General features: G+C 42.2%; 2 protein-coding genes across 2 annotated transcripts in view; both read left to right on the plus strand.

Annotated features, from left to right (window-relative positions):
- The first annotated feature begins 1,364 nt into the window (after window positions 1–1,364).
- LOC115199117 (NACHT, LRR and PYD domains-containing protein 12) lies at window positions 1,365–27,214 on the plus strand. Its single transcript, XM_029761736.1, has 9 exons — window positions 1,365–1,371; window positions 1,551–2,635; window positions 2,953–3,104; window positions 8,226–8,399; window positions 11,067–11,240; window positions 13,002–13,175; window positions 18,065–18,238; window positions 26,003–26,049; window positions 26,436–27,214. The coding sequence occupies exons 1-9, from the start codon at window positions 1,365–1,367 to the stop codon at window positions 26,987–26,989; spliced, it is 2,541 nt and encodes an 846-aa protein (XP_029617596.1). The 3' UTR covers window positions 26,990–27,214.
- Window positions 27,215–65,668: 38,454 nt separating this feature from the next.
- LOC115208197 (NLR family CARD domain-containing protein 3-like) overlaps window positions 65,669–72,089 on the plus strand; it is a 12,964-nt gene continuing 6,543 nt past the window's right edge. The window contains exons 1-4 of the mRNA XM_029776065.1: window positions 65,669–65,704; window positions 65,919–66,035; window positions 66,706–66,819; window positions 67,649–67,762. Coding sequence (XP_029631925.1) covers window positions 65,962–66,035; window positions 66,706–66,819; window positions 67,649–67,762 — 302 coding nt within the window. The 5' untranslated portion in view covers window positions 65,669–65,704; window positions 65,919–65,961. The remainder of the gene's footprint in view (window positions 65,705–65,918; window positions 66,036–66,705; window positions 66,820–67,648; window positions 67,763–72,089) is intronic.

Here is a 72,089-nt window from a genome sequence, read left to right on the forward strand (position 1 = left end):
TGGTGAAAGTGTTGTGGTCAGATGAGACCAAAATGGAGCTCTTTGACATCAACTCAACTCGCCGTGTTTGGAGGAGGAGGAATGCTGCCTATGACCCCAGAACACCATCTCCACCGTCAAACATGGAGGTGGAAACATTATGCTTTGGGGGTGTTTTTCTGCTAAGGGGACAGGACAACTTCACCGCATCAAAGGGACGATGGACGGGGCCATGTACCGTCAAATCTTGGGTGAGAACCTCCTTCCCTCAGCCAGGGCATTGAAAATGGGTCGTGGATGGGTATTCCAGTATGACAGTGACCCAAAACACACGGCCAAGGCAACAAAGGAGTGGCTCAAGAAGAAGCACATTAAGGTCCTGGAGCGGCCTAGCCAGTCTCCAGACCTTAATCCCATAGAAAATCTGTGGAGGGAGCTGAAGGTTCGAGTTGCCAAACGTCAGCCTCGAAACCTTAATGACTTGGAGAAGATCTGCAAAGAGGAGTGGGACAAAATCCCTCCTGAGATGTGTGCAAATCTGATGGCCAACTACAAGAAACATCTGACCTCTTTGATTACCAACAAGGGTTTTGCCACCAAGTACTAAGTCATGTTTTGAAGAGGGGTCAAATACTTATTTCCCTCATTAAAATGCAAATCATTTTATACAATTTTTGACATGCGTTTTTCTGGATTTTTTTGTTGTTATTCTGTCTCTCACTGTTCAAATAAACCTACTATTAAAATTATAGACTGATAATTTCTTTGTAAGTGGGCAAACGTACAAAATCAGCAGGGGATCAAATACTTTTTTCCCCCACTGTAACAGTCCTACAATACCGTAGGCATTAAAACAGACATAACATTAATATCCTCTTTGTTATTTCTTCATTCAGATGAGCTTGCTGTGATTTGCCAACGTGAACTCAAATCTAATCTAAAGAAGAAGTTTCAATGTGTATTTGAGGGGATCGCTAAACAAGGAAACCCAACACTTCTCAATAAGGTCTACACGGAGCTGTACATCACAGAGGGTGGAACAGGAGAGGTCAATAATGAACATGAGCTGAGACAGATTGAGACAACAACCAGAAAACAAGCAAGACCAGAGACTGCAATCAAATGTAACGACATCTTCAAACCGTTAACTGGACAAGACAAACATATCAGAACTGTGCTGACAAAGGGAGTCGCTGGCATTGGAAAAACAGTCTCTGTGCAGAAGTTCATTCTGGACTGGGCTGAAGGAAAAGCAAATCAGGATGTCCAATTTGTATTTTCATTCCCTTTTCGGGAGCTGAATTTGATAAAAAGGGAAAAACACACTTTGATTGAACTTCTCAATTACTTCTCAATGGAAACCAAAGAATCAAAAATCTCCAACTATGACAAGTACAAAGTTCTGTTCATTTTTGATGGTCTGGATGAGTGCCGACTGCCCCTTGACTTCCAGAAGAACAAGATCTGTTGTGACGTCACAGAGTCAACCTCAGTGGATGTTCTCCTGACAAATCTCATCAAGGGAAATCTGCTTCCCTCTGCTCTCCTCTGGATAACTACCCGACCTGCAGCAGCCAATAAGATCCCTCCAGAGTGTATTGACGAGGTGACAGAGGTACGAGGGTTTAATGACCCTCAGAAGGAGGAGTACTTCAGGAAGAGATTCAGTGATGAAGACCTGTCCAGCAGAATCATCACACACATAAAGACATCAAGGAGCCTCCACATCATGTGCCACATTCCAGTCTTCTGTTGGATTTCTGCAATAGTCCTTGAACACATGCTGAATCATAAGAGAGAAGAGATGCCCAAGACTCTGACTGAGATGTACACACACCTTGTGGTGTTTCATACCAAACAGACGAATGAAAAGTATCTTGGGAAAGAAGAGACAGGTCCACACTGGAATAAAGAGAGCATTATGTCACTGGGAAAATTGGCTTTTCAACAGCTTTTCAAGGGCAATCTGATTTTCTATGAAGAAGACCTGAAAGAGGCTGGCATTGATGTCAAGGAAGCCTCAGTGTACTCAGGATTGTTCACACAGCTCTTTAAAGAGGAATGTGTGCTGTACCAGGACAAGGTGTACTGCTTCGTGCATCTGAGCATTCAGGAGTTTCTGTCTGCTGTATATGTGTTCCACATATTCATCAACAACAATGAAAATCTAATGGCGAAACCTCAATCAACGTCCTGGAAGCTTTTTGCGCTGTTCAGAGACAAGCCGGAAGTTGCTTTTTACAAGAGTGCTGTGGATAAAGCCTTACAAAGTGAAACGGGAAACCTGGACCTTTTCCTTCGCTTCCTTCTGGGCCTCTCACTGGAGTCCAATCAGAAGCACTTACGAGGTCTACTGACAGAGACAAGAAGCAGCTCACAGAGCCATGACGAAACAGTCAAGTACATCAAAGAGAAGATCAGAGAGAACTCCTCTCCAGAGAGGTGCATCAATCTGTTCCACTGTCTGAATGAACTGAATGACCATTCTCTAGTGGAGGAGATCCAAAGCTACCTGAGCTCAGAAAGTCTCTCAGAAGCCAACCTGTCACCTGCACAGTGGTCAGCTCTGGTCTTTGTGTTGCTGACTTCAGAGAAGAAGCTGGATGAATTTGACCTGAAGAAATACTCCAGATCAGAGGAAGGTCTTCTGAGGCTGCTGCCAGTGGTCAAAGCCTCCAGAGCTGCTCTGTGAGTACATAAAATGACATTAAAGTACTAATATTCAGGAAGAAATATTCAGTCTAGAGAAAAATAGGAATTATTGAAAAACATATTGAATCATTGCATTCATGTACACATTAGTATGACAATAGGTACATTAAATTCTAGGAGACAGAACATGAATCTATATATTGTTTGAGAGAATAAACCAAATGCATCTGCCATCGTCATTCTACACTACTCGTGTTAAATTAAGTGTGTTTGTGAAATCAGGATGGTCTCTTTGTCAGGCTGTCAGGCTGTGGAGTCACAGAGAAAGGCTGTGCTTCTCTGGTCTCAGCTCTGGAGTCAAACCCCTCACACCTGAAAGAGCTGGATCTGAGTAACAATTACTTGAATAATTCAGGAGTGAAGCTGCTTTCTGCTGGACTGGGGAATCCCCACTGTAAACTGGAGACTCTGAGGTCAGTATTCCTGTAGTTGGTCAACAAGTGATAACTGTTCACCAGATCCACATGTGTTTACCAGGCACACATAGTCCACACAATATGTGTTTGGACAGTGAACCTTACAATTTAAAATTTGACGCTATGCTCCAGGATTTAGGATTTGAGATAGAATGTTTCATATTAAGGGACAGTACATTATGTCACGTTTTCTGGGGGGGTATTCATTCATATCTGTTTTTACCACTTAGAAGTGAAAGCGCTTTATGTGTCTAGTTCTCCCAGTTGAAGAAGTCATAATTATTTGGCCAAATTCACAACTTTATAGTGTATAAAATTTTAGTATTTGGTCCCATATGTCTTGCCTGCAGTGAGTGATTACATCAAGCTTGTGACTCTACAAAATTGTTGAATGCACTTTCTGTTGGTTTTGGATTATATTTTTCCCAGTAAATCCGAATAGTGAATAATGTACTCTATGAAAATAATATGTTTCTTAACACATCTACATTAATTTGGATGCTACCGTGATTTTGATTAATCATGAATGAATCTTGAATAATAACAACATGGGACGAAATGTCACGATCGTCGTTGTAATCATACTCAGACCAATGCGCAGCGTGGAATTGGATCGACATCTTTTATTATCAGAGAACCAAACAAAAAACAATAAAGAATAAACAATACGAGAAGCTCAAGCAGTGCTCACAGGCAACAAGATCCCACAAAAACCAGTGGGGAAATGGCTGCCTAAATATGATCCCCAATCAGAGACAACGATAAACAGCTGCCTCTGATTGGGAACCATACCAGGCCAACATAGAACTAGACAACCTAGATAGGAACCCCCCCCCCCCCCCCCCCCTAGTCACACCCCGACCTAACCAAAATAGAGAATAAAAAAGGCTCTCTATGGTCAGGGCGTGACACCAAATACTAAACTTTTGACTACTTTAATACACTATCAGTGAATTAGTCAGAATACTTATGACTTCTAGACGCTGCGCACACAGGAGGATGGTTAAAAAGACGGACACGAGTGCTGCTGCGGCCAAACATAATTGTTTGTTTGTTTTGTCATTGTCCTACAAGCTGGGTGACGTAATGCACACTTGTTTGCATTTAATTCACGAGCGACTGCGATGGCAAGGACTACTACTAACAGTGCTGATTATATTCATCACCACGCAATGCTCCAGTGATTCGACGCCGCACCTGGCAAAGGGTTATTGGGCTTCATGGACAAACACCAGGAAAGGCACTACGGGACTGAGGAGATCATTCGCCGGGCAGCCTGCTGAGCAACCTGCCGGAGGAGCTGCTACGCTGGGAGCAGAGCGAACGACTTTGCATGAGGAGTAGCAGACCCCCACTTCCTACCATGCTGCTCAGCAATGAAATGGAAGAGCTACGCCTGAATGGCTGGGTGTGTTATGAATACCGTGACGCCTATATGATGCCGTTTACAGAGACAAGGCTCCACAATTACATTGCCGACACCCTCATTGAGGTTGAGGATGGGTAAGATATCTGGAAAAGACTTGGGGGAAGTGGTATCTGCATATATATTAATGACATATGTTGCAGAAACTACACGGTAAAGGACAACATATGCAGCCCAGACAGAGAATTTGGAAACAGCATATGTCCCCCGAATGGCAAGGCTACAAAGCAGCATCCAGGGTGGCCGAGTTTGTTCACCAGAAACTGCAGCACATTCCAGATGCCTCTATATTAGTTCTGAGAGATTTTAATCATTTTGAATTATGAAATGCACTGCCTGGATTCCAACAATATGTTAAACACGGCGCAGGGAATGACACAATTCTAGACAAACGCTTACTCTGACCACAACACCGTCCAGCTGATCCCCATCACTCTTCGCTGAAAAGGAGTAAGCTTGTCCCTAAAACTATCAACATAGGACAGAGGACCAAATAGAGACCTGCCAGGTTGTTTTCTATGCACCGACTGTCCCAGTCTTTCAGGACAACAATGTTAACAGTGCTGCTGTAACAGACACAGACTACATACAATTCAGCATTGACTCTGTTGTACCAAAAAAATACATACAAGTATACCCAAACAACAAAGAATATATCACAAAATAAGTTAAAGACTGCAGTAACAGAATGAAGCGAGCATTCCAAAACAGAGAAAATGTAGATTTGAGGGCGGCCTAAAATGAGCTGAATACTAAACTGAAGGAGGCACGGAATCAACATAGGGAGCGTGTGAAGTGATAACAAGCATGAACTCTGCAAATAAATCAGTATATGCACCCAATGAACTTAATAACAAAGCAAACAAACTTAATGACTTGTATTAGTGATTTGATGTCCGATTTTTCTCAAGTGTATGGAGGTGTTTGATTCAGTGATCTGTGATTTTGAAAAACAACAAATTGAACTAAGTGTTGTCACAAGGTTTTTTTTTGTACACTGACAATCCCACAGGATCTGATGGAATATGCTCAAGAAGTTTGCAAGGAGCACCAGCCTGCCATCCTCTTTCAACTATCTGTTGAAACATACATGCCCCCCCCCCTGTGGAATAAATCAATTATCACTCCAGTCCCCAAGAAACATGCACTGTAGTGAATAATGACTTTAGACCAATCGTGCTCACATACGTAGTAATGAAGTCCTTAGAGAAAATTATCCTTGGAAACCTACGCACCAATTTACAACAATCCCTAGATTGTCCCAATTCACAATAAGGTGGTACCACTACTTCCTTACCACCAGGATGCAGCAAGTCAGATTTAACTCTACACTCTCTGATGCCCTGACCACCAGCACTGGGGTGCCCCAGGGCTGCATGAGTTCCCATGTCCTCTTCACGCTGTAAACAAACAATTCCATCAGCAGGTACCCCAACAATTACGTGGTTAAGTTCTCGGACGACACCGCTGTCGTTGGGCTATTTAACAAAATGACACCAACTGCTACAGGGCAGAGAAGAAAAAAAAGTCCATTGGGGACCATAGCCCCATAGTGGTACACAGGGAGAACAATGAGCAGGTGAATTCCTACAAGTACCAGGGGGTGTACATTGACAGTGGGCTGTGCTGGCCACCCATGTGGAAAGTGTGTTCTCACGCATCCAACAGCACTTGTAATTCCTGCATGGACTCATGGTTTATGGAGTCAACCAGAAGATCATGTTCCTCTTTCATAGATCCACCATTGATTCAATACTACGCTACGACATTGTTACATGGTTTGGTAACTTGACAGTGCAGCTCATTGTTACTTGGTTTGGTAACCTGACAGTGCATCTCATTGTTACTTGGTTTGGTAACCTGACAGTGCATCTCATTGTTACTTGGTTTGGTAACCTGACAGTGCATCTCATTGTTACTTGGTTTGGTAACCTGACAGTGCATCTCATTGTTACTTGGTTTGGTAACCTGACAGTGCATCTCATTGTTACATGGTTTGGTAACTTGACAGTGCATCTCATTGTTACTTGGTTTGGTAACCTGACAGTGCATCTCATTGTTACATGGTTTGGTAACTTGACAGTGCATCTCATTGTTACATGGTTTGGTAACCTGACAGTGCATCTCATTGTTACATGGTTTGGTAACCTGACAGTGCATCTCATTGTTACTTGGTTTGGTAACCTGACAGTGCATCTCATTGTTACATGGTTTGGTAACTTGACAGTGCATCTCATTGTTACATGGTTTGGTAACTTGACAGTGCATCTCATTGTTACATGGTTTGGTTACCTGACAGTGCAGCTCAAATCCCAAATCCTGAGACTAACCAAGACAGCAGGGAAGATTATAGGCCTATATGCAGACTGAACAACATTTGTTTGTATCCCTTTCAATAATACTGCTCAACAGCGGGGGGGACATTAACATTTTAGTCATTTAGCAGACGCTCTTATCCAGAGCAACTTACAATTAGCACATCCATCTTAACATAGCTAGGTGGGACAACCACATATCACTGGCATAGTAAGTACACATCAGTTCAAGTCAGAGCTGGGGGGTAGTCAAGTGCAAGTGTTGGTTCACAAGGTGAGGGGGCAGGGACTCTGCCATCATAGCTTCAGGGGGAAGCTGGTTCGTTGGACTGCCAGATGGTGAAGTGTGATTCATCACTCTAGAGAACGCGTTTCCACTGCTCCAGAGTCCAATGGCGGCGAACTTTACACCACTACGGCCGACGCTTGGCATTGCTCATGGTGATCTTAGGCTTGTGTGTGACTGCTCGGCCATGGAAACCCATTTCATGAAGATCCCAAAGAACAGTTATTGTGCTGACGTGGCTTCCAGAGGCAGTTTGGAACTTGATAGTGAGTGTTGCAACCGAGGACAGACGATTTTTACTCGCTACGCGCTTCAGCACACACCGATCCTGTTCTGTTAGCTTGTGCGTCCTACAACTTCGCGGCTGAGACGTTTTTACTCCAAGACATTTCCACTTCACAATAACGGCACTTACAGTTGACCAGGGCAACTCTAGCAGGGCAGAAATTTGACAAACTGACTTGTTGGAAAGGTGGAATTCTATGACATTGTCACGTTAAGCCACTGAGCTCTTCGGTAAGGTCATTCTTCTGCCAATGTTAGGCTATGGAGATTGCATGGCTGTGTGCTCTATTTTATACAACTGTCAGCAACGGGTGTGGCAGAAATAATATGTATGCTGTATATTATATTATATTATTATAATATGAAATAGCCGAATCCACTGATTTGAAGGGGGGACTAGATACATAAAGTTGTATCGTTTCTAAACGGTGAAACAGACAAATATATGGTGAAACTATATACTGTCACCTCATATATGAAACATTTGATCTCAAATTCAAAATGCTGGAGTATAGAGAGAAATATAAAATGTTCGCTTCACTGTCAAAATAGATATGGTGTGGACTGTATACTCAATACAATCTAAATCTGATACCTCACTGTCTATCTTTTAACTGATAATGCTTTTTAAACTTCACTGTGCAAATGCTTTGATCAGTTATAATGATACATCAGTTTATGAATCCATATGGCATGTTTCAGGACACTGATATCTGATATTACTTATTTTTTTATTCTGCCAATATTTTCACCACCAAAGAATAGCTGTGTGACTTTTAAAAAATAATGATGCTTACTCTTTGCAGGCTGTCACACTGTCTAGTCACAGAGGAAGGCTGTGCTTCTCTGGTCTCAGTTCTCAGTTCAAACCCCTCACACCTGAGAGAGCTGGATCTGAGTAACAATGACCTGAAGGATTCAGGAGTGAAGCTGCTCTCTGCTGGACTGGGGAATCCCCACTGTAAACTGGACACTCTGGGGTCAGTATTCCTGTAGTTGGTCAACAAGTGATTACTGTTCACCAGATCTACATGTGTTTACCATGCACACATAGTCCACATCATATGTGTTTGGACAGTGAAGCTTACAGTTTTACATTTGGCACCATAGTCCAGCATTTTGGATTTGAGATGTTTCATATTAGGCGCCAGTACAAATGTCCCCTTTTTATAGGGGGGCGTATTCATACATATCTGTTTTACAGTATAGAAATGAAATAACTTTATTTATGCAGTTCTCCCATTTGAAGCAGTCTGAATTATTTGGACTAATTCACTTGCAGTGTATTAAAGTAGTCAAAGGTTTAGTTTTTGGTCCCATATTCCTTGCCTGTAGTGATTACATCAAGCTTGTGACTCTACAAACTTGTTGAATGCATTTGCAGTTTTTTTGTTTGTGTTTTGGATTATGTTTTTCTCAATAGAAACTGAATGGTGAATAATGTCCAATGTTATTTTGGATTCATTTCACTTGTATTGCCAGTAAGAAAATAATATGTTTCTGAACATTTTTTCTGTTGAGGACAGACGTTCCGCTAGCGGAACGCCTCGCCAATATCCAATGGTAGAGTGTGGCGCGAAATACAAAAAACCTTAAAACTGCTATAACTTCAATTTCTCAAACATATGACTATTTTACACCATTTGAAAGATAGACTCTTGTTAATCCAACCACATTGTCCGATTTCAAAAAGGCTTTACAGCGAAAGCAAAACATTAGATTATGTTAGGAGAGTACATAGACACAAATAACCACACAGCCATTTTCAAAGCAAGCATATATGTCACAAAAACCCAAAACACAGCTAAATGCAGCACTAACCTTTGATGATCTTCATCAGATGACACTCCTAGGACATTATGTTATACAATACATGCATGTTTTGTTCAATCAAGTTCATATTTATATCAAAAAACAGCTTTTTACATTAGCATGTGATGTTCAGAACTAGCATTCCCACACAAAACTTCCGGTGAATTTACTAAATTACTCATCATAAACGTTGACAAAATACATAACAATTATTTTAAGAATTATAGATACAGAACTCCTTTATGCAATCGCTATGTCCGATTTTAAAATAGCTTTTCGGCGAAAGCACATTTTGCAATATTCTGAGTACATAGCTCAGCCATCACAGGCTAGCTATTCAGACACCCGCCAACTTCGGGGCTCACTAAACTCAGAATTACTATTAGAAAAATTGTATTACCTTTGCTGTTCTTCGTCAGAATGCACTCCCAGGACTGCTACTTCCACAACAAATGTTCTTTTTGTTCCAAATAATCCATAGTTATGTCCAAATACCCCCGTTTTGTTCGTGCGTTCAGGTCACTATCCAAAGGGTAATGCGCGAGTGCATTTCCAGACAAAAAAATTTAAAATGTTCCATCACCGTACTTAGAAGCATGTCAAACGCTGTTTAAAATCAAATGTTATGCTATTTTTCTCGTAAAATAGCAATAATATTCCAACCAGACAATGTTGTATTCATTCAAAGAGGAAAGGATAAATGGCGTGATCTCGTGAATGCGCATCTCAAATCTCTTAGCCACCAGGCAGTCCACTGACAAACTGTGCTCCTGTTATCTGACCAGAGACAGGAGACACCTCAATCCAGTTTATGAAGGCTTTAGAGAGCCAATGGAAGCCTAAGAAAGTGTCACGTAACAGCTCAGATACTGTAATTTCGATAGAGATGCAACAGAAGGACTACAAATTTGGAGACAGGCCACTTCCTGCTTGGAATCTTCTCAGGTTTTTGCCTGCCATATGAGTTCTGTTGTACTCACAGACACCATTCAAACAGTTTTAGAAACTTTAGAGTGTTTTCTATCAAAATCTACTAGTTATATGCATATTCTTGTTTCTGGGCAAGAGTAGTAACCAGATTATATCGGGTACATTTTTTTCACCCGGCCGTGAAAATACTGCCCCCTATCCACAATTAATAATGGCGTCATCAGGATTAATTTAGTAGTGTTTAGAAACATTTCATCTTCTCACTTAGAAAGAAAATTATTCCAGTCATCATCCCTCATTCAGTTACTTTCGGCCAAAACATAACACATTCAAAACAAACTGAAAATTCAACCAATGAGTTTCAGTCACAAGCTTGATGTAGTCATTGCATGCAAGGAACATGGGGCCAAATACTAAACTTTTGACTACTTTAGTACACTATTATTGAATTTATTTGAATACGTATGACTTTTCAAATGTTGGGTCTAGACACGTCAAGTGCTTTCCTTTCTAAACTGTGAAACAGACACGTATGAAAATACCCTCAAATAATAGGTGACATTATGTACTGTCACCTCACCTGAAACATTTGATCTCAAATCCAAAATGCTGGAATATAGAGACAAATTTAAAATGTTAGCTTATCTGTCAAAATAGATATGGTGTGGACTGTACACTCAATACAATCTAAATCTGATATCTCACTGTCTGTCTTTTGACTGATACTGCTTTTTAAACTGGTCTGGTCAGTCTACTCAAATATGTGTACTATACATTTGTCTCTCTACGAGCAATACTTTGATACTTTTACATTTTACATTTGAAAATGTTGAAAAAATATACTACCACTATTTTCATCACCAAAGAATAGGAGTGTGATATTTTTATGATTTGACTCTTTGCAGGCTGTCAGGCTGTCTAGTCACAGAGGAAGGCTGTGCTTCTCTGGTCTCAGCTCTGAGGTCAAACCCCTCACACCTGAGAGAGCTGGTTCTGAGTAACAATGACCTGAAGGATTTAGGAGTGAAGCTGCTCTCTGCTGGACTGGGGGATCCCCACTGTAAAATGGAGACTCTGAGGTCAGTATTCCCATAGTTGGTCAACAAGTGGTAACTGTTCACCAGATCCACGTGTTTACCAGGCACACATAGTCCACACCATATGTGTTTGGACAGTGAAGTTAACAGTTTTACATTTGGCCCTATGCTCCAGCATTTTGGATTTGAGATATAATGTTTCATATTAGGCTACAGTACAGAATGTCACATTTTTGGGGGTGGGTGTATTCATACATATCTGTTTAGAAATTAAAGCACTACGTAGTTCTCCTATTTGAAGAAGTTATTTGGACAAATGTACTTACAGTGTATGAAAGTAGTTAAAAGTTTAGTATTTGGTCCCATATTCCTTGTCTGAAGGGATTATATCAAGCTTGTGACTCTATAAACTTGTTGGACGCATTTGCACTTTGTTTTGGTTGTGTTTTGGGTAATGTTTTCCCCAATAGAAACTAAATGGTGAAAAATATCCTTTGTTATTTTGGAGTCACTTCACTTGTACTGCCAGTAAGAATAGAAAATGTTTCTGAACACTTTCTTTATCATGGCGTCATCAGGATTAAATTAGTAGTGTTTAGAAACATGTTATCTACTCACTTAGAAAGAAAATTACTCAAGTCATCATCCATCATTCATTTACTTTGAGCAAAACACAACCCAAAATAGAACCAAAACAAACTGAAAATTCTACCAATGAGTTTGTGAGAAATCAAATCAAATTGTATTGGTCACATACACATTTATTTTGCAGATGTTATTGCGGGTGTAGCGAAATGCTTGTGTTCCTAGCTCCAACAGTGCAGTAATATCTAACAATTCACAACAATACACACATCTAAAAGTAAAAGAATGGAATTAAGAAATATCTAGTATTAGGATGAGCAATGTCGGAGTCTGGAGTGTGTGGGTGTGTGTGTGTGTGTGTGCGAAGTAAAGACATTATGGGACAGTATGTGGATAGAATATGCACTATATCTGAAGAATACGTTAGATAGAATGGTATATATACAGCAATAGTTAATTAGGATGGACTTGACTAGAATACAATTTATGCAGTGCTTTGAAAAAGTATTTGCCCCTTTTCTGATTTTCTCTACTTTTGCATATTTTTGATACTGAATGTTATCAGATCTTCACCCAAAACCTAATATTAGATAAAGGGAATCTGAGTGAACAAATAACACAACAAATACATACTTATTTAATTTATTTCATAAACGAAGATATGCAACACACAATGCCCCTGTGAAAACGTAATTGCCCCCCTTACACTCAACAACTGGTTGTGCCACCTTCAGCTGCAATGACTAGTTGTTGATCAGACTCTCACATCGCTGTGGAGGAATTGTGGCTCACTCTTGCATGCAGAACTGCTTTAACTCAGCGACATTTGTGGGTTTTCATGAACTGCTCATTTCAAGTCCTGTCACTACATCTGAGTTAGGATTAGGTCTGGACTTTGACTAGGCCATTCCAAAACTTAAAATGTGTTGCTTTTTAGCCATTTTCATGCAGACTTCATTGTGTTTTGGATCATTGTCTTGCTGCATGACCCAGCTGCGCTTCAGCTCACAGATGGATGGCCTGACATTCTCCTGTAGAATTATCTGATACAGAACAGAATTCATGGTTCCTTCTATAAAGGCAAGTCGGCCAGGTCCTGAGGCAGTAAAGCATCCCAAACCATCACACTACCACCACCATGCTTGACATTCAGTATAAAACATATGCAAAAATAGAGAAAATCAGAAAGGGGGTATAAAATTATTTGACTCTTTGCAGGCTGTCACGCTGTCTAGTCACAGAGGAAGGCTGTTCTTCTCTGGTCTCAGCTCTGAGGTCAAACGCCTCACACCTGAGAGAGCTGGACCTGAGTAACAATGACCTGAAGGATTCAGGAGTGAAGCTGCTCTCTGCTGGACTGGAGAATCCCCACTGTAAACTGGAGACTCTGAGGTCAGTATTCCTGCATTTGGTCAACAAGTTATTAATTGATCTCTATATTCACATGTATTTACCAGGCACATATAGTCCACACTATATGTGTTGGGACAGTGCATTTTACAGTTTTAAAATTGGTGCTATGATTCAGCATTTTGGATTTGTTTGATGTTTCATGTTAGGCGACATTACATAATATCACCTTTTATTTGAGGGTATACATATCTGTTTTACAGTTTAGAAATGAAATAACTTAATGAATCTAGTTCTCCCATTTGAAGACGTCATAATTATTTGGACAAATTTACTTCTATTGTATTAAAGTAGTCATAAGTTTAGTATTTGGTCCCATAGGCCTTGCCTGCATTGATTACATCAAGCTTAGGGCACCCGAGTGAAGCAGTGGTATAAGGCACTGCACCTCAGTGCAAAATACATCACTCTATTCCCTGGTTCGAATCCAGGCTGTGTCACATCCGGCCGTAATTGGGAGTTCCATAGGGCAGCACAAAATTTGCCCAGCATTGTCCGGGTTTTGCCCGGGTAGGCCGTCATTGTAAATAAGAATTTGTTCTTAACTGACTTGCCTAGTTAAATAAAGGTTAAATAAAATAAAAAAATCTTACTCTACAAACTTGTTGAATGCATTTGCAGTTTGTTTTTGTTGTGTTTCGGATTTATGTTTTTCCCAATAGTAACTGAGTGGTGAATAATTTCCTTTGTTATTTTGGAGTCACTTCCCTTGCACTCTCCGTAAGAATAGAAGATGTTTCTGAACGCTTTTTCTTAATCATGGCGTCATCAGGATTAAATTAGTAGTGTTTAGAAACATGTTATCTACTCACTTAGAAAGAAAATTACTCAAGTCATCATCCATCATTCATTTACTATTGAGCAAAACACAACCCAAAATAGAACCAAAACAAACTGAAAATTCTACCAATGAGTTGGAGTCAGAAAACAAATCATATTAAATAAAATTTGATTGGTCACATACACATTTATTTAGCAGATGTTATTGCGGGGTAGCGAAATGGTTGTGTTCCTAGCTCCAACAGTGCAGGAATATCTAACAATACACAACAATACACGCAAATCTAAAAAGTAAAATAATGCAATTAACAAATGTATAAAATATTAGGACGTGCAATGTCAGAGTCTAGAGTGTGTGATGTAAAGATATTATGGACAGTATGTGGATAGAATATGCAGTATATCTGAAGATGTAAGGGGTGCGTAACCGGTGGCAGGGTAGTCAGACGCAGGAGAGTAGAACTAGGTAATAGCCGGAGCAGTTTAATAGCAAAACCAACGGCATAAAAAATAACAAGACATGGGTACAAAACCCGCCGCGCACCAGTCAACATGTGCACAAGCACTTACAATAAACATTTCAGCACAAAGACATGGGGGGAACAGAGGGTTAAATACACAACACGTAATGAGGGAATGAAAACCAGGTGTGTGGGAAAACAAGACAAAACAAATGGAAAATGAAAAATGGAACGGCGATGGCTAGAAGACCGGTGACGTTGACCGCCGAACACCGCCCGAACAAGGAGAGGAACCGACTTTGGCAGAAGTCGTGACAGAAGAATACGTTAGATAGAATGGTATATATACAGCAATAGTTAATTAGGATGGACTTGACTAGAATACAATTTATGCAGTGCTTTGAAAAAGTATTTGCCCCTTTTCTGATATTCTCTACTTTTACATATTTTTGATACTGAATGTTATCAGATCTTCACCCAAAACCTAATATTAGATAAAGGGAATCTGAGTGAACAAATAACACAACAAATACATACTGATTTAATTTATTTCATAAACGAAGATATGCAACACACAATGCCCCTGTGAAAACGTAATTGCCCCCCTTACACTCAACAACTGGTTGTGCCACCTTCAGCTGCAATGACTAGTTGTTGATCAGACTCTCACATCGCTGTGGAGGAATTGTGGCCCACTCTTGCATGCAGAACTGCTTTAACTCAGCGACATTTGTGGGTTTTCATGAACTGCCCATTTCAAGTCCTGTCACTACATCTGAGTTAGGATTAGGTCTGGACTTTGACTAGGCCATTCCAAAACTTAAAATGTGTTGCTTTTTAGCCATTTTCATGCAGACTTCATTGTGTTTTGGATCATTGTCTTGCTGCATGACCCAGCTGCGCTTCAGCTCACAGATGGATGGCCTGACAATCTCCTGTAGAATTATCTGATACAGAACAGAATTCATGGTTCCTTCTATAAAGGCAAGTCGTCCAGGTCCTGAGGCAGTAAAGCATCCCAAACCATCACACTACCACCATGCTTGACCGTTGGTATGAGTTTCTTACTGTGGAATGCAGTGTTTGGTTTTCACCAGGCATAATGGGATCCATGTAGTCCAAAAAGTTATTATTTTGACTCATCTGTCAATAAAACCTTTTTCCAGGTCTTGATGATCATCAAGGTGCTTCCAGGTGCCTTTTTAGCAGACTTGAATCAACTTTTTGAATGACATGGGAACTATTATATCTTGTGAAAACCATACACTATAAGGAATCAAGGTAAGACCCAAGTGCAGACTGTGTGAAGTAATACTTTTTATTGCAACCATAGGGGCAGGCAAACGACAGGTCAAGTCAGGCAGGGGTAGATTCTCCAGAGTAGAGGCCAAGGTACAGGACGGCAGGCAGGGACAGGCAGATTGGACAGGTAGGCTGGTACAAGGTCAGGACAGGCAAGGGTCAAAAACCAGGAGAATGAGAACAAGAGAGACTGTGGGAAAAGCAAACGCTGGTAGGCTTGAACAAACGAGACGAACTGGCAACAGACAAACAGACAACACAGGTATAAGTACACAGGATAACGGGGACGTTTTCCGACACCTGGAGGGGGGTGGAGCCATACAGGTGAAACAGATCAGGGCATGACATACACTGCATTTTAAAGTTTTGGTTGAAGATCTGATAACATTCGGTATAAAAAAAATATGCAAAAATAGAGAAAATCAGAAAGGGGGCAAATACTTTTTCACGGCAATGTACATATGAAATGGGTAAAACATTATGTAAATGTTTTAAAGTGTCCAGTGTTCCATGTCTATGTACATAGAGCAGCAGCCTCGAAGGTGCACGGTTGAGTAACCGGGTGGTAGCCGGCTAGTGACAGTGACTAAGTTCAGTGCCGGGTACTGGGTGAAAGCTCAATAGTGATGGCTGTTTAACAGTCTGATGGCCTTGAGATAAAAGCTGTTTTTCAGTCTCTCGGTCCCAGCTTTGATGCACTTCTACTGACCCCGCCTTCTGGATGATAGCGTAGTGAACAGGCCGTGGCTCGGGTGGCTGAGATTAATTTGTCAGAATACTTATGACATCTTCAAATGGGGGGACTAGATACACAAAGTGCTGTTATTTCAGAACGTGAAAGAGATATGTATAAAAGTACCCTGAAGTTAAAGTTGGCATTATTTATGGTCAGCTAATATGAAACATTTGAGCTCAAATCCAAAATGCTAATGTTAGCTTCACTGTAAAAATAGATACAGTGAGGGAAAAAAGTATTTGATCCCCTGCTGATTTTGTACGTTTGCCCACTGACAAAGAAATGATCAGTCTATAATTTTAATGGTAGGTTTATTTGAACAGTGAGATACAAAATAACAACAAAAAAATGCAGAAAAACGCATGTCAAAAATGTTATAAATTGATTTGCATTTTAATGAGGGAAATAAGTATTTGACCCCTCTGCAAAACATGACTTACTATTTGGTGGCAAAACCCTTGTTGGCAATCACAAAGGTCAGATGTTTCTTGTAGTTGGCCACCAGGTTTGCACACATCTCAGGAGGGATTTTGTCCCACTCCTCTTTGCAGATCTTCTCCAAGTCATTAAGGTTTCGAGGCTGACGTTTGGCAACTCGAACCTTCAGCACCCTGCACAGATTGTCTATTGGATTTAGGTCTGGAGACTGGCTAGGTCACTCCAGGACCTTAATGTGCTTCTTCTTGAGCCACTCCTTTCTTGCCTTAGACGTGTGTTTTGGGTCACGAGGTGAGATCTTGCATGGAGCCCCAGGCCGAGGGAGATTGACAGTTATTTTGTGTTTCTTCCGTTTGCAATAATCGCACCAACTGTTGTCACCTTCTCACCAAGCTGCTTGGCGATGGTCTTGTAGCCCATTCCAGCCTTGTGTAGGTTTACAATCTTGTCCCTGACATCCTTGGAGAGCTCTTTGGTCTTGGCCATGGTGGAGAGTTTGGAATCGGATTGATTGATTGCTTCTGTGGACAGGTGTCTTTTTTACAGGTAACAAGCTGCAGTTAGGAGCACTCCCTTTAAGAGTGTGCTCCTAATCTCAGCTCGTTACCTGTATAAAAGACACCTGGGAGCCAGAAATCTTTCTGATTGAGAGGGGGTCAAATACTTATTTCCCTCATTAAAATGCAAATCAATTTATAACATTTTTGACATGCCTTTTTGCTGGATTTTTTTGTTGTTATTCTGTCTCTCACTGTTCAAATAAACCTACCATTAAAATTATAGACTGATCATTTCTTTGTCAGTGGGCAAACGTACAAAATCAGCAAGGGATCAAATACTTTTTTCCCTCACTGTATGGTGTGGACAGTATACTCAATACAATCTAAATCTGATATCTCACTGTCTGTCTTTTGACTGGTACTGCTTTTTAAAATGGTCTGGTCAGTCTACTCAAATATTTGTACTATACATTTTTCTCTCTACGAGCAATACTTTGATAATTTATAATTTTGTATAACGAAACATCCATTTCTGAATATATATGGCAGGTTTCAGGAAACTGATGTATCTGAACATGTTGAAAAAATATATTGCCGCTATTTTCACCACCAAAGAATAGCAGTGTGGTTTTAATATGATTTGACTCTTTGCAGGCTGTCAGGCTGTCTAGTCACAGAGGAAGGCTGTTGTTCTCTGGTCTCATCTCTGAGGTCAAACCCCTCACATCTGAGAGAGCTGGATCTGAGCTACAATCACCCAGGAGACTCAGGAGTCAGACTGCTCTCTGCTGGAGTGGAGGATCCACACTGGAGACTGGAGAAACTCAAGTATGCAGGAGGTTTATGTGAGGGCTCATCAAACTGATTCAGCCTGGATGTATTTTTCTTGAGTGGATGGTCAGAGGGCCGGAACATAATTACAAATAATTTGTAGATTGCAAATTGGCAGCAAGAAGCCAAAACAGATACAATATTTGACTAAAACAAATCATTTCAAACCTTGCTTGCATTTGTATAGAATCACACATCTCTCTATTATGTGTGGGAGTAATTTGGAACAGATTTACAAAAATAAAATAATTTGGATCTCTGGTGTTTTTACAGTCTTATGTAAAAAAAAAAAAATATATATATATATATATATATATATATATATATATAACATTTTTGCTCAGAAAACTTGGGGTGCTGAAGAAAATAATCCACTGGCCAAATTCAGCCTTAGGGCTGCCAGTTAGGGAACCCTGATTTATGTAAATGTTCATATTAGACATGTTTCATTTAAAGAATTGGACTTAAAAGGCCAATCAGAAGTTGAGTCTAAGCCCTGTCTAAGCCTGGGGGGAGGGGGGCTAACATGCTAAGCTAACATATGGAATTGTTTTAAGATGGTCATAACAAGGATAATAGTTCATAGGCCAAACCGTCCCTGGTCTGACAAACACCACTGTAGCTTTGCCACCTTTCACCGCAGATGTGAAAGGGCATCAGCGGATATGCTGTATTGGGATGCAGCCCTCTAGTTTAAACAGGCAGATTTTAATGGGTACTTTTGTATTATACTAATTAGATTTCCGTGGGGCCATAGAAATTGACTCGAGGGTTAAGACAAACATTCTTACCACCACTTGGACATAGTTACAGTGCACTCGGAAAGTATTCAGACCCCTTCCCTTTTTCCACATTTTGTTAGGTTACAGTATTATTCTAAAATGGATTAAACAAAAAAAGTTCCTCATCAATCTACACACACTACCCCATAATGAAAAAGCGAAAACAGGTTTTTATTTTATTTTGCAGTTTAAAAAGAAATAACAGCAATACCATATTTACATAAGTATTCAGACCCTTTACTATGAGACTCGAAATTCAGCTCAGGTACATCCTGTTTCCATTGATCATCCTTGAGATGTTTCTACAACTTGGTTGGAGTCCACCTGTGGTAAATTCAATTGATTGGACATGATTTGGAAAGGCACACACCTGTCTATATAAGGTCCTACAGTTGACATGTCAGAGCAACAACCATGCTATGAGGTTGAAGGAATTGTCCGTAGAGCTCCAAGACATTATTGGGTCGAGGAACAGATCTGGGGAAGGGTACCAAAAATGTCTGCAGCCTTGAAGGTCCCCAAGAACACATTGGCCTCCATCATTCTTAAATGGAAGAAGATTGGAAGCACCAAGACTTCCTAGAGCTGGCTGCCTGGCCAAACTGAGCAATCAGGGGAGAAGGGCCTTGGTCAGGTGACGAAGAACCCAATGGTCTCTCTGACAGAGCTCCAGAGTTCCTCTGTGGATATGGGAGAACCTTCCAGAAGGACAACCATCTCAGCAGCACTCCACCAATCAAGCCTTTATGGTACAGTGGCCAGACGGAAGCCACTCCTCAGTAAAAAACACATGACAGCCCGCTTGGAGTTTGCTAAAAGGAACCTAAAGGACTCTCAGACCATGAGAAACAAGATTCTCTGGTCTGATGAAACCAAGATTGGACTTTTTGGCCTGAATGCCAAGCGTCTGGAGGAAACCTGGCACCATCCCTACGGTGAAGCATGGTGGTGGCAGCATCATGATGTGGTGGATGTTTTCAGCAGAAGGGACTGGGAGACTAGTCAGGATCAAGGGAAAGATGAAAGGAGCAAAGTACAGAGAGATCCTTGATGAAAACTTGCTCCAGAGCGCTCAGGACCTCAGACTGGGGCGAAGGTTCACCTTCGAACAGGACAACGGCCCTAATCATAAAGCAAAGACAATGTAGCAGAGGCTTCGGCATGAGTCTCTGAATGTCCTTGAGTGGCCCAGCCAGAGCACGGACTTGAACCCAATCGAACATCTCTGGAGAGACCTAAAAATAGCTGTGCAGCGACGCTCCCGATCCAACCTGACAGAGCTTGAGAGGATCTGCAGAGAAGAATGGGAGAAACTCCCCAAATACAGGTGTGCCAAACTTGTAGCGTCATACACAAGGAGACTCAAGGCTGTAATCACTGCCAAAGGTGCTTCAACAAAGTACTGAGTAAATGGTCTGAATACTTATGTAAATGTGACATTTTTGTTTTTTATTAATTGTGAGCGGACCAAGTCATTTGGTGTCACTCTAAAGTGGAAAGGTGGAATAAACGAGTCCAGAGTAGGTTTTCTTGATTCAACACAGTTCTCTATTGAGGGATTTCTGACAATACAAACACTCCAACACAGTCAATGAGAATCTCCAAAGGAACAACATACATCTTCTTTAGATGACACAGGATCACATTACGATTATCTTCAAACTATAACAACAATCACATATTCATCACCGTCTTAATGGCTCTTCATGGATAGCACCTCTCTCTCCGTAGCCATTCCCCAACGATAGTTTATCTTCCTTCCTTCTTGCTAGTTCCATCCTCTCTCTTGTAGGGGAAAGAGAATATCTCATTAGTACCGTCAGCTGTGCTTAATTGACTCTGGTTACCTGGTCTCACATGCCTTGTTGGGCTACTATCCGTGAGCCCAGCCTGCCCTCTGGTGGTCCTTCCACATACCTCCCCCCTCAGGACCGGACCGGAGGGCCGGGCGCCAGACGCACCGTCTTGGTCGCGTCGGGACAGCGCGTCTGCATTCCTGTTCCTCGATCCGGCCCTGTGGATGACATGGAAAGAGAACGGTTGTAAAGCAAGAAACCATCTGGCTATTCGGTTGTTATTGTTTCTCTTACCAGCCATCCACGTGAGGGGCGCATGGTCCGTAACTAATGCAAACCTCCGACACAGTAGGTAGTACCGGAGATAATCGAGGGCCCACTTAATGGCTAGGGCCTCTTTCTCTACGGTAGCATATCTCTGTTCCCGATCGCTGAGCTTTCTACTTATAAAGAGAATCGGCCTCTCTGCTTCGCCTTCACCCTGAGCTAGTACGGCCCCGAGCCCCGTATCCGAGGCGTCTACCTGTACAATGAACTCTTGTGAGAAGTCCGGAGCCTGTAGGACGGGATCAGAACACAGGCCCTCTTTTAGCAATTGAAAGGCCTCCTCCGCCTCATCTTTCCACTCTACCCGGTTTGGCAAGTTTTTCTTGATGAGGTTTGTGAGGGGGTTGGCAATGGTTGCATATCCAGGGATAAAACGGCGATAATATCCCGTTATCCCTAAGAAGGCCCGAACGTACCGCTTGGTCTGGGGTCGAGGCCAGTCCCGAATTGCCCTGGTCTTCTCTGCCTGTGGGCGTATTTTCCCATTCCCCACGGTGTACCCCAAGTATTCCACTTCGGACAGACCCAGGCAGCATTTTTTTGGATTGGCCGTCAACCCTGTGGCTTCCAGACTCATGAGCACCGCCCGTAGTCGTAGGAGGTGACTATCCCAGTCATCGCTGTGGATGACCACATCGTCTATGTACGCCGCTGCGTACTCTTGATGGGGCCGTAGAATGGCATCCATGAGGCGTTGGAAAGTTGCAGCAGCACCATGCAGTCCGAAGGGCATCCTCACATACTGAAAAAGCCCCTCCGGTGTGGCGAAGGCGGTCTTTGGGCGGTCCTCTGGAGCCACCGGCACTTGCCAATATCCCTTCGTCAAATCCAGGGTGGTGATGAACTTGGCCTTTCCTAAGCGCTCCAAAAGTTCATCCACGCGGGGCATGGGATACGCGTCAAATGTAGAGATTGCATTCACACTCCTAAAGTCGTTGCAGAGTCTCATACTACCATCGGGTTTGGGGACCAGGACTATAGGACTGGACCACTCACTCGTCGATGGCTCGATCACACCCATCCTCAGCATCTCCCTTACCTCGTTCTTGGCGATGACTCGGCGGGCCTCAGGAATCCTGTACGGACGGATATGCACCTTCTTGCCGGGTTCAGTGTGGATATGGTGGAACAAGACATCTGTTTGTCCTGGGAATGGAGAGAATACCCGGCCGAAGTTCATAATCAGCTTGTCTAGCTGTCTCGACTGTTCCGGCAGGAGAGTTTGGCCATGGCACACCTGTGGTAGAACCTCCTCTTTTTCTTGGCCCTCCATGGCCATCAAAGCCACCTCCTCCTCTCTTCCATGGTACTTCTTCAACAGGTTTATGTGATAGAGTTGGACCTTCTTCCTCCTGTCGGGTTGTTTGATGAGGTAATTGACCGGTGAGACCCTTTTCATTACCTCGTAGGGCCCCCTCCACTGCGCCAGCAAGCGGTGTTCCGCTGTGGGCACGAGCACCATCACTTTCTCTCCCACGGAGAACTCACGGGATGTCGCGGACTTATCGTAGGCCCAGCCTTGGGTCCTTTGCGCCTTCTCCATATGCTCTTTTACTATGGGCCATACTGCCGACAGGCGGTCTCTCATCAGGGTAACATGTTCTATTGTGGATCGAAAGGGACATGGTTGGGTCTCCCAGGTCTCCTTGGCTAAGTCGAGGATCCCTCGACAGGGTCTGCCGTAGAGCAATTCAAACGGGGAGAATCCAGTGGATGCCTGGGGTACTTCTCGCAGGGCAAACATTAAGTGTGGGAGAAGCATGTCCCAGTTTTTCCCGTCTCTGGACACCACTCTTCTCAACATGCTTTTAATCGTTTTGTTCAAGCGTTCGCACAACCCGTCTGTTTGAGGGTGGAATATGCTTGTACGTATCTGTTGAACCTGATATAACCGACACAAGTCCTTCATCAACCGGGACATGAACGGGGTTCCCTGATCGGTTAGGATCGTCTTGGGAAGGCCTACCCGAGAGAACATCATGAACAATTCCTTGGCAATTCCCTTGGACGACATGTTACGCAGGGGTATGGCCTCTGGGAACTTGGTAGCGTAATCTACGACCACTAGGATGTACTCGTGTCCTCTGGCAGATTTTGGGAGGGGTCCCACGAGGTCCATAGCTATGCGTTCAAAGGGAGTCTCTATGATGGGGAGAGGAATCAAAGGGTTACGTAGGTGTGGCCGTGGAGCTGTACGCTGACATTGATCACACGTCCTACAATACCTGGCCACATCCCGGGTGACACGGGGCCAATAGAATCTCTGCATGATTCTGTCAATAGTCTTGTCCCGTGCCAGGTGTCCTCCTAGGACGTGGGAATGGGCTAACTGTAGGACTGTATCCCTGTATGGTCTAGGCACCATTAGTAATTCCTGGATTTCCCCCCTTCGTTGCACGACCCAATATAAGAGACCCCGCCTGATTGCATAGTAAGGAAGAGGGGGCTCACCTGATCCGTCGACGTTCCTCCCGTCGATCACCTTCACCTTCCTCATGGCCTCCCTTAGGTCTGGGTCTCTATGCTGCGAGGTGCCGAACTGTCCCTTTAATTCCTGGGGCAGGTCAACCTCGGTATAGGGGTGTGGAGGTTGTTCCCCATCCCCTCCAGGGGTGACCGAGGAGAATCCCTTCCAGGTTCCCTCCTCGGATGTGGCTTCAAATATATCTCTTAGCGCCTGGTTGCTCCTTCCTTCCTGCGTCGTGTATAACCCTTCGCAGGTGTCTTCATCGGTGGTTTCCTGGAATATCTGTCGTAAACGTTGGGTCTCTATTTCTTCCTCTGCTCCAGAGGACAAGGACGAGGCTACGTCGCCTTGTAGGACTACTACCTCGGGCTTGGATTTGTTTTTTTTCTTCTTTCCTGTCCCCCTTCTTCCCATGCATAACGTCATCTGCCGCAGCTCTTTATATAGAGGACAGTCTCTCCCTATCAATAATGGCACCTTCAGCTGGGGTACTTTCCCTGCCCTGACTGTACACCTTCCTTTCGGAGTGAGAATAGACAGATTCATGGTGGGGTAATAGTGGGTGTCTCCATGGATACAGGACACGGCTACTTTGTCTGGTAGCAGTGTTGCTGAGGTCACCATCCGCTCCTCTACTAACGTAACCATACTTCCCGAGTCGAGAATGGCAACCACATCTTGTCCTTCTACTCGAACCGGAATCTCTGGGGCTGGGGCTATTTCTGTTAACCAACAGTGTTGATCATGCCCTCTCGAACCGGGATGCGTGGGGATGGGCAGCGATGACTCCGTGACCATGGACTCGTCCTTGCTAGGACATTGTGAGGCATAATGGTCTGGAGACTGACATTTAAAACACCGACCCTGCTGTGTGGGGGATGACTTCTCCCACCTCCGGAGGGGGTTTGGAGGTTTCGGTGGCGGACGTGCCGGGGCGAGTCGTGGTACGGGATTTGCAGAATCCTTCCGTTCCTTCTTGTCCCCTTTTAACAACTCCCCTGTAGATCGGTATGTTTCCACCGCCTGGGCTATGTCGTCGGCTGACAACGGGTTGGTTTGACCCACAACCCTTTTTAAGTCACTGGGTAATTCCCTCAATATCTTGTCCACAACGAGGGTCTCTATTACGTGTCCTACTCCCTTTCCGGGTTCCAGCCACTGTTTCATCAGTCGTATTAGAGCGAAGATCTGGGCACGGACGGGTTGGTCAGCCATATAGGTCCACTGATGGAACTTCACAGCTCTATCTCTGGCAGTCAACTGGTACCGGGACAGGATCTCGGTTTTTAGTCGCCCATAGTCCGCAGCTTCGTGGGAATCCAGGTCAAAATAGGCTTCCTGGGCCACCCCGGTCAAAAGAGGGGCTAATGCGCTCGCCCATTCTGTGGGCGGCCACTCTTCCAAGGTGGCCGTCCTTTCGAAGGTCATGAGGAAGGCCTCGATATCATCCTCCTTGGAGAGACGAGGTAAGATGGCATGAGCAGCCGCTCTAGGCTTCACTCTAGTTTCTTCTCGCCCACTCAGCTGTCGTTGCAGGAGTTCTATGGTTGTCTGCTGTGCCGTGATCAACTGTTGTAGTAGGGCGTTGTCCATCGTTCTTGAATGGTTCCTCTGTCTACTGGAAGAATCTTGATTTACTCACTTATCCTTGTGTCACTCGTCCACCTATGCCCACATTCTCCACCAATGTGAGCGGACCAAGTCATTTGGTGTCACTCTAAAGTGGAAAGGTGGAATAAACGAGTCCAGAGTAGGTTTTCTTGATTCAACACAGTTCTCTATTGAGGGATTTCTGACAATACAAACACTCCAACACAGTCAATGAGAATCTCCAAAGGAACAACATACATCTTCTTTAGATGACACAGGATCACATTACGATTATCTTCAAACTATAACAACAATCACATATTCATCACCGTCTTAATGGCTCTTCATGGATAGCACCTCTCTCTCCGTAGCCATTCCCCAACGATAGTTTATCTTCCTTCCTTCTTGCTAGTTCCATCCTCTCTCTTGTAGGGGAAAGAGAATATCTCATTAGTACCGTCAGCTGTGCTTAATTGACTCTGGTTACCTGGTCTCACATGCCTTGTTGGGCTACTATCCGTGAGCCCAGCCTGCCCTCTGGTGGTCCTTCCACATAATAAATGTGCAAAAAACTATAAAACCTGTTTTTGCTTTGTCATTATAGGGTATTGTCTGTAGATTGATAAGGGAAAAAAACAATTTAACCCATTTTAGAATAAGGCTGTAACGTAACAAAATGTGGGAAAACTCAAGGGGTCTGAATACTTTCTGAATGCACTGTATTATATGCTGAGCGTGTGTGTGTGTGAGTTCACATTTATCACTCAATGACTGTATCTTCTTCTGCTTACCGCTACAGTGTGGAACATGGTGGAGAGTACACAATGAAACCTGGGCCTAGAAAATGTGAGTGTTGACTGTCTTAATTCAAGTGAAGTCAAAGTCAAAGACCACCATCACTACTTACTTGGTCATATTAAATATAAGCTGTAGTTCTTCAGAAGCAGAAATCAGGGACACCAACGTTTAGAAAGAGTTGTTTTGACAATGTGTGTGTCTTGTTCGTGTTACATTAGAAATATGTGTGTGCGTCCGTGTGTAATTAATGGGAATAAGTGTGTTTTATATTACCACACAGTATAACATATGATCATTCAACAAGTCTCAGGTTACCTTAACTTCTCATTTTGATACCTAGAAACATCTTCATTAAATGAATTAGTGAAAAGTGAGTTAACATTCTAATGTGAATGATGATGATTTCTAATATTTTGTCTGGTTTCATCTATCAGATGCCTGTGATCTCACACTGGACCCAAACACAGTAAACAGACACCTCTCTCTGTCTGAGGAGAACAGAAAGGTGACATGTAGGAGAGCGGAGAAGAAGTATCCTGATCACCCAGAGAGATTTGAGGAATGGAGACAGGTGCTGTGTAGAGAGGGTCTGACTGGGCGCTGTTACTGGGAGGTAGAGTGGAGTGGGAGAGAGGCTGACATAGGAATGACATATAAAGGAATCAGCAGGAGAGGAGGGGTTAAGGACTGTGGGCTTGGATATAATGACAAGTCCTGGAGTCTGTCCTGCTCTGACAAAAGTTACAAGATCAGGCACAATGATAATCACACAACCATAGATGTCCCGTCCTCCAGCTCCCACAGAGTAGGAGTATATCTGGACTGGCCAGCCGGCACTCTGTCCTTCTACAGAGTCTCCTCTGACACACTGACCCACCTGTACACATTCTACACCACATTCACCGAGCCCCTCTATCCTGGGTTTAGGGTTTACTATGACTCTTCAGTGTTCCTGTGTCAGGTGGTCCCTGTGTCAAACACAACATGATGTTTCACTCTAACCGTGGTCATTTTCAGTAAGACACACTGACAACAATGTACAGTGTGTTCAGAAAGTATTCATACCCCTTCACTTATTCCACATTTTGTTGGTACAGCCTGAATTCAAAATGGACTAAATAGATTTGCTCAACATTCTACACAAATTACCCAATAATGACAAAGTGAAAACATGTTTTTAGTCATTTTTGCAAATGTATTAAAAATGAAATACAGAAATATCTAATTTACAGTGAGGGAAAAAAGTATTTGATCCCTTGCTGATTTTGTACGTTTGCCCACTGACAAAGAAAGGATCAGTCTATAATTTTAATGGTAGGTTTATTTGAACAGTGAGAGAAAGAATAACAACAAAAAAATACAGAAAAATGCATGTCAAAAATGTTATAAATTGATTTGCATTTTAATGAGGGAAATAAGTATTTGACCCCCTCTCAATCAGAAAGATTTCTGGCTCCCAGGTGTCTTTTATACAGGTAACAAGCTGAGATTAGGAGCACACTCTTAAAGGGAGTGCTCCTAATCTCAGTTTGTTACCTGTATAAAAGACACCTGTCCACAGAAGCAATCAATCAATCAGATTCCAAACTCTCCACCATGGCCAAGACCAAAGAGCTCTCCAAGGATGTCAGGGACAAGATTGTAGACCTACACAAGGCTGGAATGGGCTACAAGACCATCGCCAAGCAGCTTGGTGAGAAGGTGACACCAGTTGGTGTGAATATTCACAAATGGAAGAAACACAAAAATAACTGTCAATCTCCCTCGGCCTGGGGCTCCATGCAAGATCTCACCTCGTGACCCAAAACACACGTCTAAGGCAACAAAGGAGTGGCTCAAGAAGAAGCACATTAAGGTCCTGGAGTGGCCTAGCCAGTCTCCAGACCTAAATCCCATAGAAAATCTGTGGAGGGAGCTGAAGGTTCGAGTTGCCAAACGTCAGCCTCGAAACCTTAATGACTTGGAGAAGATCTGCAAAGAGGAGTAGGACAAAATCCCTCCTGAGATGTGTGCAAACCTGGTGGCCAACTACAAGAAGGTAAAAAGAAGCCATACGTGGACTGCCATTGAAAATAAATTTGAACTCATTGTCTGAAATGTAGCTTGGTAAAATCTCTTACCTTCAACCCTACAGAGAACCTAAAAATTGAGTTGAAAGGGATCCTCACAGAAGCTAAGGAGAATGGCTACATTTCAGACAATGAGTTCAAATTTCTTTTCAATGGCAGTCCACGTATGGCTTCTTTTTACCTTCTTCCAAAAGTCCACAAAAATCTGGAAAATCCCCCAGGCAGGCCAGTTATTAGTGGTAATGAAAGTCTGACAGAACCCATCTCTAAGTACATTGATTACTTTATTAAGCCTTTTCTGACATCACTCCCAGCCTATCTTCAAGATACCACAGATGTGTTGAACAAAATTAAGGAATTGAATAATATAGGTACAGCTTCCTTTTTAGTCACCATGGATGTGGAGTCTCTTTACACCACCATTGAACATGAACAAGGTTTGGCAGCTATGCACTATTTCTTGAGTACCCGACCTGAAACTGAGATGCCTCCTACAGAATTCATTGTCTCACTGACTGAATGGACTCTTAATCATAACATCTTTATCTTTCAGGACCGTATTTTTAAACAGGTCAAAGGATGTGCCATGGGAGCTTGCTACAGCTCTTCCTACGCTGGTTTGTACTTAGGTAAATGGGAAAATGACTTCATTTTGGATCCTTCTAATAACCATTTATTTGACCGGATTATATGGTGGGGACGCTATATTGATGATGTTTGCCTTTTTTGGTCCGGCTCAGAAGATGAACTTATTTCCTTCCACCAATACCTTAACAGCATTAACCCTAACATCAAACTAACTATGGAGTATAGCAAGGATAACATTCATTTTTTGGACCTCGACATCAGTAAAAATGACAAAGGTTGTTTGCACACATCAATCTTTAGGAAGCCTACAGATGGGAATACCATTCTGAGAGCAGACAGCTTTCACCCCAAAAGGCTAAAAGAGAATATTCCATATGGCCAATTCCAAAGAGTCCGCAGAATTTGCGATCAGGAAACAGACTATAGTGTCAAATCTGCTGAATTGGACAATCGTTTCTTGAATCGGGGCTACAGCGTCCAGGTCCTGAAAGATGCAGGTATAAGGGCTGGATTACTTGACAGAGAGAACTTGTTGCGAAGGGGAGTGCCTCGTGAGGCATCAGAGAGAGTGTATTTTGTTACAAAATACAGCACTGAAGCAGAGAACATTAAAAGAATCATTAAAAATAATTGGGGAATCATCCAAAGTGATACGCTACTACGCCAAGTCTTTCCTGAGCCACCAGTCATAAGCTTTAAGAGATGTCCTACCCTAAAGGACAAATTAGTCCACAGTTATCTTCCGGGTGACTCAAAAAACTTGGCTTGGCCACAAACCCAAGGGCTCTTTTAAATGTAACCAGTGCAACCATTGCAGAAATATTGCACAGAAAAAGTATTTTGTTGATACAGCTTCCAAAATGGAGTATTACGTCAAGCATTTCATTAACTGCAAAACCACTCATGTCATCTATAGATTGGAATGTCCACAGTGCAAGGTGTTCTACATTGGACGGACAAAGAGACGCCTTCAAGATCGCCTAGCGGAACACAAGTACGCCATACGGGTAGGCAATGAAGACTACCCCATGGCAAGGCACTACAAGTCCTTACACCATGGCAACCCTGCCTCCCTACAAGCTATGGGTATTGATCATATCCCGGCCTCTATTAGAAAAGGGGACCGTCTTAAACAGTTAAACCAAATGGAAAGTTTTGGGATTTACAAACTACAGGCCACTAAATACCCGGGTTTGAATGAAGATATGGATTTCTCACCCTTCCTGTAGGGTTGTGATGGGTACATTTGCTGTCATCTAGTGGATATTTTGCTCAATTGCCCTCAGCTATGTTTAGACTCTTGTTGTTCATGTTTTGCTGTTTTCTAGTGTACTATGGAATGTATTGCTTTCTTATTCTTGACACTTCGCCCAGACATATTTAAGGTTAGAACTACCTTTCTAAGTGTTCTGATACTTCTAGTTTGGAGTTACATTTTTATGATAACATAGCTACAGCATTTCACTTTAAAGTGTGTATACAATTGCTTACTAGGTGTGTCCAATCAATTTTAACCTCCCCCTTCAAATTAGGGTTAATTGGAAAAGCTGTTAAACAGAGAACATTGTATTATTTCTTTGTACACCCTGATGAAGGCCATGCAGCTGAAACGCGTCGGTTTTTAAAAACATTGTTTCTATTGAACATGCCATACTAATAAAGGCATTTTAATCAATTATAAGAAGAGTGCCTTGGTCCTCCTTTCTTTTTGAAGACTAATCATTCTATGTTGTTACTACTGTATGGTGGCTGCCTACCGGGACATTGCTTTCACCTGTCCAGTGCATCTCAATAATCTAAAGTGGCCTCCTCTCCTTATTTCCTCTCCTTTATCTTGACTCATCTGAAAATACAAGATAGGTCAAAGTAATATGGTGGCTGCCTACCGGGACATTGCTTTCACCTGTCCAGTTCTCTCATGTCAATTTATGTAACAGTGTTGCTTCTGTCCCTCTCCTCGCCCCAGCTTGGGCTCAAATCAGGGACCCTCTGCACACATCAACAACTGTCACCCCCGAAGCACCGTTACCCATCGCTCCACAAAAGCCGCAGCCCTTGCAGAGCAAGCGAAACAACTACTTCAAGGTCTCAGAGCGAGTGACATAACCAATTGAAACACTACTAGCGCTCACCGCTAACTAGCTAAACATTTCACAACAGTTACATTTAGATTTTTATTTAACTAGGCAAGTCAGTTAAGAACAAATTCTTATTTTCAATGACAGCCTAGGAACAGTGGGTTAACTGCCTTGTTCAGGAGCAGAATTACAGATTTGTACCGAGTCAGCTCGGGGATTCAAACTTGCAACCTTTCGGTTACTAGTCCAACACTCTAACCACTAGGCTACCCTGCCGCCCCATGAAGTAAAGGAGACAAAAATCCACTGGAACGCCCCTCCAACTGGTAATTACTAGTGGGAAACTCATCTATCAATCCACTGGAACGCCCCCCCAACTGGTTATTACTATATGATTTTGACGTTTTAATGAAATTACCTTGATTACAGCATTTTCTGCACTTAGATGTAACAACAAAACATTATTTATAAAAACACAAATTTGTTGACAAGCATGATAGCTGTACATTCAGTTTATGGTTGACGCATCTTGTCTGCCATTAGCCAATCAGCGTTCTCAACGAGTTCAAAACACAAGAAAGCACAGAACTCATTGCTCCCAGTTTACAAGTAGTATTTTCTGAGTTTCCCACTTGTTGTGAACGCAGCATCAGTAACAGGTTGTGCACGTTCCTCTGCTCAGACGTTGCTGACAGTCGATGACTTGGCACCGAATCATTGGTGGATGCATACAACATCTGAGCAAGGGAACACAACCTTTAACTTTCCTATCACTGCGTGTACAATCAAAGATGGTGGATAAATGAAGATGTCACACTCAGGCTGTTTAGCATTGAAACTAATTGTCAGAGTTCCGGTCTGCTTAAGTGGCAATGAGTTGTTGCTACATCTATTATTGACATGTACTGATTTATTCTTGAAGAATATAACTTATAAATGCCTCCTCATGAGCTTAGTTCAACTGTCGTACCCCATGAGAACCCAAAATATAAGCTTGTTTTACTCCAATGTTTCTAAACAAAGTAAATGTAAAGAAACACTATGTAGCCTCAAAACATGTTTAAAACTATACTTGTTATACCATGGGTGGTCAGTCCTTGCATCAATTACTCTGTCTATGAATTTAAGAGCCACATCCCTGTTTACTGATTTAGGGGCGGGGCTCATGTGGTGGTTCTGTTTTATCAAATGAGGAGACACAAACTTGTCACACAAGTCAGAGTTATACTTAAACTAAATCTTTATTTACTTATTAATAAGGAAAGCAGGTCACACCAGAGATGCAAGTGACTGATGTGAGTGCTTTGCAATAACGATGGCTAGTTGACGAATCACCTTTAGATGATTCGTCGTGAGCCCCGACACAAAGAATACAAAGATCTTTTTTAGCAAAGGTTACAAGGTTAGACGTCGTATGAAAGAAATGAATAATTCACAGCATACAGTATCTGCTGTAAAGACTGTTCTCATTGTGTAGAAACCAGGGTCTGGCCCCCAACACAAGGTTCCTCTCATAGTTATCTATACACGAGCCATCTCTACCTGGTACCTTCCAGCACACAAACACCAACTCATGCTATGGAATGCAGACTTTTAGGTTTTATCACCAAAGACATCGTAAATCTACTGTCAGCATTAAGCCCCAGAGGCCCACTCTCAGTATTTTTTATTTTTGTATTTTATTTCACCTTTATTTAACCAGGTAGGTCAGTTGAGAACAATTATGTTGCATAAAATTACAATTTGATGCAATAACAGCATTATAACATAATCTTGTAATCACACTCATCCCTCAGCTGTTTACTGAATAAGGGGTTGGGCTACCGCTTGTTATTGTTTCTGCTGCTGATTGACGCTTTAAGGGGTGGCTCTCGGTTAGTGCTATCTGGGATAATTGGGACGTATCTACCTTAAACCCTAACCTTAACCCTTACCCTAACCATAACCCTTACCTTAACTGTTTAAAATGTCAACATCAATGGGGTGACGTCCATTTAGACTTTTCCAGTGGCTCTCCCATAGACACCAATGAGATAGCAGCTGGGTCTGGTTTACTTCAGGGATGGGCAACTATCATGGGAGTGGGGGACACAAAACATCTGAACTCATCATGAGGTTCTGCAGTGTCTTGCGGGTTTGCCATGGAGAGAAGATTTTGCAATTTAAAACTAATTTCATGCAATTCTCAGTTTCTCTTTTCTATTCTAATCCTTATTCTAGTTGTGGAAGCAGTAGTAGTAGCAGCAGCTCTGCAAGGTCCTCTAGAATACAGTAGTAGTAGCAGCAGCTCTGCAAGGTCCTCTAGAATGCATTAGTAGTAGCAGCAGCTCTGCAAGGTCCTCTACAATGCAGTAGTAGTAGCAGCAGCTCTGCAAGGTCCTCTAGAATGCAGTAGTAGTAGCAGCAGCTCTGCAAGGTCCTCTAGAATACAGTAGTAGTAGCAGCAGCTCTGCAAGATCCTCTAGAATACAGTAGTAGTAGCAGCAGCTCTGCAAGGTCCTCTAGAATGCAGTAGTAGTAGCAGCAGCTCTGCAAGGTCCTCTACAATGCAGTAGTAGTAGCAGCAGCTCTGCAAGGTCCTCTAGAATGCAGTAGTAGTAGCAGCAGCTCTGCAAGGTCCTCTAGAATGCAGTAGTAGTAGCAGCAGCTCTGCAAGGTCCTCTACAATACAGTAGTAGTAGCAGCAGCTCTGCAAGGTCCTCTACAATGCAGTAGTAGTAGCAGCAGCTCTGCAAGGTCCTCTACAATACAGTAGTAGTAGCAGCAGCTCTGCAAGGTCCTCTACAATACAGTAGTAGTAGCAGCAGCTCTGCAAGGTCCTCTACAATGCAGTAGTAGTAGCAGCAGCTCTGCAAGGTCCTCTAGAATACAGTAGTAGTAGTAGCAGCTCTCCAAGGTCCTCTACAATACAGTAGTAGTTACAGCAGCTCTCCAAGGTCCTCTAGAATACAGTAGTAGTAGCAGCAGCTCTGCAAGGTCCTCTACAATACAGTAGTAGTAGCAGCAGCTCTGCAAGGTCCTCTACAATGCAGTAGTAGTAGCAGCAGCTCTGCAAGGTCCTCTACAATGCAGTAGTAGTAGCAGCAGCTCTGCAAGGTCCTCTACAATACAGTAGTAGTAGCAGCAGCTCTGCAAGGTCCTCTACAATGCAGTAGTAGTAGCAGCAGCTCTGCAAGGTCCTCTACAATGCAGTAGTAGTAGCAGCAGCTCTGCAAGGTCCTCTACAATACAGTAGTAGTAGCAGCAGCTCTGCAAGGTCCTCTACAATGCAGTAGTAGTAGCAGCAGCTCTGCAAGGTCCTCTACAATACAGTAGTAGTAGCAGCAGCTCTGCAAGGTCCTCTACAATGCAGTAGTAGTAGTAGCAGCTCTGCAAGGTCCTCTACAATGCAGTAGTAGTAGCAGCAGCTCTGCAAGGTCCTCTACAATGCAGTAGTAGTAGCAGCAGCTCTCCAAGGTCCTCTAGAATACAGTAGTAGTAGCAGCAGCTCTGCAAGGTCCTCTACAATACAGTAGTAGTAGCAGCAGCTCTGCAAGGTCCTCTACAATGCAGTAGTAGTAGCAGCAGCTCTGCAAGGTCCTCTACAATGCAGTAGTAGTAGCAGCAGCTCTGCAAGGTCCTCTACAATACAGCAGTAGTAGCAGCAGCTCTGCAAGGTCCTCTACAATGCAGTAGTAGTAGCAGCAGCTCTGCAAGGTCCTCTACAATGCAGCTCTCCAAGGTCCTCTACAATGCAGTAGTAGTAGCAGCAGCTCTGCAAGGTCCTCTACAATACAGTAGTAGTAGCAGCTCTCCAAGGTCCTCTAGAATGCAGTAGTAGTAGCAGCAGCTCTGCAAGGTCCTCTACAATACAGTAGTAGTAGCAGCTCTCCAAGGTCCTCTAGAATGCAGTAGTAGTAGCAGCAGCTCTGCAAGGTCCTCTACAATGCAGTAGTAGTAGCAGCAGCTCTGCAAGGTCCTCTACAATGCAGTAGTAGTAGCAGCAGCTCTGCAAGGTCCTCTACAATGCAGTAGTAGTAGCAGCAGCTCTGCAAGGTCCTCTACAATGCAGCTCTCCAAGGTCCTCTACAATGCAGTAGTAGTAGCAGCAGCTCTGCAAGGTCCTCTACAATGCAGTAGTAGTAGCAGCTCTCCAAGGTCCTCTAGAATGCAGTAGTAGTAGCAGCAGCTCTGCAAGGTCCTCTACAATGCAGCTCTCCAAGGTCCTCTACAATACAGTAGTAGTAGCAGCAGCTCTGCAAGGTCCTCTACAATGCAGCTCTCCAAGGTCCTCAAGAATGCAGCTCTCCAAGGTCCTCTAGAATACAGTAGTAGTAGCAGCAGCTCTCCAAGGTCCTCTAGAATGCAGTAGTAGTAGCAGCAGCTCTGCAAGGTCCTCTACAATGCAGTAGTAGTAGCAGCTCTCCAAGGTCCTCTAGAATGCAGCTCTCCAAGGTCCTCTAGAATGCAGCTCTCCAAGGTCCTCTAGAATACAGTAGTAGTAGCAGCAGCTCTCCAAGGTCCTCTAGAATACAGTAGTAGTAGCAGCAGCTCTCCAAGGTCCTCTAGAATGCAGTAGTAGTAGCAGCAGCTCTCCAAGGTCCTCTAGAATACAGTAGTAGTAGCAGCAGCTCTCCAAGGTCCTCTAGAATGCAGCTCTCCAAGGTCCTCAAGAATGCAGCTCTCCAAGGTCCTCAAGAATGCAGCTCTCCAAGGTCCTCTAGAATACAGTAGTAGTAGCAGCAGCTCTCCAAGGTCCTCTAGAATACAGTAGTAGTAGCAGCAGCTCTCCAAGGTCCTCTAGAATGCAGCTCTCAAAGGTCCTCAAGAATGCAGTAGTAGTAGCAGCAGCTCTTCAAGGTCCTCTAGAATGCAGCTCTTCAAGTTCTAGAATGCAGACTGAGTTAAATGGAATACAGCTTTGTAGTGAATTACCATGAATAAAACAATAACAAAACAGTTTCAACAGCCAGTTATTGCAGGATATCCAAGTAAATGCAGTAAGAACAATCACCCGTATATCAGTTCATTTTTTAATGGAGACGATTTTGCAATTTTACAGCACATTTCCTTAAATTCTTCATATTTCGCAAAAGGGTGGAGAGAAATGTTTGCAGTTTTAAAATATGAAATCTGAGTGAGAGTGAGTAACAAAATCAATGGGGACTCAAACCAAGAGAAAGGGCAAACCAAGATGGCTGACTGAACACAGCAGTGTAGATCACCTCACGATAAAAACATAATATTTAATATCGGTAAGTTAAAACCTGTTATGGATAGGGGGCAGTATTTTCACGGCCGGGTGAAAAAAACGTGCCCGTTTTAATCTGGTCGCTATTCTTGCCCAGAAACTAGAATATGCATATAACTAGTAGATTTGGATAGAACACACTCTAAAGTTTCTAAAACTGTTTGAATGGTGTCTGTGAGTATAACAGAAGTCATATGGCAGGCAAAAAACTGAGAAGATGTCAACCAGGAAGTGGACTGTCATCCAATTTCTTGCCCATGTTTTACCTCTCTATCAAATTTACACCATCTAAGCTGTCACGTTACACTTTCCAAGGCTTCCATTGGTTCTCTAAAGCCGCCAGAAAGTGGAATGGAGCGTCTGCTGTCTCTGGGCAGATCACAGGAGCTCTCTTTGTGAGTGGTCTGCCTAGTGGCTCAGAGACAGGAGATGCGCGGGCACGCGAGTCCTCCATGTTTTTCTTCACTTGTTTGAATGAATACAAGGTCGTCCGGTTGGAATATTATCGCTATTTTACGAGTAAAATCGCATAAAAATTGATTTTAAACAGCGTTTGACATGCTTCTAAGTACGGTAAAGGAACATTTAGAATTTTTTTGGCACGAAATGCGTCCGCGCGTCACCCTTCGGATAGTCACCTGAACGCATGAACAAAACGGAGGATATTTGAATATAACTATGGATTATTTGGGACCAAAACAACATTTGTTGTTGAAGTAGAAGTCCTCGGAGTGCATTCTGACAAAGAACAGCAAAGGTAATCCAATTTTTCTAATAGTAATTATGAGTTTTGTGAGCCCCGGTGTTGGCGGGTGTCTGATTAGCTAGCCTTGATGGCCGAGCTATGTACTCAGAATATTGCAAAATGTGCTTTTGCCGAAAAGCTATTTTAAAATCTGACATAGCGGTTGCATAAAGGCGTTCTGTATCTAAAATTCTTAAAATAATTGTTATGTATTTTGTGAACGTTTATCGTGAGTAATTTAGTAAATTCACCGGAAGTTTGCGGTGGGTATGCTAGTTCTGAACATCACATGCTAATGTAAAAAGCTGGTTTTTGATATAAATGTGAACTTGATTGAACAAAACATGCATGTATTGTATAACATAATGTCCTAGGAGTGTCATCTGATGAAGATCATCAAAGGTTAGTGCTGCATTTAGCTGTGGTTTGGCTTTTTGTGACATATATGCTTGCTTTGAAAATGGCTGTGTGATTACTTTTGGCTGGGTACTCTCCTGACATAATCTAATGTTTTGCTTCCGCTGTAAAACCTTTTTGAAATCGGACAACGTGGTTGGATTAACGAGAGTCTTATCTTTCAAATGGTGTAAAATAGTCATATGTTTGAGAAATTGAAGTTATAGCATTTTTAAGGGTTTTGTATTTCGCGCCACGGTCTGCTAGCGGAACGTCTGTCCATAACAGGTTAGACTAAATATTAGCACTTCACAAACTGGTGGGTAATAACCTTCAATCTGGATAACAAAAATCAAATCATAAGGCTAGAGAAATTTATCGACAAATATTACGATAACAGGCAAAAAAGAAGAACGTGACTCTTTGACAGACTTAAGCTTTTCACCACGGGGAATACTAAGGGTGGAAACCGATCTGTTAACTTCTATGGGCTAGGTGGGACGCTAGCGTCCGGTGAATGTGCACATCAATTTACAAAAATACTCATCATAAACGTTGACTAAATATATAACAATTATTTTAAGAATTATAGATAGACTACCCCTGGATGCAACCGCTGTGTCAGATTTTAAAATAGCTTTATGGAGAAAGCACATTTTTCAATATTCTGAGTACATAACTCAGCCATCACGGCGAGCTATTCAGACACCCGTCAAGTTCGGGGCAACCTAAACTCAGAATTAGTATTAGAAATATTCTCTTACCTTTGCTGATCTTCGTCAGAATGCACTCCCAGGACTGCTACTTCCACAAGAAATGTTGTTTTTGTTCGAAATAATCCATATTTATGTACAAATACCTCTGTTTTGTTCGTGCGTACAGATCACTTATCCAAAGGCATAACGCGCATGCGCGGAAAGAGTGACGAAAAGTCTAAATGTTCCATTACCGTACTTAGAAGCATGTCAAACGCTGTTTAAAATCAATCTTTATGGTATTTTTTACGTAAAATTGCGATAATATTCCAACCGAACAATAGCATATTCATTCAAGAAGAAAAAGAAGGAATGGCGTGCTCGCGTGACCGCGCATATCCAATCCCTTTGTTGCCATGCAGACCACTCAGTAACTGAGCTCCTATTATCTGCCCAGTGACAGGAAAATGCTCAAACCACTTTCTGAAGGCTTTAGACAGCCAATGGAAGCATTAGGAAGTGCAACTTCACCCCACAGACACTGTAGCTTTGATAGAGAATCAATAGGAGAACTACAATTCTCAGACTTTTCACTTCCTGCTTGGATTTTTCTCAGGTTTTTGCCTGCCATATGAGTTCTGTTATACTCGCAGACACCATTCAAACAGTTTTAGAACTTCAGAGTGTTTTCTATCCAAATCTACTAATAATATGCATATTCTAGTTTCTGGGCCAGAGTAGTAACCTGTTTAAATTGGGTATGTTTTTCATCCGGCCGTGAAAATACTGCCCCTTAGCCCAGACAGGTTAATACACTATAAGTGAATTGGTCAGAATACTTAAGACTTCTTCAAATTGGGGGACTTGATACATAAAGTGCTTTTATTTTTCTAAATGGTGAAATGGACATGTATGACAATACCTTCAAATAAAGGTGACATTATGTACTGTCACCTCATATTAAACATTTGATGTCAAATCCAAAATGCTGGAGTACAGAGACACATTTAAAACATTAGCTTCACTATCAAACTAGATATGGTGTGGACTGTATACTCAATACAATCTAAATATGATACCTCACTGTCTGTCTTTTGACTGATATTGCTTTTTGAACTGACCTGGTCAGTCTACTCAAATATTTGTACTACACATTTTTCTCTCTACAAGAAATACTTTGATAATTTGTCATTACTAATAATTATACATCCATTTATGAATAGATATGGCAGGTTTCAGGATACTGATGTATCTGAGTATGTTGAAAAAATATACTGCCACTATTTTCACCACCAAAGAATAGCAGTGTGGTTTTAAAATCAATCAATCAATCACATTTATTTATAAATCCCTTCTTACATCAGCTGATGTCACAAAGTGCTGTACAGAAACCCAGCCTAAAACCTCAAACAGCAAGCAATGCAGGTGTAGAAGCACGGTGGCTAGGAAAAACTCCATAGAAAGGCCAGAACCTAGGAAGAAACCTAGAGAGGAAACAGGCTATGAGGGGTGGCCAGTCCTCTTCTGGCTGTGCCGGGTGGAGATTATAACAGAAAATGGCGGAGATGTTCAAATGTTCATAGATGGCCAGCAGGGTCAAATAATAATAATCACAGTGGTTGTCGAGGGTGCAACAGGTCAGCACCTCAGGAGTAAATGTCAGTTGGCTTTTCATAGCCGATCATTCAGAGCATCTCTACCGCTCCTGCTGTCTCTAGAGAGTTTAAACAGGTCTGGGACAGGTAGCACATCCGGTGAACAGGTCAGGGTTCCATAGCCGCAGGCAGAACAGTTGAAACTGGAGCAGCAGCATGGCCAGGTGGACTGGGGACAACAAGGAGTCATCACGCCAGGTAGTCCTGAGGCATTGTCCTCAGGCTCAGGTCCTCCTAGAGAGAGAGAGAAAGAGAGAAAGAGAGAGAGAGAGAACTAGGGAGTGAATACTTAAATTCACACAGGACACCGGATAAGACAGGAGAAATACTCCAAATATAACAGACTGACCATAGCCCCCCGACACATAAACTACTGCAGCAAAAACACTGGAGACTGAGACAGGAGGGGTCGGGAGACACTGTGGCCCCGTCCGACAATACCCCGGACAGGGCCAAACAGGCAGGATATAACCCCACCCACTTTGCCAAAGCACAGCCCCCACACCACTAGAGGGATATCTTCAACCACCAACTTACCATCCTGAGACAAGGCCGAATATAGCCCACAAAGATCTCCGCCACGGCACAACCCAAGGGGGGGTGCCAAACCGGACAGGAAGATCACGTCAGTGACTCAACCCACCCAAGCGACGCACCCCTCCCAGGGACGGCATGGAAGAGCACCAGTAAGCCAGTGACTCAGCCCCTGTAATAGGGTTAGAGGCAGAGAATCCCAGTGGAGAGAGGGGAACCGGCCAGGCAGAGAGAGCAAGGGCGGTTCGTTGCTCCAGTGCCTTTCCGTTCACCTTCACACTCCTGGGCCAGGCTACACTCAATCATAGGACCTACTGAAGAGATGAGTCTTCAATAAAGACTTAAAGGTTGAGACCGAGTCTGCGTCTCTCACATGGATAGGCAGATCATTCCATAAAAATGGAGCTCTATAGGAGAAAGCCCTGCCTCCAGCTGTTTGCTTAGAAATTCTAGGGACAGTAAGGTGGCAGGACCAAATCGGAAAGATGGGTAGGAGCAAGCCCATGTAATGCTTTGTAGGTTAGCAGTAAAACCTTGAAATCAGCCCTTGCCTAACAGGAAGCCAGTGTAGAGAGGCTAGCACTGGAGTAATATGATCACATTTTTGGGTTCTAGTCAAGATTCTAGCAGCCGTGTTTAGCACTAACTGAAGTTTATTTGGTGCTTTATCTGGGTGGCCGGACGGTAGAGCATTGCAGTAGTCTAACCTAGAAGTGACAAAAGCATGGATTCATTTTTCTGCATCATTTTTGGACAAAAACGTTCTGATTTTTGCAATGTTACGTTGATGGAAAAAAGCTGTCCTTGAAGCAGTCTTGATATGTTCGTCAAAAGAGAGATCAGGGTCCAGAGTAACACCGAGGTCCTTCACAGTTTTATTTGAGACGACTGTACAACCATCCAGATTAATTGTCAGATTCAACAGAAGATCTCTTTGTTTCTTGGGACCTAGAACAAGCATCTCTGTTTTGTCCGAGTTTAAAAGTAGAACATTTCCCGCCATCCACTTCCTTATGTCTGAAACACAGGCTTCCAGGGAGGGCAATTTTGGGGCTTCACCATGTTTCATCGAAATGTACAGCTGTGTGTCATCTGCATAGCAGGGAAAGTTAACATTATGTTTCAAATGACATCACCAATAGGTAAAATATATATTGAAAACAATAGTGGTCCTAAAACGGAGCCTTGAAGAACACCGGAATGTACAGTTGATTTGTCAGAGGACAAACCATCCACAGAGACAAACATATCTTTCCGACAGATAAGCTCTAAACCAGGCCAGAACTTGTCCATGTAGACCAACTTTTTCTAACATTTTTGCGAGGAATGGAAGATTCGATATAGGCCGATAGTTTTTTATATTTTCTGGGTCAAGGTTTGGCTTTTACTAGAGAGGCTTTATTACTGCCACTTTTAGTGAGTTTGGTACACATCCAGGGGATAGAGAGCCGTGTTTATTAAGTTCAAGATGGGAGGGCCAAGCACAGGAAGCAGCTCTTTCAGTAGTTTAGTTGGAATAGGGTCCAGTATGCAGCTTGAAGGTTTAGAGGCAATGACTATTTTCATGAATGTGTCAAGAGATATAGTACTAAAAACGTGAGTGTCTTCCTTGATCCTAGGTCCTGGCAGGGTTGTGCAGACTCAGGACAACTGAGCTTTGGAGGAATACGCAGATTTAAAGAGGAGTCCGTAATTTGCTTTCTAATGATCATGATCTTTTCTTCAAAGAAGTTCATGAATTTATCACTGCTGAAGTGAAATCCATCCTCTCCCTGGGAATGTTGCTTTTTTGTTAGCTTTGCGGCAGTATCAAAAATAAATTTGGGATTGTTCTTATTTTCCTCAATTACGTTGGAAAATAATTTTACTCTTTGCAGGCTGTCAGGCTGTCTAGTCACAGAGAAAGGCTGTGATTCTCTGGTCTCAGCTGTGAGGTTAAACCCCTCACACCTGAGAGAGCTGGATCTGAGCTACAATCACCCAGGAGACTCAGGAGTCAGACTGCTCTCTGCTGGACTGGAGGATCCACACTGCAGACTTGACAAACTCAAGTATGTAGAGGGTTTATGTCAATGTTCATATCAGCCATGTTTGAATTATCAGGCTAGTTAGACAAACATTATTACCACCACTTAGACAAAGTTATATGCTGACTGTGTGTGTGTATGTGTATGTGTATGTGTATGTGTATGTGTGTGTGTGTGTGTGTGTGTGTGTGTGTGTGTGTGTGTGTGTGTGTGTGTGTGTGTGTGTGTGTGTGTGTGTGTGTGTGTGTGTGCAGGTTTACATGTATCATTCATTGACTGTCTGTTCTTCTGCTTACCGCTACAGTGTGGAACATGGTGGAGAGAACACAATGAAACCTGGGCTTAGAAAATGTGAGTGTTGACTGCTGTGAAGAATATGACTAAGAATAAGTCTTAATTCAAGTTAAGTCAAAGTCAAAGACCACCATCACTACTTACTTGGTCATATTAAATGTAAGCTATAGTTCTACAGAAGCAGAAATCAGGAACACCAAAGTTTAGAAAGAGTTGCTTTGACAATGTGTGTGTCTGTTTATGTGTGTGGCTCGTATTTGTTACATTATAATGTGTGTGTGTGTGTTCATGCAGAATGTGAATGTGTTTGTGCTCATGCATGCATACAGGTGTGTGTGTGTGTGTTCAGGATGTGTGTGTGTGTCTGGTGTGTTTCCGACTGAAATGACATACCCAATTTAACTGCCTGTAGCTCAGGACCTGAAGCAAGGATATGCATATTCTTGATACCATTTGAAAGGAAACACTTTGAAGTTTGTGAAAATGTGAAATTAATTTAGGAGAATATAACACATTAGATCTGGTAAAAAAGTAATACAAAGTAATACAAGAAAACATGCGTATGTGTGTCCAAGTTTTAGACTGATCCAATGAACCATTTTCTATCTGTTCAAAATTCTGTATCAAGACTGCCCAAATGTACCTAATTGGTTTATTAATACATTTTCAAGTTCATAATTGTGCACTCTCCTCAAAAGGTATTCTTTCACTGTATTAGCTACTGTAAATTGAACAATGCAGTTAGAATAACAATAATTTAAGCTTTCTGCCCATATTAGATATGTCTATGTCCTGGGATTTCTTTTTGGTACTTACACCTCATGCTAATCACATTAGCCTACGTTAGCTCGCAGGGGGGACACCGATCCCGTAGAGGTTAATGGGAAAAAGTGTGTTAAATATTACCATACAGTATCACATATGATCATTCAACAAGTCTCAAGTTACCTTAACTTCTCCTTTTGATACCTAGAAACATCCACATTAAATGAATTAGTGAAAAGTCATTTTAATGTGAATAATGATGATTTCTAATATTGTGTCTGGTTTCTTCCATCAGATGTCTGTGATCTCACATTGGACCCAAACACAGTAAACAGACTCCTCTCTCTGTCTGAGGAGAACAGAAAGGTGACATGTAAGACAGAGGAGCAGCCGTATCCTGATCACCCAGAGAGATTTCAGGACTGGCAGCAGGTGCTGTGTAGAGAGGGTCTGACTGGACGCTGTTACTGGGAGGTAGAGAGGAGTGGGAGAAGGGCTGTTATAGGAGTGGCTTATAAAGGAATCAGCAGAAGAGGAGAGGGAAATGACTGTGTTATTGGATACAATGACAAGTCCTGGAGTCTGTTCTGCTATGACAACCGTTACTTTGCCTGGCACAATAATAACCCCTCTACCATAGCCATCCCCTCCTCCAGCTCCCACAGAGTAGGAGTGTATCTGGACTGGCCAGCCGGCACTCTGTCCTTCTACAGAGTCTCCTCTGACACACTGACCTACCTGTACACATTCCACACCACATTCACTGAGCCCCTCTATCCAGGGTTTCATGTTTGGGATGAATCCTCTGTGTCCCTGTGTCAGGTGGTCCCTGTGTCAAACACAGCATGATGTTTCACTCTAATCATATGTTTTAAATTTGATCACAATATGACATTTAACTAGCGGTTCTGGTGAAAATGTTTCTTTAAGTATCTCCACAATATTCCCATATGTCGTGGGCGGGAGGTAGCGTAGTGGTTAGAGCGTTGGGCCAGTAACCGGAAGGTTGCTGGATTGAATCCCAGAGCTGACAAGGTCAAAATATGTTGTTCTGCCCTTGAGCAAGGCAGTTAACCCACTGTTCCCCGTGCGCCGTGGATGTCGATTATGGCAGCCCCCCGCACCTCTCTGATTCAGGGTTGGGTTAAATGTGGAAGACGCATTTCAGATGAATTATCTTGCCTCTGCTAGCAATACACTCTGCTAACATTAGCTGACACTGTACCACAGAAAATAACAGTTGTAAAAACCGACTTCTTACAGACAATAGTTCGTATAGATTCAGACTTACTTACCACCTATCTTTTGTTATGTCTCGTGGGTTTCATTACCACGTCTGTATAACAATTCAATAATGATTAGACAGGAGACAGGAATCAGTTCAAACGTTTATCTGGAACATGATCATCTCAAAATATACAAACCCCCATGATGCTCTGCAGCACAACCCCAATATACAACAAATAGATACACAAATAAGTAAATGGACACTAAAAAAACCTCAGAGGAATTTAAATGTTAAGTTCTAGAATGTAGGGCCATGGGATAGGGTCAGAAACGTCAGTATGTTTGATAACTGGTTACAGAGGTGACATAACAAGCATAAGGTTCATTATAACACAGTGAAGTAGACGTGGGATAGGGTCAGAAAGGTCAGTATGTTTGATAACTGGTTACAGATGTGACATAACAAGCATAAGGTTCATTATAACACAGTGAAGTGGAGGTGGGAGCTAAAAGCAGACATGGACAGTGGGACGGTGTGAGGAGGTCAGGGGTCAAACACTAGATCAGGACAGGTAGAAGTGGCAGGGCTGGAAATAGACACAGAGACACATTCTGATCATGGCTCAGACCTGACTTGAGACCAGTGGCGACCAGTCATTCAGGGCAGGTGGGGCAGAGCATCTGTTTTGAGCCCCACATTTTTAACAATAATAAATAATACATTTTGGGCTTGACTGTTTTGCATGTTATTTTGGCATTAATATGTGTTACATAACAGTTTGCAAACAATGTAAAAAAATAAATACACTACCGGTCAAAAGTTTTAGAACACATTTACATTTACGTCATTTAGCAGACGCTCTTATCCAGAGCGACTTACAAATTGGTGCATTCACCTTATGATATCACGTACTCAATCCAGGATGTTTCTTTATTTTTACTATTTTATACGTTGTAGAGTAATAGTGAAGACATCAATACTATGAAATAGCACATGAAATCATGTAAAACCAAAAAAGTGTTAAACAAATCAAAATATATTTTATATTTGAGATTCTTCAAATAGCCACCCTTTGCCTTGATGACAGCTTTGCACACTCTTGGCATTCTTGGTAGTGTATATCATTGAGTTAATAAAGCTGCATACAAACATGGTCTCTTTTTTGTTTTCTTGAGTAAGGGAGCTCCAAAATGCTTTCTGTGGTGGTGGGGCAAGCCAGCAGAAAATACGGAGCGTTGCTCCGTGGTTGGCTCAGTGTTCTGTCACTCATGGGGACACTACATCACCACCAAGTCTAAGGGTAGACTTCGAAAATTCTAGCCCCCTGGCTGCTGCCACAGAGTTACATTAGAAGTGCCCATCCTAGAAGGCTCAAGATCAATCATAAAATTACGTCAAATCACGTTATATCTACAGCAGCTTTGATTGGACTGAAATCTTAGCTAGAAGTCATCATCATGAATAAAGTTGACAATCTACTGGAAAATCCTTTTTAATCCATTCAGACGAAGATAAATAATGAGAAATTATAGATAAAACGAATCAGTGCTCATTGGCCATTGGACATAAACATTACACAACAAGATGGAAATCAAAAAATCAACAATGAGTGGTTTGGAAGGAATCAGTGGCTAACTGTGAGTTCAAGACAACTGGGAACTCGGGGAAAAACGACTGGGAAAATACATTTTAAACTTTCATCCAACTCGGAATTGTAAATCGGAGACACAGGCCTCTTTCTAGAGCTACGACCTGAAGATCACTGACGTCATCATGATTCAACCTTTTTTTCCCAGTTGTCTTGAAAGTACTATAAATCCAGAGAATGCCAGACTTTGATGACAAAGTTTGATGGCAGAATTTGCCCATGAAGGACGGTCGCGCTACCTTCCTGTTCAAGTGAGCACAGCACAACAAGGTGAGTCCAAAATTGTATTGTATGCTGCTGCATAAATGATGTAACATGCCAAGGAGATATGTATACTGCAGCTAAGTAAGTCAAATCAAATCAAATTTTATTGGTCACATACACATGTTTAGCAGATGTTAATGCAAGTGTAGCGAAATGCATGTGCTTCTCGTTCCGACCATGCAGTAATATCTAACAAGTAATCTAACAATTTCACAACAACTACCTTATACACACAAGTGTAAAGGAATTAATAAGAATATGTATATATAAATATATGGATGAGCGATGGCCGAACGGCATGGGCAAGATGCAGTAGATGGTATAGAGTACAGTATATACATATGAGATGAGTAATGTAGGGTATGTAAACATTATATAAAGTGCATTGTTTAAAGGGACTAGTGATACATTTATTACATCCAATTTTTTATTATTAAAGTGGCTAGAGATTTGAGTCAGTATGTTGGCAGCAGACACTCAATGTTATTGATGGCTGTTTAACAGTCTGATGGCCTTGAGATAGAAGCTGTTAGAAGCTGGTCCCAGTTTTGATGCACCTGTACTGACCTCGCCATCTGGATGATAGCGGGGTGAACAGGCAGTAGCTCGGGTGGTTGTTGTCCTTGATGATCTTTTTGGCCTTCCTGTGACATCGTGTGGTGTAGGTGTCCTGGAGAGCAGGTTGTTTGCCCCTGTTGTGAAGACCTCACTACCCTATGGAGAGCCTTACGATTGTGGGCAGAGCAGTTGCCGTACCAGGCGGTGATACGGCCCAACAGGATGCTCTCGATTGTGCATCTGTAAAAGTTTGTGAGTGTTTTTGGTGACAAGCCAAATTTCTTCAGCCTCCTGAGGTTGAAGAGGCGCTGTTGCGCCTTCTTCACCACGCTGTCTAGGTGGGTGGACCAGAATTCTCTTCGATTATAATCACAGCCGTGTATATCCCCCCCAAGCAGACACCTCGACTGCTGTGAAAGAACTTCATTGGACTCTATGTAAACTGGAAACCATATATCCTGAGGCTGCATTTATTGTAGCTGGGGATTGTAACCTGTTTAGGATAGGGTGCAGTATTTTCACGGCCGGATAAAAAACATATCCGATTTAATCTGGTTATTACTCCTGCCCAGAACCTAGAATATGCATATAATTGTTTGGTTTGGATAGAAAACACCCTAAAGTTTCTAAAACTGTTTGAATGGTGTCTGTGAGTATAACAGAACTCATATGGCAGGCCAAAACCTGAGAAGATTCCATACAGGAAGTGCCCTCTCTGACCATTTCTTGGCCCTCTATAGCCTCTTCATGGAAAATAGAGGATCTCTGCTGTAACGTGACATTTTCTAAGGCTCCCATAGGCTCTCAGAAGGCGCCAGAACGGGGAATGATGACTCTGCAGTCCCTGGGCGAAAAACAGTAGCGCATTTGGATAGTGGTCGATCTGAGAACAATGAAACGGGTGTGCGCATGCACGTGAAGAGTCCATTTAACATTTTCAGTCTTTGAACGAAAACGACGTCTCCCGGTCGGAATATTATCGCTATTTTACGAGAAAAATCGCATAAAAATTGATTTTAAACAGCGGTTGACATGCTTCGAAGTACGGTAATGGAATATTTTGAATTTTTTTGTCACGATACGCGCCGGCGCGTCACCCTTCGGATAGTGTCTTGAACGCAAGAACAAAACGCCGCTATTTGGATATAACTATGGATTATTTGGAACCAAAACAACATTGGGTGTAAACTAGAAGTCCTGGGAGTGCATTCTGACGAACAGCAAAGGTAATCCAATTTTTCTTATAGTAAATCTGAGTTTGGTGAGTGCCAAACTTGGTGGGTGTCAAAATAGCTAGCCATGATGGCCGGGCTATCTACTCAGAATATTTCAAAATGTGCTTTCACCGAAAAGCTATTTTAAAATCTGACACCGCGATTGCATAAAGGAGTTCTGTATCTATAATTCTTAAAATAATTTTTATGTTTTTTGTGAACGTTTATCGTGAGTAATTTAGTAAATTCACCGGAAGTTTCGGTGGGTATGCTAGTTCTGAACGTCACATGCTAATGTAAAAAGCTGGTTTTTGATATATGAACTTGATTGAACAAAACATGCATGTATTGTATAACATAATGTCCTAGGAGTGTCATCTGATGAAGATCATCAAAGGTTAGTGCTGCATTTAGCTGTGCTTTTGGTTTTTGTGACATTATATGTTAGCTTGAAAAATGGCTGTGTGATTATTTCTGGCTGGGTACTCTCCTGACATAATCTAATGTTTTGCTTTTGTTGTAAAGCCTTTTTGAAATCGGACAATGTGGTTAGATAAAGGAGAGTCTTGTCTTTAAAATGGTGTAAAATAGTCATATGTTTGAAAAATTGAAGTTTTTGGATTTTTGAGGAGTTTGTAATTCGCGCCACGACTTATCATTGGATATTGGAGCGGTGTTCTGCTAGCGGAACATCTAGATGTAAACTGAATTAACAAGGCTAATCTGAAAACAAGGCTCCCTAAATTTTATCAGCATATCAAATGCGTGACCCGGGCTGGCAAAATTCTGGATCCTTGCTACTCTAACTCTGCAAAGCATACAAAGCCCTCCCTCATCCTCCTTTCGGCAAATCTGACCACGACTCCATTTTGTTGCTCCCAGCCTATATACAGAAACTAAAACAGGAAACGCCCGTATTCAGGTCAATACAATGCTGGTCTGACCAATCGTATTCCACGCTTCAAGGTTGCTTCGATCACGTGGACTGGGATATATTCCAGATAGCCTCCGACAACAACATTGATGTATAAGCTGATTCGGTGAGCGAGTTTATTAGCATGTGCATCGGTGATGTTGTACCCATGGTGACTATTTAAACCTTCCCCAACCAGAATCTTTGGCTTGATGGCAGCATTCGCACAAAACTGAAAGCGCAAACCACTGCTTTTAATCATGGTAAGGCGACTAGAAACATTACCGAATACAAACAGTGTAGCTATTCCCTCCACAAGGCAATCACACAAGCTAAGCGTCAGTACAGAGCCAAAATAGAGTCGCAATTCAAAGGCTTAGACATGAGACGTATGTGGCAGGGTCTACAGTCAATCACGGATTACAAAAAGAAAACCAGCCCCATCGCGGATACCGACGTCTTGCTCCCAGACAAACTAAACAACTTCTTTGCTCGCTTTGAAGACAATACAGTGCCACTGACAAGGCCCGCTACCAAAACCTGTGGGCTCTCCTTCACCGCAGCCAACGTGAGTAAAACATATGTTTTAACCCTCGCAAGGCTGCCGGCCCAGACGGCATCCCTAGCCACGTCCTCAGAGCATGCGCAGACCAGCTGGCTAGTGTGTTTACGGACATAATCAATCAATCCCTATCCCAGTTTGCTGTTCCCACATGCTTCAAGAGGGCCACCATTGTTCCTGTTCCCAAGAAAGATAAGGTAACTGAGCAAAATGACTATTGCCTCGTAGCACAAATTTCCGCCATCCTGAAGTAATACTAATTGTATGTTGTGTAATAAGCTGTTAGTAGCCCATGTGCCTCACCCTAATGATTTGGTATATTTTCAACCCCTTAATTTCGCCTACTGTTCTGAGTTGGTGGTAGCCTATAAACTGTTTTTGAGAAATGTAATCATTGAATATTGTAGGAACTTCATTGTCTGTTCATATGCCCCCTTTATTTATCCTACGGTTCTGACTTGTTGTACAGGGAGTACACTGTAAGAATTGCCCATGTTCTGAATTCTGTCGCTGCACATTTCAAAAGTGCTGAACAAATAGTTATATTGACTACGTCCGTCCTAGCTCGCTCATTAATGTCTTCATTTTGAAAATGTTCTGTCTTAAGTAGTTTAACTTCTTACATCTAGGGGGCAGTAATTTCACGGCTGGATAAAAAACGTACCCGATTTAATCTGATTATTAGTCCTGCCCAGAAACTGGAATATGCATATAATTATTAGCTTTGGAGAGAAAACACTCCAAAGTTTCTGAAACTGTTTGAATGGTGTCTGTGAGTATAACAGAACTCCTATGGCAGGCAAAAACCTGAGATGCTTCTGTTCAGGAAGTACCCTGTCTGAACATTTCTTGCCCTTCTTGATTATCTCTGTCGTTTACAAAGGATCTCTGCTCTTACGTGACACTTCTCACGTCAACAATGGAGTCTCACAGCCCGGGAAAAACAGGAATGACGTAATTCAAAGCCCTGGCTGAAGCACACGAGAGCAAAAGCTAAGTGGTCACTTGATGGACTAAGCCTTAGGCGCGTGACACGCCCCGCCCCCGGCTTTCGTTTTTTTCCTCAGTTTACAGACAGGCAGATTCCCGGTCGGAATATTATCGCTTCTCTACGAGATAAATTGCATAAATATTGGTTTTAAACAGCGGTTGACATGCTTCGAAGTACGGTAATGGAATATTTCGAAATTTTTTGTCATATTTTGCGTCATGCTCGTGGCCGAGATTTAGCGTTGGGATAGTGTCTAGAACGCACGAACAAAACGTCGCTGTTTGGATATAACGATGGATTATTTGGGACCAAACCTACATTTGTTATTGAAGTAGAAGTCCTGGCAGTGTATTCTGATGAAGAACAAGCAAGGTAAGAACATTTTTCTTATAGGAAATGTGATTTTGGTGAAGGCTAAACTTGCAGGGTGTCTAAATAGCTAGCCCTGTAACGCCGGGCTATGTACTTACATTATTGCAAAATGTGCTTCATCCGAAAAGCTATTTTAAAATCGGACATATCGAGTGCATAGAGGAGTTCTGTATCTATAATTCTTAAAATAATTGTTATGCTTTTTGTGAACGTTTATCGTGAGTAATTTAGTAAAATCACCGGAAGTGTTCGGTGGGAATGCTAGTTCTGAACGTCACATGCTAATGTAAAAAGCTGGTTTTTGATATAAATATGAACTTGATTGAACAGACATGCATGTATTGTATAACACAATGTCCTAGGTGTGTCATCTGATGAAGATCATCAAAGGTTAGTGCTGCATTTAGATATGGTTTGGGTTTATGTGACATGATATGCTAGCTTGAAAAATGGCTGTGTGATTATTCCTGGCTGGGTACTCTGCTGACATAATCTAATGTTTTGCTTTCGCTGTAAAGCCTTTTTGAAATCGGACAGTTTGGTTAGATAAAGGAGAGTCTTGTCTTTAAATAGCTGTAACATAGTCATATGTTTGAAAAGTGTAAGTTTTCGGATTTAGAGGAGTTTGAATTTCGCGCCCCGCCCATCATTGGATATTGGAGCAGACGTTCCGCTAGCGGAACGTGTAGATGTAAGAGGTTTTAACAAACTGACACATTTTCATGTTAGTCAAAAACTACTTTAGGAGTGCCTTTGATTTGATGGTGCCTTTGATTTGACAGCCTGCACATGAGCAGTTCGGCACAAGGTTACCGTTAGACTCAATGACGTTTTTCTGCGCATGAGCTTCAAATCAAATCAAATGAAATTGTATTTCTCACATGCGTCAAATACAATAGTGGTACACTTTACCGTGAATTGCTTACTGAAGAGCTCTTTCCCAACAATGCAGTTCAAAAGTAACAAACATTTGGTAAATTAAAAAAAGGAAATAGTAACACAATAAAACAACAATAATGAGTCGATAAGGAGAACCAGTACTGAGTCAATGTGCAGGGGTATGAGGTAGTTGAGGTAATAATGAGTCGATAAGGAGTACCAGTATTGAGTCAATGTGCAGGGGTATGAGGTAGTTGAGGTAATAATGAGACTATAAGGAGTACCAGTATTGAGTCAATGTGCAGGGGTATGAGGTAGTTGAGGTAATAATGAGTCGATAAGGAGTACCAGTATTGAGTCAATGTGCAGGGGTATGAGGTAGTTGAGGTAATAATGAGACTATAAGGAGTACCAGTATTGAGTCAATGTGCAGGGGTATGAGGTAGTTGAGGTAATAATGAGACTATACGGAGTACCAGTATTGAGTCAATGTGCAGGGGTATGAGGTAGTTGAGGTAATATGTACATGTAGGTAGGTTGTAAAAGTGTCTAGGCAATCAGGATAGAGATTACAACTCCTCATCCAGGGAGTGCACACAGACACGCACACACACACACACACACACACACACACTGTGGTGGCTAATTTCCGCATTACCAAATGAGGAGTTACAAACACCCCAGTTCGAGTTAAACTACATATTTAATACTTAAGATACTTTTGCAAAAGTACTTGACCTTCAATAATGCACTCTCGAATGAACCAGGAAGGTGATTACACAATGGCTACAGGGATCTTTTATAGCAACGATACACCCCCTTCAACGTACATTGACAAACCACAGATACTTAGTAACAGTTCACAAAGGTTACGTTTTGTATGACAGATATCAATAAAACACATCAGACAGTAACTGCTATGTCAACAGGATTAATGGTATAGCCCAGTATCTGGTCTCCTTAGAACCGTCCCTCCCTGGTACGGTATTGAACAGAACTATTTCATCCAATGGCATATATCAATTGTCAACTCTAGATACTCCCATCTCAAGCAAACCCCCTCTTGACCCCACTCCTGGACAGGCTCACTGGGGGGTGAGCCTCTAGGCCATATATTATCACAGGATAAGTGTGAGATCTAAGAGAGGACATACAAGGGTCCATTTACTGCCATAATCCTCCCCACAATAAAGAAAAGGAGGGAGTGACTTGCTCACAGACAAGTCATTGGTTCCCCATTAATCACGCATCCCTTCACATGGTTTAAGAAATAGGTAAAGACACATTCCCATGATGACAAATCTGACCTCTCCCCTCTCTGGGCCCCAAGTGTCTGAGCCCCAGCTAAGGTAGACATGCAACTGAAAAGACACCAGAGTCCAATGGACACTTTCTAATGACAAGTATCTCACATAAGCATATTATACTAATAAAACATCTTAATTTTCTATGTTACCCAACTAATTCTGATTCGTCCACGACATTCCCCTCTCAAGGGACTCCGTCCCTTCTAGAGAATCAGAACGCTAACGTTACAGCGGAACCAGTGTCTAAACACAGACTACATCACAACAGAAAAGACAGTCATCCCCTCTCAACTTAAAAGAAAATCACAAGATTTAAGAACATTCATTCACATAGAACATACATATATTCTACATAAAGCAAAAATCACAAAACAATAACTCATTTCATGGGGTTCCTGCACATAACATCCCAAGAAACTCAGCACTGTCTCTTATTACCATCCCCCAACATTTTCTAAACACTCTAGCAATTTGTCTGGGAAGGTTAAGATACACAGTCACCTGCACGAACCCATGAAGAAAAACAAAAAATGCATACCGTTTATGAGATTCAAAGCTATATTTTCCATAGACAGTAAAAATCACATATTTAATGCATAATGCAGTGCATGCAACAATGGAGTTTAATAAAATAATCTTTAGTTATGTATCACACTCCAATGGATCAGCATAGTATGTTGGAAATGACTATTTCCATCCCAGAAACTACGATTAGCATATTTTGTTGTACAAATCCGGGTAGTGACTCCTAGTTAAAATAAAATGTATATCCTTGGTGCCTAATGAACATGACCCAAGACAAACATCATGATTCCACTATTTATAAGGCAATGCCTATAGATCAAATAGATTAGGATCCTTTTCACTCTCCAGATCAGAGTTCACCCATGTCATTCACCATGGCATGCTTATAATAACCTCAACATCTTTAGTTCATAACAACAATCAAAACAATTTCTTCACCCATTTAGATATTAACATATTCAACTCAAATCAATCCTTCAGTTTTAAAATTCATTCAATTTCCAAATAAAATCATAATTAGAACTCAGTTAATTATCCAACCAAATTTTCAAAATGACATTGCTCAGTGATTCAAATTTGTCTTATCACTCAAAGTAACAACTCAATTTAAACAAACATCAACATTAGCAGAATGTCCATTCATTTTAACATCCAGTATAATTATCCCATAATTTCTACTATTAACAATTTTATCATGATTATTCTACAGATCAGTATCTCAATGCATTCTTAATCTAAATTACTATAATTTTACGTGGTGTAGACCTCTACAATCAACCTGATACCCCAAAAGTCTAAACAGTTTTGGGCACAGTTGACCAAACCCCTCTCTCCAGGCACTGATTCTTCTGGCGTCCTCTTCGTTCTTCTTCAGATAGCTTTAAAGTTCAAAGTGAATGGCCCATTATAATGTCCCAATGTTTCACCTTAGATGCCCATTATGTCTTGTCCATTCGTCAACCAATATACCAGCAACATAAGAATAGTTTAGAACAGCACCTTTCCCCATGCTCACTCCACGTGGACTCCTCTCACACTCCTGAGAGAAACATGAGAGAAAAGCAGTTGATAGCTTAGATCGGATACTGTACACCGGTTGCTGGCTCGGCCATTCCTCTCGGTAGAAATGGTTCGGACAGGGCCATATTCAACGCCTTCGTCACTCCTTCTTCAGCCAATTAGAGGGGGTTTGAGGTACACACACTTTTCGGTCCAATTATCTCTTCCATGCATTAAGATACCGTCTGATGTCACTTTTCATGATAACCTCGAAAGAACAGATCAGAACAACAGTTTAGTTCAGTTCATTAACTACATGATAAATTATTACTTTTACCAATTATTCTTAATACAAATGTCTAAACATTATTCAAAGAGAATAACAACACATTCTATTGAAATTATTCTTTCAAATTGGCTAATACTTCCCATCACAATTTCAACTCCATCGCAGAGCCACAGAATCAGGAAGTTAGACCTATAACCCATCAGGAATAGAACAGAACAAACACAACAATACACTCCTACACATATCACTCCAGGTGTGTAAACTTTAATCCAAATTTCAAAGAACTGAATCCAAACCCTCAAAGAACTGTATCCTCCCCCATTTTTTTTAACACATGACTCTCTCCATGAGAGTAATGTATTAAAAAAATCACTACTACAAATCAAAAGAAAACAAAAATTCTAATAACATAATCAAATGAAAATCACAACTCTGAAAACCTCCACAAAGAAAAAATATTTTACCCATATGGTCATAGGAAAACAGACTTCAAGCAGCCTACCCTTAGTGAAAGGCAATGCCCTATATCACATAGGTCCAAATTACAAATATGTCTAAGAACTTTAAATTCCATCATAATTATACATTTCACGAATGACCTTGAAATCAGTATAACAAATGACCTAAAATGTATTATCCAAATGGCTTTCCCATGAGGCTGATCAGACCACACAGGAAAACCCAGACAAAGGTCATAAGTCAAAACCCCTTCACAGAAATGTTTCTTACTATCTTAGACAAAAAAAATTAAAACGTCAAACATTTTCTACATGTTGTATCACAGGTTACCCAGAACATTTCATTAACAAAAGAATCCACATCTTTAATTAAAATTCTGGAAAAAACTACCAAAAATTCCATGTGTATATACCCCTTTAAGATATCTTAGCACTAAGTCATATGGAAAACTCACCAATACCACAGGAAATAGAAAAACAAATCAAACATACTATTTTAAAAACACCAACAAATAGTAATAACAAATGTGTTGTGTATGGGTATTTGCAAACCCTAAAGTAAAAACAAACAAAACATTTCCAGGCCTCTTCCATTTTGGTAGTTTACAGCCTCAATCTCACTCACCCAAGATTATAGCCCCAGGAAACATTCCAAAGAGAGACAATGAAATCCCCATTTTCCCAAAGACAAACACAAACACTTCTTTAGCAGTCATTATACTACACCAATTCAGAAACCCAAAAGTTAACTACAAACAAAACATAATGATAATTCCACTGTACTCCCTCAAATCATTAATCATTAGTTTTAATCTGCATCAATGTATATGCATGCTTAATTGACCCTTAGATACAATTATCCTGGTATCATTACTAGACCAATGTCCAACAAATATGTGATAGCTTTTTCACCTTTGGATTGTTCAGCAATATTTAATCCCAGGCATTTAATAAAATGTAGTTTGAGACGTGTTCTCTCATGTCGCCTTTAACATACATACTTCAGTTGACTTTCATCCGTCCTGGAGGAAAGAATCCTACTCAAACACATCAGATAATACAATGTTTAATTAAGTGAAAACAACACCAAAAATAAACAATAAACAGTAAACAATAAACAAACCCATAACCTCTTTCTAGCAAACAAATCCTTTCAACCTGTTGCATAAATTTAGTAAAAACAAACCTTGTCATTTAACAAATCTAAAACCTTAAAGTGTGCCGTCTCATCAGCGTAAGAATCAAAACTAACTTTTTTCCACTCATAATATACAATGTTTTAATTCCCCAAAGGTCAATACTGTTCAGCTCATACATGCATGATCTTCCTTCTGTCTGTACAGAGTCTGAAGTTCCAATGTATGCAGATGATACAGTGATAAATAAATGCAATTAACAAACAACCTACACAAGAACTCACCACTGTAATGGTTGAGATGACAAAGTTGCTCAGAGACTCATGTTTGCATCTCAATAAAATTAAAAATAAAACACAAAACACAGTCTGCATGTTCCTCACAAAGAAAACACTGATGCCCCTGAGACAGATGTCTATGTATCAGGAGAAAAGTTCCACGTGATATCTGATTTTACGTTCCACGGCATCATACTTGATTCCAACCTCTCTTTTAAAAGCAAATGAAAAAGGTAATTCAAATAACGAAATGCAACCTAGCTAATTTCCAAAACATATGAAATTGTTTTACTACATAAGTAACAAAACTATGCTCCAAGGTCTCAGAGCGAGTAACGTCACCGATTGAAACGCTACTAGCGCGCACCATCTCGGTTACACTCACCCCCCTCACAAAGCTCGTCCTCGCGCTCTTGCGACTCTACGTCTTACAGGAACGCGCACGCCGTCCAAGCACACGCACAACTGTGATGAATTCGGGGGACAAAAAAACTCGCTCAGACAGGGAAAAATCGATTTCAACGGTCTTTCAACTCAGAATTCCAAGTCGGAAACACCGGCATCTTTCTAGAGCTCTGACTTTCCGACCTGAAGATCACTGACGTCATGATTTGACCTAGTTTTTTTGAGTTCCCAGTTGTTTTGAAAGCACCAAGCCTTTCTGCAGCACTCTACAACTGGGCCCAGTCTCCAACGTCCCTCCACTGATTTGGATTTAAAGCTGATAACAGGAGCAGTCAATGCACTGCTCTCACAATGAGCTGGCTGGCTAGCTAGCTAAACATAGATACACACAATAATACCACAAATAAAATCAGCATTTTAAGTAGCTAGTTTGCTGTAAAATCACCTAAACAAACTGCACTATGAATTTAGGAGTCTACAATCTCACTATGTTCAACCTGCAGATCGATGTTTCTCACAGAGCGGCTTCAAACATTCGCAAGGGCAGAAATACTTCTGAGATGGGGAAACTCCATTAAAATCCTGTTAACGCCCATTGTGTACATTACTTATGCTAAGTCAATAGGCCGCGCGGTGCATTCTGGCTATTAGGGGGTGCTCGTTCAAAAACACAGTGTTAGCATGAATTTCGGGAAGCATGAAGTACAACATTACGAATCTTTTCCAAGATATGATATAATTGATATCTTGATATCTGTAATATTCTATAACTTTGGAATCGTGACATTATGTACTTTCGAGGAAAATAGGCACGTTTCTCGACTCATTCCCTGAACTTTGAGAAGGGAATGCGCGACGTTGCATGACAACGTTAACTGAATTGGTCGACAGTCTGCTGGGTGGGGCGTTATGCGTTCCTCCATTCATTGACCAATGTGATTCCTATCTGATTTCTCTAATATCTCTGGTAACGGCACCATGCAATGCACCCTTAACTGAAGAGGCAGACAAATAGGAGAAATGTGCTAGACAGATATTTTTATTCGGTTTTATTTCCTGCAGTGTCTATTAATTGTCCAAATGCACGGCCGCTTTCCCTCTATATATTGCTATAGAGTTTTCACAAACGCCTTAGTACACATAATTCCCAAACATTTTAAGAATTTATGAAAACATGAAAATGACCATATCTAAGTGGTCGCTTGTCAGAAAATGTTTTAAAAGTGTCATATTCTTCCTGGGGGTGTGTAATCCATTTGTTTCAATTGACTGATTTCCTTATATGAACGGTAACTCAGTAAAATCTTTGAAATTGTTGCATGTTGCATTTATATTTTTGTTCAATATATTTTGTATGCAATTTGAATGGAATTGAGAGTGTTGGCCTGTGCACTGATTTAAATCAATGGTATTCAAGTGATAGGCTGTTTTAAAGCTCTTCAGCTGCAATAAATAAAACAGACGTATCTTTACAATACAACATGTGACCCCCGAAAACCAGATGTGTAAATTAGACTCGTATTCAGTCCTTATATTACTGTAGCATAGGCTACTTGTCACAAGAAAAAAAAGTTAGCATGACGAGATGATAGATAAGACTTTTGTTCGTCTTGGGTGCAAATTTTATGTGGTTGAAATACTGTCTGCTTTAATAACAGTGTCAGTCAGTATCCCTATTTGAGTTACTATTCCATTTAACCCAAATTAACTTAAATTAGGAATAGTATGTTTATTCGTGGATACAGGGATAATGGTGAGCAGGATTTCGAAGGTGCAAGTAAACAGTTTATCCCGAATAAAACCGGAATATGAGCTACTATCATAATACTGTGCGCATGTAAACGTGGTCATTGTTGTAAAGTCTAGTCTATAGCAGGTGTTTACTGCCATCTAGTGGAATATACTAATACATTTATGAGGGTGTGGAGACTGCTGAGATGAAACTGAAAGTACATTATCCTTTTATACAGGATCCATGTTGAGACGACAGCAGAAACCACTATTTGGAGAGTAGAAAATAAAGTAAGTATTTCTGAACAATCTAAAGGACAGAGTAAGAGAATGCATATCTGGAATGAGATATTACTAGTTAGTAGAACTGCTACTTGGGCTTAGTTGCTGACAAACAGCAGTTTTCAAAGTGGAAACTATTCATTTAGTCCTACGTGTTATCAGTCAAAAGTCTGGTAAAGATGGTGGAGCTGTTAAATTATAGGGTTTTATGTTTATCTCAGGGTTTCTTAATATTTTGGTTATTGTCCAGCACTTGCACACCTGATTCAACTAATAATAAAATATTTTAAGAGTTTAATATTTGAGGCATATAAATGAACATTCTCAAATTAAAACCGTTTGGATTTGTAGGCCTGTTTACAATTATATGCCTAGAGTAATTCACATTTTTTTAATGAAAAACGCAGCTAAACCTGGTCTCAAGTAAATTATGCATTTAGCCAAAATAATGTCTAGAAGAAGGACTACAAATAATAAAATAAACTGAAGCAAGATTCGAAACAATGTCACTATTTACTGCATGTGACTGACTGTTAGCTCCACCCTCTGGTTGCTGTTATATGAAGGAGTGACGCCAAAACGACAGTTGAAATTGAAAATAAAGTATATGTAGAGGTCTTCTCCTCTAACTTTAGTTTTATTTCAATGAAAAAGGCCTCTATCTTCGCACTCAACAGTAGCCTAGGCCAAGGCTCCTTTCTCCTCAGCAGCAGGCGCACGTGAAGTGAACAGCCTGAACCAGTTTCACGTTTTATTGAGTTGACACAGATAACGAACTCGCATAGATTTCATTTAATTCAATTTTTCTTTAGAAATTAATTGCTATAACAATAACATTTTCAAACATCCAGCACTAGTAAAAACAGATCAGGGGTGAGCAACCCTCCTGGAGAGCAAGCATGATTTTCTTCCAGCCTTATTTTAAACATGTAGTTCACCCTAATTACAAAATATAACATGTTTGTGTAATTACCTTGAAAGCAGTCTATGGACCAGCAGACTGCAATCTATGATTTGATTACCCACTGCCACCAACCATTAATATTACAATTTCCTGTGTAGAACCTTGGTGTAGTGGTAACACTCTGTCATGTGTAGAACCTTGGTGTAGTGGTAACACTCTCTGTCATGTGTAGAACCTTGGTGTTGTGGTAACACTCTCTGGCATGTGTAGAACCTTGGTGTAGTGGTAACACTCTGGCATGTGTAGAACCTTGTTGTAGTGGTAACACTCTGGCATGTGTAGAACCTTGGTGTAGTGGTAACACTCTGGCATGTGTAGAACCTTGGTGTAGTGGTAACACTCTCTGGCATGTGTAGAACCTTGGTGTAGAGGTAACACTCTCTGTCATGTGTAGAACCTTGGTGTAGTGGTAACACTCTCTGTCATGTGTAGAACCTTGGTGTAGTGGTAACACTCTGGCATGTGTAGAACCTTGGCGTAGAGGTAACACTCTCTGTCATGTGTAGAACCTTGGTGTAGTGGTAACACTCTGGCATGTGTAGAACCTTGGTGTAGTGGTAACACTCTGGCATGTGTAGAACCTTGGTGTAGAGGTAACACTCTCTGTCATGTGTAGAACCTTGGTGTAGTGGTAACACTCTCTGGCATGTGTAGAACCTTGGTGTAGTGGTAACACTCTCTGGCATGTGTAGAACCTTGGTGTAGTGGTAACACTCTCTGGCATGTGTAGAACCTTGGTGTAGTGGTAACACTCTGGCATGTGTAGAACCTTGGTGTAGTGGTAACACTCTGGCATGTGTAGAACCTTGGTGTAGTGGTAACACTCTCTGGCATGTGTAGAACCTTGGTGTAGTGGTAACACTCTGGCATGTGTAGAACCTTGGTGTAGTGGTAACACTCTCTGGCATGTGTAGAACCTTGGTGTAGTGGTAACACTCTGGCATGTGTAGAACCTTGGTGTAGTGGTAACACTCTCTGGCATGTGTAGAACCTTGGTGTAGTGGTAACACTCTGGCATGTGTAGAACCTTGGTGTAGTGGTAACACTCTGGCATGTGTAGAACCTTGTTGTAGTGGTAACACTCTCTGGCATGTGTAGAACCTTGGTGTAGTGGTAACACTCTGGCATGTGTAGAACCTTGGTGTAGTGGTAACACTCTCTGGCATGTGTAGAACCTTGGTGTAGTGGTAACACTCTGGCATGTGTAGAACCTTGGTGTAGTGGTAACACTCTGGCATGTGTAGAACCTTGTTGTAGTGGTAACACTCTCTGGCATGTGCAGAACCTTGGTGTAGTGGTAACACTCTCTGGCATGTGCAGAACCTTGGTGTAGTGGTAACACTCTCTGGCATGTGTAGAACCTTGGTGTAGTGGTAACACTCTGGCATGTGCAGAACCTTGGTGTAGTGGTAACACTCTGGCATGTGCAGAACCTTGGTGTAGTGGTAACACTCTCTGGCATGTGTAGAACCTTGGTGTAGTGGTAACACTCTGGCATGTGTAGAACCTTGGTGTAGTGGTAACACTCTCTGGCATGTGTAGAACCTTGGTGTAGTGGTAACACTCTGGCATGTGTAGAACCTTGTTGTAGTGGTAACACTCTGGCATGTGTAGAACCTTGGTGTAGTGGTAACACTCTCTGGCATGTGTAGAACCTTGGTGTAGTGGTAACACTCTCTGGCATGTGTAGAACCTTGGTGTAGTGGTAACACTCTGGCATGTGTAGAACCTTGGTGTAGTGGTAACACTCTCTGGCATGTGTAGAACCTTGTTGTAGTGGTAACACTCTGGCATGTGTAGAACCTTGGTGTAGTGGTAACACTCTGGCATGTGTAGAACCTTGGTGTAGTGGTAACACTCTCTGGCATGTGTAGAACCTTGGTGTAGTGGTAACACTCTGGCATGTGTAGAACCTTGGTGTAGTGGTAACACTCTCTGGCATGTGTAGAACCTTGGTGTAGTGGTAACACTCTGGCATGTGTAGAACCTTGGTGTAGTGGTAACACTCTCTGGCATGTGTAGAACCTTGGTGTAGTGGTAACACTCTGGCATGTGTAGAACCTTGGTGTAGTGGTAACACTCTGGCATGTGTAGAACCTTGTTGTAGTGGTAACACTCTCTGGCATGTGTAGAACCTTGGTGTAGTGGTAACACTCTGGCATGTGTAGAACCTTGGTGTAGTGGTAACACTCTCTGGCATGTGTAGAACCTTGGTGTAGTGGTAACACTCTGGCATGTGTAGAACCTTGGTGTAGTGGTAACACTCTGGCATGTGTAGAACCTTGTTGTAGTGGTAACACTCTCTGGCATGTGCAGAACCTTGGTGTAGTGGTAACACTCTCTGGCATGTGCAGAACCTTGGTGTAGTGGTAACACTCTCTGGCATGTGTAGAACCTTGGTGTAGTGGTAACACTCTGGCATGTGCAGAACCTTGGTGTAGTGGTAACACTCTGGCATGTGCAGAACCTTGGTGTAGTGGTAACACTCTCTGGCATGTGTAGAACCTTGGTGTAGTGGTAACACTCTGGCATGTGTAGAACCTTGGTGTAGTGGTAACACTCTCTGGCATGTGTAGAACCTTGGTGTAGTGGTAACACTCTGGCATGTGTAGAACCTTGTTGTAGTGGTAACACTCTGGCATGTGTAGAACCTTGGTGTAGTGGTAACACTCTCTGGCATGTGTAGAACCTTGGTGTAGTGGTAACACTCTCTGGCATGTGTAGAACCTTGGTGTAGTGGTAACACTCTGGCATGTGTAGAACCTTGGTGTAGTGGTAACACTCTCTGGCATGTGTAGAACCTTGGTGTAGTGGTAACACTCTGGCATGTGTAGAACCTTGGTGTAGTGGTAACACTCTGGCATGTGTAGAACCTTGGTGTAGTGGTAACACTCTCTGGCATGTGTAGAACCTTGGTGTAGTGGTAACACTCTGGCATGTGTAAAACCTTGGTGTAGTGGTAACACTCTGGCATGTGTAGAACCTTGGTGTAGTGGTAACACTCTCTGGCATGTGTAGAACCTTGGTGTAGTGGTAACACTCTGGCATGTGTAGAACCTTGGTGTAGTGGTAACACTCTGGCATGTGTAGAACCTTGGTGTAGTGGTAACACTCTGGCATGTGTAGAACCTTGGTGTAGTGGTAACACTCTGGCATGTGTAGAACCTTGGTGTAGTGGTAACACTCTCTGGCATGTGTCGCATACAACTTTCCACCTGAGAACAGAGAGCCAATCCCTGCTTCCAACCTTCTCACTGTTTCTAGCATTTGTCTGTGTCCCCATCTCATTACTGTCTGAATAAAGTGTCAAACCACCTAAAAAAATCGGTTAAACAAAGTATTAGCATACTTTACATTTTTCCCCCCAAATAATCTCAAGGTAACATAGTCGTTGAATTTTTGAGTGTTCCTTTAATGTTCAAAGCATCCTGAATACACCTGACCTGTGGTTTCATTTTTTTTATTTTAGGCTTTCCATGGTGACATCACCATGCATAAATTGGTTAATAGACGAATAACAAAGAGTTCCAAACATCTCTGCCAATCATTTTCAGTTTTCCCCTCCCTACTCAGACCACTCCCAGACAGTTCATAATTCTTGCTTGAGAAAGCAAAAAGCTATTTTTACCCATTTTAATGGAAATCTATTGCAGTAAGGTACTTAATTGTTACCCAGAAATGATTTGATATTGGTATAAAAATGGCTGCATTGGGCCTTTTAAACCGATTTTTAGGCGACACAATTTTTTTTTACTGTTGTTCTGCTCAGGGCACTTTTGAAAATGAGACCCTGGTCTCAATGGATATGACTGCATGACACATAATTAACACGTTCATTACTTTTATACTTAGTGTAATCCATGTGTAATATAAACTATCAGTCGTATTTCATATGTCACAGCGATTCATCGATACGTACTGTATGCTACAAAATAAAACTAAATAAAAGTAGAAAGAAAATATGTGATCGTGTACCAGGTTTGAAATGATTGTTTTAGTCAAATATTATACAGTATCTTTTAGTAAATGTTTTATTTCTAAGAGATGTTATGAATAATAGACAACAATAGACATTTAAGAATTAGTTGTCACTGTGTTAACCACAACCAACATGTTGGATCTCTGTTTAGTTGTCACTGTGTTAACCACAACCAACATGCTGGATCTCTGTTTAGTTGTCACTGTGTTAACCACAACCAACATGCTGGATCTCTGTTTAGTTGTCACTGTGTTAACCACAACCAACATGCTGGATCTCTGTTTAGTTGTCACTGTGTTAACCACAACCAACATGCTGGATCTCTGTTTAGTTGTCACTGTGTTAACCACAACCAACATGCTGGATCTCTGTTTAGGGGTCACTGTGTTAACCACAACCAACATGCTGGATCTCTGTTTAGTTGTCACTATGTTAACCACAACCAACATGTTGGATCTCTGTTTAGGGGTCACTGTGTTAACCACAACCAACATGCTGGATCTCTGTTTAGTTGTCACTGTGTTAACCACAACCAACATGCTGGATCTCTGTTTAGGGGTCACTGTGTTAACCACAACCAACATGCTGGATCTCTGTTTAGTTGTCACTATGTTAACCACAACCAACATGTTGGATCTCTGTTTAGTTGTCACTGTGTTAACCACAACCAACATGTTGGATCTCTGTTTAGTTGTCACTGTGTTAACCACAACCAACATGCTGGATCTCTGTTTAGTTGTCACTGTGTTAACCACAACCAACATGTTGGATCTCTGTTTAGTTGTCACTGTGTTAACCACAACCAACATGTTGGATGTCTGTTTAGTTGTCACTGTGTTAACCACAACCAACATGTTGGATCTCTGTTTAGTTGTCACTGTGTTAACCACAACCAACATGTTGGATCTCTGTTTAGTTGTCACTGTGTTAACCACAACCAACATGCTGGATCTCTGTTTAGTTGTCACTGTGTTAACCACAACCAACATGTTGGATCTCTGTTTAGTTGTCACTGTGTTAACCACAACCAACATGCTGGATCTCTGTTTAGTTGTCACTGTGTTAACCACAACCAACATGTTGGATGTCTGTTTAGTTGTCACTGTGTTAACCACAACCAACATGTTGGATCTCTGTTTAGTTGTCACTGTGTTAACCACAACCAACATGTTGGATCTCTGTTTAGTTGTCACTGTGTTAACCACAACCAACATGTTGGATCTCTGTTTAGTTGTCACTGTGTTAACCACAACCAACATGTTGGATCTCTGTTTAGTTGTCACTGTGTTAACCACAACCAACATGTTGGATCTCTGTTTAGTTGTCACTGTGTTAACCACAACCAACATGTTGGATCTCTGTTTAGTTGTCACTGTGTTAACCACAACCAACATGTTGGATCTCTGTTTAGGGGTCTGTGTTCTAAAATGAGTCTCTCTGGAGAGAGAGAGGAGGAGGGCCCTGCTTCTAAAAGGAGTCTCTCTGGGGAGAGAGAGGAGGGGGGCCCTGCTTCTCAAAGGAGTCTCTCTGGGGAGAGAGAGGAGGGGGGCCCTGCTTCTAAAAGGAGTCTCTCTGGGGAGAGAGAGGAGGGGGGCCCTGCTTCTAAAATGAGTCTCTCTGGGGAGCATGACACCAAAGCTAAGAGGTAAGATATTTAAGATTACACCAACAAATATATATTTAAGAATGAAGTTCCCCAGCTGAACTCAGAGTAAATGAGGCTGAATGCTTAATACTGTATGGCTACAAACATCATTAAACTTTCTGAATTATCATAATCAAACTTTCAACTCAACTACTGCTAACACCATATTATTGCATGGCACGTGTCTGAATAAGAGTCTGTTTGTTGTTTGCAGTCCATTCCAGAAGGAGAGACCAGACTCACCTGAACCCAGCTGTATGTCCATGAAGAGTGACTCATCTATGGAGCAGCCAATCACATTCAGAAAAGGAGATTGTACCGCTGATCCAGGGTAAGAACTGAAAAATGTGGCAGTGTTTTACATAATACCACTACTACTACTACTACTACTGCTACTACTACTGCCACTGATACTACTACTACTGCTAATACTACTACAACTACTGCTACTACTACTACTGCTACTGCCACTGATACTACTACTACTGCTAATACTACTACAACTACTGCTACTACTACTACTGCTACTGCCACTGATACTACTACTACTGCTAATACTACTACAACTACAACAACTACTACTACTGCTAGTCCTGATAATACTTCTACTACAACTACTAGTACTGCTGCTACTGCTACTACTACTACTACTACTGTTACTACTACTATTGATGCAACTACTACTACTACTACTACTACTACTACTACTACTACTACTACTGCTACTGCTACTACTACTACTACTACTACTGCTACTGCTACTACTACTACTACTACTACTACTACTACTACTACTACTGCTACTACTACTACTACTCTTACTACTGCTACTACTACTACTACTACTACTACTACTGCTACTACTACTACCAGTACCACTACCAGGTGGATTTTTCACGCAGATATATTCTTCGAGTTTTCAGTATCAGAAGAATGTGTGTGCTTTATTGGTAGTTTAAAACAAATAATTCTGGCTTAACAAATGAATGTCCGTTTGCCAGGGTTCAGCAGAAGAGACCAGACTCACCTGTACCCAGCTGTCTGTCTATGAAGAGTGACTTGTCTATGATGCAGCCAATCAATTTTGGAAAAAGAGATTGTAACACTGATCCAGGGTAAGAACTGAAAAATGTGACAGTGTTTTACATACTACTGCTACAACTACTACTATTACTACTACTACCGCTACTACTAATACTACCGCTACAACTACTACTACTATTACTACTACTACTACTGCTGCTACTACTTCTGCTACTACTGCTACAACTACTGCTACTGCTACTACTGCTACTACTGCTACTACTACTACTACTGCTGCTACTGCTGCTACTACTGCTACTGCGACTTCTACTACTGATACTACTGATACTACTACGACTATTACAACAGCTACTGCTACTACTACTGCTGCTGATACTGCTACTACTGCTACTGCTACCACTACTGCTACTACTGATACTACTACTACTGCTATTTTTGCTACTACCACTGCTACTGCTGCTACTATTACTACTACTGCTATAACTGTTACTACTGCTACTGCTACTACTGCTTTTTCTGCTACTACTACTGCTACTGCTGCTACTACTTCTACTACTGCTATAACTGTTACTACTGCTACTACTACTACTGTTACTACTGCTACTACTGCTACAACTACTACTACTACTACTACTACTGCTACTACTGCTACAACTACTACTACTACTACTACTACTACTACTACTGCTACTACTACTACTACTACTACTACTACTACTACTACTACTACTACTACTACTACTACTACTACTACTGCTACTACTACTACCAGTACCACTACTAGGTGGATTTTTCACGCAGATATATTCTTCGAGTTTTCAGTATCAGAAGAATGTGTTTGCTTTATTGGTAGTTTAAAACAAATAATTCTGGCTTAACAAATGAATGTCCGTTTGCCAGGGTTCAGCAGAAGAGACCAGACTCACCTGTACCCAGCTGTCTGTCTATGAAGAGTGACTCGTCTATGATGCAGCCAATAAATTTTCTAAAAAGAGATTGTAACACTGATCCAGGGTAAGAACTGAAAAATGTGACAGTGTTTTACATACTACTGCTACAACTACTACTACTATTACTACTACTACTACTGATACTACTACTACTGCTATTTTTGCTACTACTACTGCTACTGCTGCTACTATTACTACTACTGCTATAACTGTTACTACTGCTACTGCTACTACTGCTTTTTCTGCTACTACTACTGCTACTGCTGCTACTACTTCTACTACTGCTATAACTGTTACTACTGCTACTACTGCTACTGCTACTACTGCTACAACTACTACTGCTACTATTGCTACTATTACTACTACTACTTCTACTACTGCTACTACTACTACTACTACTACTACTACTACTACTACTACTACTACTACTCAAATCAAATTTATTTCTTACATCAGCTGATATCTCAAAGTGCTTTGCAGAAACCCAGCCTAAAACCCCAAACAGCAAGCAATGCAGGTGTAGAAGCACGGTGGCTAGGAAAAACTCCTTAGAAAGGCCAAAACCCAGGAAGAAACCTAGAGAGGAACCAGGCTATGAGGGGTGGCCAGTCCTCTTCTTGCAGTGCCGGGTGGAGATTATAACAGAACATGGCCAAGATGTTCAAATGTTCATAAATGACCAGCACGGTCAAATAATAATAATCACAGTGGTTGTCGAGGGTGCAACAGGTCAGCACCTCAGGAGTAAATGTCAGTTGGCTTTTCATAGCCGATCATTGAGAGTATCTCTACCGCTCCTGCTGTCTCTAGAGAATTGAAAACAGCAGGTCTGGGACAGGTAGCACGTCCGGTGAACAGGTCAGGGTTTCATAGCCGCAGGCAGAACAGTTGAAACTGGAGCAGCAGCACGGCCAGGTGGACTGGGGACACTGGAGAAATACTCCAGATATAACAGACTGACCCTTGCCCCCTAACACATAAACTACTGCAGCATAAATACTGGAGGCTGAGACAGGAGGGGTCAGGAGACCACTGTATCTAATCAATGCAGCATTGACATTATCCTACCCCTGGTTAGCCACTATTGGCTTAAGCAGCCAAACCTAACACAATATCTGCCAATTCATTCCCAGCAATATTGCTCCTGTCTGTCTGTGTGGTGCACGCGTTTGTCTATCACTTCGTGTGTCGCCAGTTGATGTGATAACCGTCTTGTGGGTGAACGGAAATCATTTCCCCAAAACATTCTCAATGAAATGTTAACTGCAAACTAGGCTTACCTTGCAGAAGTACACAACATGACCAAAAGTATGTGGACACCTGCTTGTCGAACATCTCATTCCAAAATCATCAGCATTAATATAGAGTTGGTCCCCCTTTGCTGCTATAACAGCCTCCACTCTTCTGCGAAGGCTTTCTACTAGATGTTGGAACATTGCTGCGGGGACTTGCTTCCATTCAGCCACAGGAGCATTAGTGAGGTCAAGCACTGATGTTGGGCAATTAGGCCTTGGTCGCAGTAGGTGTTCCAATTCATCCCACAGGTGTTTGATGGGGTTGATGTCAGTGCTCTGTGCAGGCCAGTCAAGTTCTTCTACACCGATCTCGACAAACCATTTATGTATGGACCTCGCTTTGTGTACGGGGGCAAAGGGCCTTCCCCAAATTGTTGCCACAAAGATGGAAGCACAGAATCGTCTAGAATGTCATTGTATGCTGTATTGTTAAGATTTCCCTTCACTGGAACTAAGGGGCCTAGCCCGAACCATGAAAAATAGCCCCAGACCATTATTCATCCTTTACGAAATTTTACAGTTGTCACTATGCATTTGGGTAGGTAGCGTTCTCCTGGCATCCCCCAAACCCAGATTCAACCACCGGGCTGCCAGATGGTGAAGTGTGATTCATTACTCCAGAGAACGTGTTTCCACTGCTCCAGAGTCCAATGGTGGTGAACTTTACACCACTCCAGCCAACGCTTGGCATTGCACATGGTGATTTTAGCCTTGTGTGCAGCTGCTCGGCCATTGAAACCCATTTCATGAAGCTCCAGACGAACAGAATGATCACCAACCAATTTGAAAGAGTTTGAAGAATTTTGAAAATAATATTGGGCAAATGTTACACAATTCTGGTGTGGAAAGTTCTTAGAGACTTACCCAGAAAGACTCACAGCTGTAATCGCTGCCAAAGATGCTTATACAAATGATTGACTCAGGGGTGTGAATACTTATGTGAATGAGATATTTCTGTATTTCATTAAGAACTGAAAAGTCAAGATTGATTTATCATGAAGATATTTCCATGGATTAACAAACCCATCTACAAACCAATCTAGGTCTTTGTTCCTATCAGCCCTCAGGATAAGACACAGATGCAGACAGTTCGAGGTAACAAAAGTTTATTACAAAAACAGGGGCCGGGCAAATGACAGGTCAATGGCAGGCAGAGGTCAGTAATCCAGAGCATAGTCCAAAAGGTATACAACGGCAGGCAGGCTTAGGGTCAGAATGGTCAAAACCGGGAAAGTTAGAAAACAGGTACTAGAGAGGAAAACAGGAGTAGGTGAAAAACGCTGGTAGGCTTGATGAGACGCTGGTAGGCTTGATGAGACCAACAGACAAAACAGAAAACAGGTATAAATGCACAGGGGATAATGGGGAAAATGGGCGACACCTGGAGGGGGTTGGGATAGAGGGCTGTGAGACAGAGGTTTAATCCTTGATACATGAAATGTGGGATGTATACGAGGGTGCGGGGCAACAGAAGACGAACAGCAGAGGGGCTAAGGATCTTGGAAATGGGGAAAGGGCTGATAAAATGGGGGGAAAGTTTGTAGGACTTTACCTGGAGGGTCAGATCCCGAGTGGACAGCCATACCGTCTGCCCAAGATGATATAGGGGAGCCGGGGTCCGGTGGCGGTCCGCCTGTCAACGATACCTGGAGGTGGTCTTGAGAAGAGCCGACCGGTCTCTCTTCCAGGTAGGCGACAGCGGCGGATGAACATCTGGGGAGAGGGTATGTTGACCTCTTCCTCTTGCTCCCGGAAGAATAGGGGCTGATAACCCATGGAGCACTCGAAGGGCGAGAGCCCAGTGGCCAAGCAGGGAAGGGTGTTCGGGGCGTACTCCCCCCACATGACTTGCTGGCTCCAGGTGGTGGGGTTGGCCGAGACGAAGCACCGAAGAGTCGTCTCTAGTCCCTGATTGGCACGCTTTGACTGGCCGTTGGATTGGAGATGAAACCCGGAGGCCAGGCTGGCCGACGACCCAATGAGTGTGCAGAATGCTTTCCAGAACTGAGGAGGGAGGGAGACCAGTGACAAAGTCCAGGGATATATGTGACCTGGGACGGTGAGGGACAGGAAGAGTTTGAAGGAGGCCAGACGGAGATTGCAGAGGAGTCTTGTTCGGAGCACAGACAGTGCAGGCAGTGACCAACGCGGAGACGTCCTGAACCATGGTGGGCCATCAAAAGCGTTGTCGCACAAAGGCCAGGGTCTGACGGGAGCCAGGGTGGCAGGCATGCCTGGAGGAATGATCCCATTCCAGGACCCGGGAGCCATCTTCACCATGAGTAGTTCTCGATTCCCCACATCATCTCCGTGGCATTAAGGCGATGGGAGAAGAAGGTGCAGGGATGCAGCTTAAGGTCCAGGGCAGAACGCTAGGACAGGATGGCCCCATTCCGACATCCGAAGCGTCTTCCTCTACCACGTACTGACGGGACAGGTCCGGATGGATCAATATGGGAGCTGTGGTGAAGCGGTGCTTAAGGTCCAGGAACGCCTGGTCAGCAGTTGGGGACCATGTGAACGGGACCTTGGGAAAGATGATTGCTGATGGGGTAAGCCAGGGTTCTGTATCTCCGGATAAAACAGCAATAGAAATGGACAAATCCTAAGAAACGTTGCAGCTGCATTCTGGATGTGGATTGGGGCCAATCTACCACCGCTCTCACCTTTCCCGGATCCATCTGCACATTCCCAGCAGCGATGATGTATCCAAGGAAGGAGATGGTGGAGTGATGGAACTCGCATTTTCTGGGCTTTGACAAACAGCTGGTTCTCCAGGAGACGCTGGAAAACGTGTCCTTGAGCCGAGTGCAAAAAGACGAGGATGCCGTTGAGGTAGACAAACACAAACTGGTTCACCATATCCTGGAGAACGTCATTAGCCAGGGCCTGGAACACAGCAGGAGCATTGGTCAAACCGAATGGCATCACCAGGTATTCATAGTGTCTGCTAGCAGTGTTGAAGGCTGTCTTCCACTCGTCACCTTCACGTATTTGTACCAGGTGGTAGGCGTTCCGCAGGTCTAACTTAGAGAAGATAGTGGCCCCCTGGAGTGGCTCGAAAGCCGAGGCGATGAGTGGTAGCGGGTGATGTCA

Source organism: Salmo trutta, chromosome 1 (assembly GCF_901001165.1).
Source record: "Salmo trutta chromosome 1, fSalTru1.1, whole genome shotgun sequence".
Classification (NCBI taxonomy): Eukaryota; Metazoa; Chordata; class Actinopteri; order Salmoniformes; family Salmonidae; genus Salmo; species Salmo trutta.

Bases quoted from the DNA above. Each gene is read 5' to 3' on its own strand.
- LOC115199117 (XM_029761736.1), top strand. The intron at 13,176-18,064 runs GTCAGTATTCCT...GACTCTTTGCAG, and splicing joins TGTAAACTGGAGACTCTGAG to GCTGTCAGGCTGTCTAGTCA. The intron at 26,050-26,435 runs GTGAGTGTTGAC...TTCATCTATCAG, and splicing joins GAAACCTGGGCCTAGAAAAT to ATGCCTGTGATCTCACACTG.